The sequence below is a fragment of the Tauraco erythrolophus genome, chromosome 17 (assembly GCF_009769465.1).
Source record: "Tauraco erythrolophus isolate bTauEry1 chromosome 17, bTauEry1.pri, whole genome shotgun sequence".
Lineage (NCBI taxonomy): Eukaryota > Metazoa > Chordata > Aves > Musophagiformes > Musophagidae > Tauraco > Tauraco erythrolophus.
The window spans coordinates 11,602,880-11,670,113 of NC_141481.1; the positions used below are offsets into that span (position 1 = coordinate 11,602,880).

At 51.1% G+C, this 67,234-nt stretch overlaps 6 protein-coding genes across 9 annotated transcripts; 3 read left to right on the forward strand and 3 right to left on the reverse strand.

Annotated features, from left to right (window-relative positions):
* Positions 1–6,395: 6,395 nt before the first annotated feature.
* On the forward strand, positions 6,396–11,000 carry ARPC1B (actin related protein 2/3 complex subunit 1B). The gene is made up of 9 exons (XM_086622062.1): positions 6,396–6,465; positions 7,224–7,328; positions 7,950–8,172; positions 8,587–8,694; positions 9,062–9,268; positions 9,507–9,582; positions 9,666–9,862; positions 10,359–10,449; positions 10,889–11,000. Exons 1-9 carry the CDS (start codon positions 6,402–6,404, stop codon positions 10,925–10,927), a joined length of 1,110 nt encoding a protein of 369 aa, XP_086478188.1. The 5' UTR covers positions 6,396–6,401; the 3' UTR covers positions 10,928–11,000.
* A 3,118-nt stretch (positions 11,001–14,118) lies between these two features.
* Positions 14,119–22,155, reverse strand: PDAP1 (PDGFA associated protein 1). The gene is made up of 6 exons (XM_086622085.1): positions 22,089–22,155; positions 18,597–18,688; positions 16,716–16,823; positions 16,204–16,325; positions 15,149–15,300; positions 14,119–14,477 (listed from the first exon to the last, which is right to left on the reverse strand). The coding sequence occupies exons 1-6, from the start codon at positions 22,099–22,101 to the stop codon at positions 14,419–14,421; spliced, it is 546 nt and encodes a 181-aa protein (XP_086478211.1). The 5' UTR covers positions 22,102–22,155; the 3' UTR covers positions 14,119–14,418.
* A 299-nt stretch (positions 22,156–22,454) lies between these two features.
* BUD31 (BUD31 spliceosome associated protein) lies at positions 22,455–25,025 on the forward strand. Of its 2 annotated transcripts, none has more exons than XM_086622137.1 (5): positions 22,455–22,495; positions 22,882–23,062; positions 23,919–24,041; positions 24,258–24,424; positions 24,759–25,025. In XM_086622137.1, the coding sequence occupies exons 2-5, from the start codon at positions 22,969–22,971 to the stop codon at positions 24,807–24,809; spliced, it is 435 nt and encodes a 144-aa protein (XP_086478263.1). In that variant the 5' UTR covers positions 22,455–22,495; positions 22,882–22,968; the 3' UTR covers positions 24,810–25,025. The 2 variants fall into 2 exon arrangements, with proteins under 2 accessions (XP_086478263.1, XP_086478264.1); XM_086622138.1 differs by lacking the exon at positions 22,455–22,495 and adding an exon at positions 22,684–22,703.
* Positions 25,026–25,069: 44 nt separating this feature from the next.
* On the reverse strand, positions 25,070–30,841 carry PTCD1 (pentatricopeptide repeat domain 1). Its single transcript, XM_009989454.2, has 8 exons — positions 30,392–30,841; positions 30,016–30,156; positions 29,072–29,290; positions 28,371–28,472; positions 27,143–27,880; positions 26,542–26,658; positions 26,028–26,210; positions 25,070–25,817 (listed from the first exon to the last, which is right to left on the reverse strand). Exons 1-8 carry the CDS (start codon positions 30,839–30,841, stop codon positions 25,614–25,616), a joined length of 2,154 nt encoding a protein of 717 aa, XP_009987756.2. The 3' UTR covers positions 25,070–25,613.
* Positions 30,842–31,243: 402 nt separating this feature from the next.
* Positions 31,244–37,658, forward strand: CPSF4 (cleavage and polyadenylation specific factor 4). Of its 2 annotated transcripts, none has more exons than XM_086622065.1 (8): positions 31,244–31,371; positions 32,375–32,425; positions 32,929–33,081; positions 33,872–33,967; positions 34,120–34,213; positions 34,643–34,715; positions 35,585–35,698; positions 37,550–37,658. In XM_086622065.1, exons 1-8 carry the CDS (start codon positions 31,269–31,271, stop codon positions 37,616–37,618), a joined length of 753 nt encoding a protein of 250 aa, XP_086478191.1. In that variant the 5' UTR covers positions 31,244–31,268; the 3' UTR covers positions 37,619–37,658. The 2 variants fall into 2 exon arrangements, with proteins under 2 accessions (XP_086478191.1, XP_086478192.1); XM_086622066.1 differs by having other exon boundaries at positions 35,606–35,698.
* A 2,272-nt stretch (positions 37,659–39,930) lies between these two features.
* Positions 39,931–48,171, reverse strand: ATP5MF (ATP synthase membrane subunit f). Of its 2 annotated transcripts, none has more exons than XM_086622140.1 (4): positions 48,156–48,171; positions 41,417–41,524; positions 40,461–40,577; positions 39,931–40,102 (listed from the first exon to the last, which is right to left on the reverse strand). In XM_086622140.1, exons 1-4 carry the CDS (start codon positions 48,169–48,171, stop codon positions 40,074–40,076), a joined length of 270 nt encoding a protein of 89 aa, XP_086478266.1. In that variant the 3' UTR covers positions 39,931–40,073. The 2 variants fall into 2 exon arrangements, with proteins under 2 accessions (XP_086478266.1, XP_086478265.1); XM_086622139.1 differs by lacking the exon at positions 48,156–48,171 and adding an exon at positions 41,613–41,645.
* Between the last annotated feature and the right edge of the window lie 19,063 nt (positions 48,172–67,234).

Below are 67,234 nucleotides of genomic sequence, written 5' to 3' on the forward strand. Positions count from 1 at the left end.
TTCTGTCTGCCTGGCATTTAATCCAGTAATAATAGCAAATTAACCTCAATGTCTGTCTTTTTTTTTTTTTTATTGTCCGTTTAGTGGCTCCCAGTTTCCTGAAGGCGAATGACCGGAATTGTTTGTAGTTACCTTTTAGAATTTGTACAAAGACTTCTCACAGTGCAGTGCCCGGGATATGGGCTGGAAGGCTGCCTGTGGAAAGGGAAGCAAAAATCCGCTGAGCCAGATCTTAAGAGGACAAATTAAAAGCAAAATCACTTTGTGCATCCATGAAGCTACGCAGGCCTGCATGTCGTGATAGAGCTGAGAGCTTGGCCTGTAAAATTCTGTGCTAGTGGAGAAACGAAGCACGCTTATCAGAGGTGTCAGCGTGGTCTGGTTCTGGGCAGATCCTTTGTCTCCAGGTGACTGTATCTTCTGAAGTTCAGTTCTGAGCCCCGGTAGCTCACTGAGACATTTGCACTTGACTTGTTTTATTCAGACCGTGCTCTGAAGGGAATTAGCTGGCTCATGGCATTGCTTTTACAAGGTTTAAGACTTCGTTGTTTCTGTTGAAAATACAGAAGTGTCTTAAAAAAACCCCAATGACTAAATTTACCACTTCCTCTGGAGCCAGAGTTGCTTCGTACACCACTCATTTCTCGGCTCCAAGTGACTCAAAGGGAGGGTGGAAGATAAGCTCACAAAGCTGGCAGCTGCCGTTCCGCTGCGAGCGAGCTGTGTCCGTCACGGAGCTGGATCGTTTTCAGGTGCAATGGTGGTCGTGTGCAGAGAATTAACTGTTTTTCCAGTTCCTTCAGGTTTTCTCGTGTCTTCCCCCTTCCTCCTCTGGCAGTCAAGTGTGGCTTTGCAATTTCCTCTCCCTTTTAAACAGAAAATGGTGACTGTATAACCTCTACCCATCTTGCAGTCCAGTGACCCGCTGCTCACAATGACTCGTGGTGGGGTTGGGTTTATCAACGAGGATACAGTGCTAGTGCAGTGAAGTGTCTTCTGGGTCAAAGCGACCCTGCCAGCCTTGGTGGATGGACGGAGGAGCCCAGGTTTGGCTTTGTCTGTCTCCGAGTGGTAGAACACTGGAACAGGTTGCCCAGAGAGGTGGTGGATGCTCCATCCCTGGAGACGTTCAAGGCCAGGTTGGACAAGGCCCTGAGCAACCTGATCTAGTTGGAGATATCCCTGTTCCTTGCAGGGGGGTTGGACTAGATGACCTTTGAAGGTCCCTTCCAGCCCTAACCATTCTATGATTCTATGATTCTATGATTCTATGATTCTATGATTCTATGATTCTATGATTCTATGATTCTATTAGGTGCTCATCTCTCACAGAAAGTCACGGGTTTGTTTCCAAAGTCACTTTTCCAAAGTGTGGTGGTTTATTTAAAGAGCAATGAAACCAGTGAAGGATTTAGAGAACTTGTCCTATGAGGAGCGGCTGAGGGAGCTGGGACTGGTCAGTCTGGAGAAGAGGAGGCTCGGGGGGACCTTCTCGCTCTCTACAATTACTTGAAAGGAAGTCGTAGGGAGATGAGGTTTGGTCTCTTCTCCCACGTTAGGAATGACAGGACGAGAGGGAATGGCCTCAGGGGGGAAATTTAGGTTGGATATCAGGAAGAATTTCTTTGCAGAGAGGGTTGTGAAGTATTGGAACAGGCTGCCCAGGGAGGTGGTGGAGTCCCCATCCCTGGAGGTGTTTAAAAACCGTGTGGATTTGGTGTTGAGGAACATGGTTTAGGGACCCTGACAGTGCAGAGTGAACGGTTGGACTCGATCTTGAGGGTCTCTTCCAACCAGACGATTCTATGATTTCCAGAAAGTATTTAAAAAATGAATTCTAAAACGCATGATCCAAATAACGTAAAAGGATGGAAAAAAATCATCTAATGTGAGAGTGAAGAAAATGAATCGAGGAAATGCTCTGTGGGCAGCGCTGGGGATGACACGCTCTTCCCCCTTCTCTTCACAACAGACCTGGATTCCTACTGCTGCTCATTCCCATCCCTGCCTGGAAGGGATGGACAGAGGGATGGTGTCCTGTCCTGTGTCCTCCCATCCCATCCAGCTGGTCTTGGTGCAGGGCTGGTGCAGGAGGTAGCGGCAGGACACCAGGAAAGCCTGAACCCTCCTGGCGAAGCGCAGAGGCAGAGCAGCTCGGGGCCAAAGGAGGGCTAGAGAAAACGTGTAGGTAGCAGGAGAAACTTCAAAAAGCCGCAGCTATTGTTGGAGCTGCTTCCGGTTTTGCTGCGTTTGGGGCATCAGCGATGCTGGGAGCGAGGCTGGGCACTGCAATGGGCAAAGTGCTGCCAGAGGACGGGGCAGCTCACTGCTTCCTAAAAGAGGTTTTCCCACCGTGGGGGTTCACTCCTGGCCAGAACTGCAGAGACCCATCACCCTCTGGGGACATCCTGGGATCTCCACACGTGTCTGCATGGGATGACAGTGACACTCGCGAAGGGAAGTGTGGTTAATGGGCTCCAGCACCAAGGGAGGGATGAGCTGCCTGCTCAGTGCCACCCCACAGCCTTTATCTACAGCTGAGCCCTCGCTTGGGGATCAACCCTGCAACTTGACAAACACGAGGTTATTGTAGCCACATCCTGCAGCTGAGGAGCCCTGTCGGAGCCCTGCCCTCCCTATACGAGACCCCGAGGTGCTGCTGTTCCGCTTCCGCGACGTTACTTGGGGAGGGAAGGGGTGAGTGCATCCCTCCACGCTGACTGCAGCCAGCTTGCAGCAGGGGAGCGAGAAGCTGAAGCTCATCTCTCCTTCCCAGCGCTTCCAGCAGGAGCTGGGCTCCATGGGAGTTACCCTGCCGGCCTGGGAAAGGGATAAAAAATAATTATTCTGCAGCAGGAGGGGAAAAAAGAGGGGTGCACGTCTGTAGGTGGGGGCACAGGCACAGTGTGGTGGGGTGCAGAGCCGTGGCCACAGCCAGCCTGGGCTGGGTTCCTGACGGGCTCGGCGGGATGCAGGAACCACCAGCAGCTGCTGCTCAGGGCGGCCGGATCCAGACGCCGCAGGGTCCTGCCGAGCTGCGAATCTCCCCGGCGTGGGAGGCGATGCCGCTGCACATCTCGCTCCGGGTGGGCTTCGACCGCAGCTACCGCCTGCTGCGGGCCAGCATGGCAGGGAGGGCCTCCGCGCCGCATCCGTCCTCCCGAAACGCAGCGGGGACCGGAGGGCGAGCGACCATCCTGCAGCCAGCGGGAGAGGACGGGGCTCCTTCCCCTCGGCTCTCCTGGTCCCATCCCTCCCCGCTGCACCCGGGGCGAGTCGCCCGCATCCCACCGAGCAGCGGGGGCTGCCGGGGGCCAGTGGCCCGTCCACGTGCGGCGACGGCGGAGAGGCCTGGCTCGCAGGCAGGCAGAGGCAGGGGCAGGGCGGCCGCCGAAGCTGCTTTGCGCTCCCCCAACGCCCACGTAAGGAAGTGGTTGCATTTCTCGGAGAGGAAAAGGGAAGTCGGGCTGCCTCGGCGGGGCAGCCAGCAGCTCCCGCCGCTCGCTCCGGGCTGCCGTTCGTGTCGACTGCCCAGAGTCCATGAACCTGCCCTGCCCGCGCTGCCCAGCAAGGTAAGGAGCGGGGCGGCAGCTCTGCCACCCCCCCGAGGAGCTGGGTCTGTCCCACGGGGGCTGTGGCCATCACCTCTGCCACTGCTCACACCCCACTCAAGGGGAGGTGGGGACCCCCCGGCCGGGGGTGCTTTGGGGTCTGAGGGGGTGCAGGCAGCACCTCGCTGCTTGTAGGTTTTGCTGTCGCTGCGTTTTGGGCTCTTTTTTTTTTTTTTTTTCCCCTCCCAGCTTTGGCAGCAAGTTTGAGGTTTATTCTCTTGCCGGAGGCGCAGCGGCTGCGGGGTGTTGGACAGGGTCCCCGGGCAGGGGTCCCAGTGGGGACTGGTGCTGGCAGAGCTGGAGCTGCCTGTGATCTGTCCTCTCCTCCTCGGGCATCAGCTGCCTCCAGCTTTACCCAGTGTGAGGAAGAGGAGGGTCAGAGCTACCCTTCATCTGCCCTGGGGCAATGATGTCCCCCCAGGGCCAGGCTGGCTCCTGGGGTGCCCCACACCAGCACTGGGGACTGAGGATGGGTGTCCCCAGCCTGGTTGGCAGGAGCACGGGTGGGGGTGACACCCTGCGCAACCCGTGGAGGGACTCTGGAGGGTCGGTGCCTGGGTCTGGGCAGTGCAGGAGGACCGGGCCACCATGGTGGCCAGGGACAGCTTCACGGGGTCCTGTGGCTCCTGGTGGGACCGTCACTGTGTCCCTGCACCGGCGGGTTCAAACCCACCTCCTGCCGCCCCGCCAGGCTCGGAAAACTGAAAATACAGCTCCTCCGGCACGTGGCTTCCTCCCCAGGACCGGGAGGAGCCCCCAGTGCTGGGCTCCTGCCAAGGTTTGGTTATCTCCTCCAAGGATGTTTCCAAAGTTCTCTGAGCTGGCTGGGGAGATAACGGAGCTGTGTTGGGTCCCGATCCTGCCCTGTCCGGCCATTGGAAAATGCCCGTTTTCCTCCCTCGAGAGCCTCCGTCCCAAGCAGGGGGATAGCCACAGCCCTTCCCATGCTCTTCCCTGCTGGGAAAGGGGCTGCTGAGCTCCCCATGGATCACCCCACGATTTCCCCTCCCGGATGGGAGCGTGGCTCAGCCCACGGGGCGTCAGCAGGGAACTGGCCGTAAACCAGCTGCCGGGGAAATGGGACATAAACAGCTGCAGGGAGCGACCGGAGCTCCAACGGCCGAGGAGCCCGTTGCCGCGTACCCAGCGCTCCCGCGGCAGCGGACGGCTTCCGCTCCCCGGCACGGCGGCCGAGCCCGTCCCTTCGGCGGCCGGCGTTAGGCGGGTGAACAGCAAAACCCCTGGGGAGGAGCATCCGGGCCTCTGAGCATCCAAAAGAAGTTAAATAAAAAAAGCATCCCTGTTTTCTTAGAGAGCAGCGAAGCCGGAAAGCGCGGTGAGGCGCCCTGCCTCCCGTCCCTCCTCCCCAGGAGCGGTTTCAGCCCGGTCCCCATTTCACACTTTTCTGCTCCTCATCCTTTACAATGCCAACAGCAGCATCCCCGCTTCCCGACGGCTTTATTCTGCGCTCGCGGTGCGGCTCCGGCTGCAGGGCTGGGGGCAGGGGCCCGTGGTGGTTTCATACCCTCCCATGGGTCACCTCCGTGCCAAATCCCAGCAGGATCAGTGGGGCCGGGGTCGGGCAGCTGCCTGCTCGGCCATGCCCGCGTCCTCGGCCGGCAGGGACGGGTGTTTCGGCAGGGGCTCGGCCGCAGGGTGCGTGACGGTGGGGATTGTGCCGTGCGTTGGCATTGGGATTTCTCCGCCTGCCAAAGGCAGGTGATGGAGCTCCATGGATTTTCTTTTCACCGGCCCGGGAAAGGAGGTTTGCTAAGAGGGATTTTTCCCTTCCCCTCTACTGGTTTTAGCTGCCAAAGAAAACGGGCAGCGTTCAGGGAGTTCCCAAAATAGCCGAGAGGCAAACTGTGAGTAATCCCCATCCGTCACGCCCTGGTGAGGTGTTTCCCTCCATCCATGTGTTACCTTGGCCGGGTGGCCAAGGGGCTGCACCGCTGCTCCGAGCCCTTCCCGCGGCACCCAGAGCTGGTTTGCAGGGAGCCACTGCGTCCTGCGGCACCGGAGCTGTCGGTGGGTGCTGGCGGGAGTGGTGGGAGCTCAGCCAAGGGAAGGGATTAGTCACCGGCTCGTCGGGACTGAGCACACACAGGGTGGGACGGGACGGGATGGGATGGGATGGGACGGGATGGAACAGAGGTGCCTCCATGGGGCTTTGGCTATTCCTAAATGAGAGATAGGGAAGGAGCAAGTGGATCTGGCCCCACAGGGCTAGTGGGAGAAGCCAGAGGGAGGAGGTGCTGCCCATGGAGGGGTCCCTGGAATGCACGTGAGGCTGGTGGTGCTGGCACCGGGGTCCCCGTGTGCCCGACTGGCTCCTGCCCACCAGGCTCCAGCTGGCAGGGGCAGGATAATGACATAGTTTGAAAATCCCTGGAAGTGGTCTCCGCTTCCCATCTGGCCAGGGAACACCTATGGGGCACCCAGCTATGGGGTGCCTGGCTATGGGGCACCCAGCTGGCACCCAGCCATGGGATGTTCAGCAGGGGTGCCCAGCCATAGGGCAGCACTGTGGGGAATGTCTCCTCCAGCTCCAGCTGGACCCTCTCTGGCCCCCCCCGAGCTTGGGCAGTCTCTGAGCTTGGAAATCCTCAGGGAAACCCTTTTCCCTGCAGAGGAGGGACACGGTGGGCTGCAACACGGGGCTGATCCCGCTGGGACGGAACGCTCGGTGGGGCTGGGAGTCGGGGGGTCTCGCTGGGGGCTTGTCCCCGTGGCCAGAGCAGCATCTCCTGATGGCCACGGGGGTCTCGCCCCATCCCCAGCCCGTGAGCCATGGCCTACCACAGCTTCCTGCTGGAGCCCATCAGCTGCCACGCCTGGAACAAGGACCGGACCCGTAAGTACAGCCGGGGGACCCCATTCCGAAATCCCCAGGGGAGGGCCCAAAGCACCAACTGTCCCAGCTGAACATCCCTGCGGTGGGGGATGCCCCCCCAGATGGGGCACAGCTGGGTCAGGGCTACATTTGGGAAGCGGGTGCTGCCACAGACACATTTTGGGGCCGGGACAGCACATGTCCCCCTGGTCCTGCTGCCCAGACACAGCCAGCGCAGGGGGTGCCAGCGCAGCCTCCAGCCCTGAGGCACCGGGGCAGCTGGCATGGGGAGGGATGGACGGACGGACGAAGCACTGAGAGGAGAGAAGAGCGGAGCCGGGTGATTCACGGCCGATGGCATTTCCCGGCCACAGTGCGGGGGAAGTGGAAGAGAACAAAAAGGGCTTTCTCTGCTGGGGCCGGGGTGCTGGGCAGGCGGGGCAGGATGGGGCCAGACGGGAGCTGAGCACCCGCAGCTGTCCCATCCCATCCCATCCCATCCCATCCCATCCCATCCCATCCCATCAGCCCCACAGGACTGCATGCTGGAGAAGGGAGGACACTTGGCTGTTGGGTCTGGCAGACCTTCTCCCTTCCCCATAGGGACAGTTTGCAGGAGCAGGACCTGCTTTGGGGCAGTGTGGGGCTGGGGGAGCTTGGTGCAACCCCACCATGCAGATGGGGTCCCACCGAGCCTGGAGCACAGGAAGGGGCAGGTAGATGCTGGCAGAGCCCATCGCCCAGGAGAGGGCTTTGCCTTGGCTGCTCTCACCCCACAGAGATCGCCATCTGCCCCAACAACCACGAGGTCCACATCTACCGCAAGGATGGGGCCAAATGGAGCAAAGTCCATGAGCTGAAGGAGCACAACGGGCAGGTGACAGGTGAGTTGGGACTGACAGAGGGGATGGGGACAAGGATGGGGGGTGGCACTGCCCTGGAGATGGTCCCAGCTCCACCTGGTGGCACCAGCAGCTTCTGGATGAGGGTTGAGGAGCAGGTGGAGGAGAAGGAGCAGTTTGTGTTTACCTCTCTTGGCCTCGATCTAGCATGTCAGAAAGCACCCAGGGGTGGTATGGATGGAATGGGAGAAGTGGAGAGAGATGGAGTGAGGAGGGATGAGGTGGGATGAGACGGATGGAATGGGTTGGGGTTGGGTGGAAGGGAGGGATGGATAGATGGAGAAGATGGAGTGAGTTGGGGTGGGATGGGATGGAATGGGATGGGATGGGGTGGGAGACATAGGATGGGAAGAGATGAGATGGGATAAGATGGGTGGATGGGAGAGATGAGGTGGGATGGGTGGGGATGGAACACTTTGGGGTGAGAGGGATGGGAAGGGATGGGATGGGATGATTTGGGATGGATATGGGAGTAGGGCAAAGAGGGACTCTGGAGCAGAGACCACCCAGAACAGCTCTGCCTTCAGATGGCCTCCAGCCCTGAGTGACCCGTCCCCATCCCCATGGCTCCCTGGGCCACCATCACCCCCCTCTGCCTTCCAGGCATTGACTGGGCCCCTGAGAGCAACCGGCTGGTGACATGCGGGACTGACCGCAACGCCTACGTCTGGACCCTGAAGGGCAATGTCTGGAAACCCACCCTGGTCATCCTGCGGATCAACCGGGCTGCCCGCTGCGTCAAGTGGTCGCCCAAGGAGAACAAGTTTGCCGTAGGCAGTGGCTCCCGGCTCATCTCAATCTGCTACTTTGAGCAGGAGAATGACTGGTGAGGCTCTGCCATGGCCTCGCTGGGTCTGTCCTGGGGAAGATGGAGGGATGGGGAGATGGAGAAGAGATGGAGGGAGGGATGGATGGATGGATGGATGGATGGATGGATGGATGGATGGGTCGGTGGGTGGATGAGAGGTGGAAGGGACATGGATTGAGAGACAGGAGACCGGAGGAGTTGGAAGTGAGACAGGAGATGGAGGAGACAGAGAGGAGATGGAGGAGGAGGTGGAGACATGAGGAGATGGAGGGAGGTGCTCCCCATTCCCAAGGTGCTACTGCAGGATGGTGGCCCAGGGCAGCTCCTGGGGTGCTTGGAGCCCCGACCACCCTCAGCCAGTCCCCCTCAAAGCCTAGTGGGGTTCCTGGAGTTGGTGAGGCTCCCCCGGAACGCCAACCGCTCTCCATGCAGGTGGGTTTGCAAGCACATCAAGAAGCCCATCCGCTCGACGGTGCTCAGCCTCGACTGGCACCCCAACAACGTCCTCCTGGCCGCCGGCTCCTGCGACTTCAAGTGCCGGTGAGGAGCATGGGGGGTGGATGACTTGTGGGGGGCCTGAGGTGGGGAGACCCCCCAAAGATGGGTTGGGGTGCCACGCTGGTGCAGCACAGTGGTGTGTGGGGTGGCCCAGCACCCTGGCTCACCTGTGGGGCAGACGTCACCCCTGTAGGTGCTGCTGGGAGCTGGGGATGGGGCTCAGCAGAGATGCAGGGAGGGCTGGGGGGTGCCCTGGGGACCATCCCAACATTACAGCACTCAGCGGGACACAGGACACAGCGGGGCACCCCATGGGCTCTGATGGGGAAACTGAGGCACGCAAGGGGGCAGGGATGCAGGCGGCTCTGGTTCTCCAAGGACACATGTCAAGGCTCTCCCCCACCCCCAGGATCTTCTCAGCCTACATCAAGGAGGTGGAGGAGCGGCCCAGCCCCACACCGTGGGGCTCCAAGATGCCCTTCGGGGAGCTGATGTTCGAGTCGAGCAGCAGCTGCGGGTGGGTGCACAGCATCTGCTTCTCGGCCAGCGGCGCCCGCGTGGCCTGGGTGAGCCACGACAGCACCCTCTGCCTCGCCGATGCCAACAAGAAGATGGCGTAAGCTGGGCTGGGGAGAGGAGGGGGCTCAAGGGGGCTGGGGGTGGCCATGCTGTTGATGGCAGGGAGGGGTTGACCCCAAAACCAGCTCGGGGATGGAGATAGCTGGGTTGGGTTGGGCCAAGCAGATGTGCATGGAGGAAGTGGCACATCCTCTCTGTGCAGTCTGGTGGCTTCCATTTATGTTATGAGCTGTGCCAGTCTCAGCTCACCACTCGCACCCTGTCCTCCCTCGCAGCGTCGCCTCCCTGTGCACCGAGACCCTTCCCCTCCTGGCCGTCACCTTCATCACCGAAAACAGCCTGGTGGCTGCGGTGAGTCTGGGCTGGGGACACGGGGTGGGCACTGCACCAGGAGCTGGCAGGAGGGTGCTGAGCGGGATGGTCTGGTTGCCCAGGGCCACGACTGCTACCCGATGCTGTTCACCTACGAGGAGAGCCAGGGCGCGCTGACCTTCGGGGGGAAGCTGGACGTCCCCAAGCAGAGCTCCCAGCGTGGCCTCACCGCCCGCGAGCGCTTCCAGAACCTGGACAAGAAGGCGAGCTCGGACACGGCCAACGCCACGCTGGACACCCTGCACAAGAACAGCATCAGGTGGGTACTGGGGGGGGGGTGAGTGGGTGGAGGGACAGGCTTGGCTGGGTCACCCCAGGGGTTTCTTGGGGGTGCTGGTCTCCGAGCATCCCCTGGCTGTGTTGCTGTCCGGCCTGGGAGCTGGGACAGCCCTGGAGCATCCCTGGGTATCCCTGGACATTCCTGGAGCATCCCCAGAGTGTCCCTAGGCATCCCTGCACATGGGTGGGGGAGATGGAGAGGTCCAGCCCTGTGAGCTGGGACGTTCCTGAAACATCCTTGGAGCAACCCTGAGCATCCCTGGAGCATCCCTGGGTATTCCCAGAGCATCGCTGCATGTGGGTGGGGGAGATAGAGAGGTCCAGCCTGGGAGCTAGGACAGCCCCCGAGCATCCCTGGAGCATCCCTACACATGGGTTGGGGAGATGAAGGGGTCCAGCCCCACTCCCACCCACCAGCTACTGGGCAGCTACTGGGGCCTGGGACTGACTCCCTGCCACCTCTTTGCACCCTGCAGCCAGATCTCGGTGCTGGTGGGTGGGAAGGCCAACTGCTCGCAGTTCTGCACCACGGGCATGGACGGCGGCATGAGCATCTGGGATGTCAAGGTAAGGCGTCCCCGCACTCCCCCCAGGCTGGAGCATCCCTCGGCGAACCCTCGTTAGCCACAGCTCTAATTGCAATCCCTCACCCCGCTGCTGAGCAGCTCTTTGCCGTAGCGGTGGGGTTCACCATGCCCACAGGGCTCCCACAGTCCTGGGCGGGGGACACCCCTGGGTGGCACTTTCACAGCTCACCATCAGAGAGGGGGGTTGATGCCAGGCTTGTGCAGGGATCCAGCACCCTCTCCTGGCTTTTAGCTTTGCCCACATGCCTTGAAAAATGAGCCCAAACCAGCCAAAGTTGGGATCTCCTTGCCACGGGGACAAGTTGGCAGTGCAGGAGCCAGCTTCCCCCCTGACTGTGCCCTCCGTCAGCCCCTCAACCACCTCCAGCTGCCTGGGAAAGTGAAAAGCTGATGATGAATGACCTCTTGTTTCATTTTAGAGCCTGGAGTCGGCGCTGAAGGATCTCAAGATCAAATGAAGGAGCCAGCTGGGATGGGTGTCCCGGCTGCCAGCCTGCCCCTGCTCTGGCGTGCCCACCTGCTTTGCCCCGCGAGCCCCCTTGTGCCACGCGAACCGGCCATGACACCACCTGCGTGCTTCTCTGCTGCCAGCCAGCCCTGGCGGCTGCTCTCAGACAAAGAAAACAATTTTTTTTTTTTTTTTTTTTTACTATTTTTGTTACCATCCTACCTGATGCTGGTCATACATCGCTTCAAGAAATCAAAAATAAAAGAAGGATTTTCCTGAACAAATCCAATGATTCTTTTTTTGCCTTTTTTTTACATCAAGTTCAATGCGAACGGGTGCGTGATTAGAGCACGTGGCGGCCACTGTGCCCAGCTCACCCCGGGCGGGCACGTCCTTTCTGCCACCAGCTCTGAGGACGGATCGGGCGCGTGGGGATAAGGGGAATGTCACCTCCCCGTTCCCTGCTCCAGCACGATTCTGAGACAGGATCCGTATCAGCAAAAAGGCAGGGACGAGGACGGAGAAGGCACAGCAGATGGCACTGAGCTCCTCCTAGATGCCGGTGAGTCCCATGGGGTGGCAATCCCACACCTGGGAAGCTGGCTCGGAAACCTTGGGCTGCGGAACCAATCCTGCCCCTTTCCAGCCCGTTATGGCAGGCTGCCAGGCAATTTTGATCAGAGCACCTCTGCCTTCCTCCTTCCTCATCCCCAACTCGCGGTACGAGCAGTCCCAGCCACACCAGGAGTGCTCCCAGGAATGCCGAGGAGCCCTTGGAGAAGCAAGGGAAATCCTACATTTACCACTGAAAGGAAAAGGAACCTGTGCAGTGCAACGTGGTTACTCCTCCCAGGATCAGACCTCGCTCAGGTTAAACCCCGTAGTGGCAGTGCCCCTCGGAGCAGATCAGCCCTTGCGTTGACCGTAGCCCAGGAGGGAAGTCCTGGCTGCTAGAGAGGGATGCTGATGTTCCCGTCCTGGTCTAGATAACAGAGACATGTTCTACTGCGAAAATATTTTTCCATCCATTTCTACTTCTGCAAGTTCCTGCAGTTGGGTCGGGGCAATCCCAAGCACAAGTACAGGCTGGGCAGGGAATGGATTGAGAGCAGCCCTGAGGAGAAGGACTTGGGAGTGATGGTGGATGAGAAGCTCAACATGAGCCGGCACCGTGCGCTTGGCAGCCCAGAAAGCCAACCGTGTCCTGGGCTGCATCCAGAGCAGCGTGGGCAGCAGGTCGAGGGAGGGGATTCTGCCCCTCTTCTCTGCTCTCCTGAGACCCCCCTGCAGTGCTGCATTCAGTTCTGGGGGCTCCAACATCAGAAGGACATGGAGCTGTTGGAGCAGGTCCAGAGGAGGCCACAAAGATGATCCGAGGGCTGGAGCACCTCTGCTCTGGAGACAGACTGAGAGTGTTGGGGCTGTTCAGCCTGGAGAAGAGAAGGCTCTGGGGAGACCTTCTAGCAGCCTTCCAGTGCCTAAAGGGGCCTACAAGAAAGCTGGGAGGGGCTTTGGACAAGGGTGTGTGGTGACAGGACAAGGGGCAATGGCTTTAAACTGGAAGACAGGAGAATTAGATTAGATATAAGGAAGAAAATTTTCACTCTGAGGATGGTGAGGCACTGGAACAGGTTGCCCAGAGAAGTTGTGGCTGCCCAATCCCTGGAAGTGTTCAAGGCCAGGTTGGATGAAGCTTTGAGCAACCTGGTCTAGCAGAAGGTGTCCCTGCCCAGGGCAGGGGGGTTTGAACTAGGTGATCTTTCGGGTCCCTTCCAACTCAAACGTTTTATGATTCCATGAGTGACCCATCCCACCCCATGTGAACAAACCCCATCCCTCTCCTCCTCTGTCCGTGGTTCCTGCCCTGCTCCTTCCTGCCTTCCAAGGCCCACCCAAACTTTCTGTGTCAGTTCTCTGTCTCCACCATATCAGTTCTTCCCCCTTGGAGCTGGCAGCAGGGTCACCTCTCCTGGTACCGCTCATCTTGCACAGCTCCCTGAAGATACTTCCTGTCCCAAACCACACCTTTGGACACAAAAGCACAGGCTGGGGAACAGCTCCAGGGCTCACATGCAGAGATGATCCGTCACTCCTGTACCCAGAAACCAAGTTCCCACCGCGGTCCGAGCAGGCGGCTCAGTGCTGCTCCCTGCACACCCTCATGCCCATGTCCCTGCAGCCGGGCACGGACAGGATTACATGGAACAAAGCACCACGTTTGTCATCCTGTGCCTCTACGGCCGTACGCTCTCCGCTAGCGTCTCCCAGAGCGCTCCCGTCTCGGCTCCAGGGCTGTATCTCCTCCAGCCCTTGGTAAGCAAGTCTGGGAAGCGCTGGTGGCCCTGGCACGGGCTGACAGCAGGACTCCCTGGACCTCCTGGGGCATGCAGGTTAAAGCATCTGGAGCTCCAGCACCGTGAGACAGGACATCTGGCAGGGGTGACAGTTTGGGGACCGGCCTTCCGACACCGTGACTCTGTGACTCCGTCAGACAGCAGCCCGAGGGGAAGTGTTTTCTCCACGGGTGGTAACCAGATTGTGCAAGCCATCCACCAGGACAGCAGGAAAGGCTTTGTGCCCTCAGGCTGCACCTGCTGCTGGATGGAGCTCCTGCACCTCGAGCCAAATTCCACACCTCAAACAGCACAGAAACAGCAAAAATCACGCGAGGCCAGACTGCACCTCGCGTTCGCCTACACACACACACGAGCCAAGGTCAGAGCAGTTACGATAATTTACATTTTAATCAGCCAAATATACAAGTTCTGTTGTTGGATTTTAAACTTTACCAAGTTTTTTTCCATCTGGGTCTGATACAATTACTGTTGGTTTTTTTGTTGTTTTTTTTTTTTTCCTTTAAACAAAAGATGATGTGGTTAAAAACTGGCACTAACCCTAATAAGGAGAAGGAAAAAAAAATAATGAAGAGGAGGGAAAAGAGGAGACTGGCTGCAAGAAAGGAGGGACGAAACCAGGAAGGAACGGCACTCCAGATGTCCATGAAGTCAGGCTCCCAGATTACACTGCAACAGCCTGCAGCAAAATTCGATGGGCCATTTTTGCCCCAAAAGGATTCCTCAGATACATTATCCTTTGGGCTTTCACTAGCAAGTCAAAGTTCCCCACCCCATGCCCCACCCCACCATGACCCCACAATCTATTTTCTTGCAATCTAATGTTTGAAGCATCTCCCCTCCCGCCCCGTCCCCTGTCTATGAGTTCTTAACCCTAAAACCAGCAAAAACATTCAGGTTTCCAAACTGTTACAAGAGAATTGCTGTTCAGCACAGTTCTGCACCGAAGGCAGCAGCTGCCCCTAACCCCAAATGGAAATCTGTGCCAGGATGAAGACAAACACGTCGTCAGTGTCTCTTGGAGGTGAAGGTGACTTCGATGCCGCAGTACACCCAACGTGGCATCGATGGGTATGCAACACGACAGAGTTCCTGGCAGGCACCAGGCACAGTTCCCTGGTGTTTCCTCCTCTTGCATGTCCTGTGCTTACTTGTTAAGGGACAGTGACTGCAGTCTTTTACCTGCCATGGCCGCTTCGTCTTTTGCTGGGGGAGGAACAGAACAGAGGTTTCGTGATTGTAGAGCACATCAGGGACTGGTGGTGGCTTGACAGCCCCAGAAACTGAAATCCTGCTACATCTGTACAGTGAGGTAATGGAAAAAATCTGACCCTCCCCGCCAATTCCTGGTCCAGCCCTTCCAGAGTCCAGAGGAGCAGCCCCCCCGGCATGTTCCCTTCTGTCCTTGGCCTCTCTTCAGGTGTCCACAAATCACCCTCACACTGATGCACAAATTTCTCTGTGGAAGCCACTGAGAACACGTGTCCATCAGACTGCTGGTTCACGGCTATCAGAGCTGAAGAGAAAGCCCAGGCAGGGGAGGAGGGCTGCGAGTTCCCTGGGCAGTCTGGATCCCCAGCAGATCAATCACACCCAGCACAAGGAACCCCCAAACTGGAGCAAGCACTGCCTGGGAGGCTGAGGACAATATGGGCAATTCCCTGCTCGCTGCTCAGGTGTCCTAGAGCTTTATAAAGCAAAAGCTTTGTAAGAAGGAAACTGCTGAACCTGGTTTTGATGAGCAGAGTTGTGATGACACTCAGCAACACCACACAGCCTCAGGAGATGAGGGATTACTACGTGTGACATAAGAAGTGACGCCTCTTGGCAGTGCAGCCACCACAAAAGTAAGAGGAGATGATTAATTACTCTCTAACCTTTTCTTTCTTCTTCTTTCTTTCTGGCAGCTTCTTCCCTTTGCTTCCGAATGATGGCTAGTCGGGCGAGATCTGCCTTCGCTTGTTCTGTTTTACCAGCTAGGTGCATTTTCATGTATCTTTCTTTTGCCTTTTGTTTCTCTATTTCCTCTCTGTTTGAGTGAAACACACCAGTCATCAGAGTATCCCAGTAAGCCACGCAGGTACAGGCAGAGCAGGGGAGGCTTTCTGACTGGGAGGGATGGTAAGGACAGAGACAGATTGCCCACAGAGTCCGGGGGGGGTCCTGTCACCAGTTTTCAAGCACAGGTTCTATTTAGGGTTCGAACAGGGATGATGAGAGATATTATTTCTACCTTTGTTCAGCTAAATAAGGACAGACGCACAATGAGGTCAAATGAATTAGCCCCAGAACGTGCAGCACCATGACATGCTTTCCCCAGCCTCACCCTCAAAGGTGTCCTCCTGCTGAAGCGATCTACCCCAAATAAGCAAGCTTGAATTTTTCACTATGAAACTGTCCACTGATAAACAAAACGAGAAGATCAAACTTTGGTTCTCATCTTATTCATCTGCCCAGATAAAAATTTCACCACTCTCTGGAACCTGGGAAACCACCACCTGTCAGGAGGGCACCTTCTGTAGCAAGATTAAAGCAGAGCCCAAGGTGACCTCTGGTTAACGAATTTCAGTTAGGTCTGATTTTTGGCATAAAACTTCTGGAAAGGAACGGTCTACATCCGCATCAAAGTGACTAACTTCATTCTCAGTGCACCTGGCCAAGCTTCCTGGCTCCACGATGGCCATAGCTACTCCCAGGGGACAGAAAATTCCTGGAAAGTTTGTAAGGAGAGATATTTTGAACCACGGCGAGTCCTGCCTGACAGTTTGCTGCTGTTCAGCGTCCACTTTAGAGAGCGACACACCTAAAGGGCTTCCCTGAAACACCAACACACACAGCAGGGAAACATCTCCCCACACTAAGCTGCTGCCACCAGCAAGGGTAAAATTCCAGGAATGCACCAGCTCCTGCTGAGGCAGCAGGAAAGACTCACCGCTCTCGTCGTGAGAGTTCCTTAGGTCCGTCCAGGTCCAGCTGAGTTACTTTTTTGGTTGTCTGAATCACGCGGTTGGGATTCTCTATGTCTATCAACCCTTCCACTCCTTTGCGCTTTTGCTGAGGTTCAAGAACAAGAGGAAGGCTCAGAAACTCTCCCACACCCACCACTGTGTCATAGCTCATCAAATACACTGCAACACACCCCAAAAGCAGAATTCAACATGTTTTCAGCAAAACTGTTACTGAACCAAGATTTGTACTGCCAGGCATCTTCAGCCTTTTAAAAAATATTCTTGCCTTTGTGTTTACCTTCTAAAAATACACAAGTTTTCACTCTGATGACAAAATGTAATCGAGTAAGGGTCTTCTTAGCTTCTAAGAATGGTCCTTCCACAAAAAACTTGCTATAGGTAGCTCTCCAAGATAACTGGGAGTCAAGAGCATGCATCTCCTGCCCCAAGAATCTGGGTGGTGCAAACACATTAAGTGCCCTGAGAATTAGAATACCTGATAATCCTCGTCATCTTCATCACTCTCATCTGAATCTAAAGACTTCTTCTCCTTTTTGGGGTCCCCTGTTGCTCCTTCGCCTCCTTCTTCTTGCTCCTCTTCTTCCTACAAAACCACAGGAAATTAGAGAAAACGTATGGCAATAAAGTGTGCATCACCTGCCCCGGCAGATCACCTCTAAACAAGGCTGCTGTTTTCTCTGTGTAACCAGCCAGGAAAATTACTGTAAGAGACAGAACTGGCACTTTACTTTCCCCAAATGAAAGATCTCCAGGAGACGTTTTGGCCGAGGTTTCCAGTGCGCAATGTCTCAGGGACTGGAAATGACACCTATGTAGTGTAGAGCTGGATCTCATCCTAGATCTAGATTAAAAAAAAAAAACTAGAGAAGAGGAAATTGACAACCATCAACCAGAACATTCTTATCCAAATTGCAGCCTTTTCAGTATAGCTTTTACCAGTCAGAGGTCTAGGAATTAATGTGTAAATCATTAGAAGGTAAGATTAGAAGAACCAACATGGGTGTGAATAGCTTGCTTTAGCATTCCCAAACATCCCTCAGCAGAGAAACTGCAAAATGGATGAGCTACGGGCAGTAAAACAAGTAATTTTGTTAATTGGTTGTTTTTTTTAAAGCTTTCCCTAATGAAACAGTGTTAGATGTAACCATCACTACGTGAAATCCTTCTCAAAGAGCAGTTCTCTGCTTTGTTTTGAAACAAGACAGACATTTCAAGTGAGGTCCTGCTTCCTCTGTTCCACTTCCAGTTGGTATTTTTATTAACTCAGAAGCAGAGAACAATTACAAAGTTTGTGAATGACATCGCACTGGTAGGCGTCGGAATCATTTTGGAAAACAGGATCAGACCCATAAGTGGTTTCAGAATTTGGAAAGACGGCATGAAACCAAAAAGGTGGAATGAGAAAACAAACCAAGAGGAGTTATGCTTTGGAAGAAAAAAATCCAACACCAAGTCAGAATATGTGGCTAAGCAGCAAACCACACAATTATCTTGAGTTACAGCTGGTCAAAACATCAAAAAGGAGTCGAAAATATGGCTCATAACTGCTTGAAGGAGTAATCTTCTTCTGGGAGGTATTCATCAGTATTTCCTACATGGGATATAATTATCCCACTGTAGTCAGTGCTGTGAGGCTTCAGCTGGAATAGTGTATTTAGGCTTAGACAGCACTTTCAGAAAGTCACAGAAAAACAGCAGTGAGTGTGCCAGCATAGCCATGATAATTTGGGAACACAAGAGAGCAAGTACTGCAAAAAGTAGCCATGCCTTTTGTAATACCAGTCAGGTAGCTGGGGAGGAACTGCTACAATCCTGTGTTGGGGCATAGAGATACACCCAAAAAAGGACTCCTGCCAGAAAACTGTTATCTCTCTCTGCAAGTCAGAGGCAAACAAGAAAATCAAGCGTACAGGAAGAAATCAAAGGAATTTGGTCATTTAAATCTAGAAGAGAAAGAGGGGAAATGCAATAATTTCAATATACAGTAAGATGTGAGCCCTCTTCCTCCATAGGCAAGCTGCAGAGCACGGATAAAAAAATTAGCTGATACTGGAGACTGGAATGATGAAATATGGCAGAAAAAAAGTGTCTAGAGCTGCTGTGTAATCATCTTCCCTACCCTTTAACCTTCAAACTGTGAACTAGATGGTCTACTTGGTCTCACTTCTGTGAGGAACTAGACTGGACGGAACCTTGCAGCCTCCCCAGCCAGAGTTATTCCGAATCCATGTTGTGATCACTGACAGAACGATCTGCAACGTTTGACCAAGCTGCCATTTCTCATCAACTGCAAGGTAAGCACGCAGTGCCAGCCTGGGCATGTGCCAGGGAGCACGTAACGAAGGCAAAGACATACCCGTGCCTTTTGCTTTTCTGCTTGGAGCTGGGCATCAATCTCTTCAGGGCTTGTGTACTGTCTTGCTCGGCCTTTGTGGCCTCCTTTTCTACCTGTACAAAAAAAAAAAAAAAAAATTAATAAATGGTTTAGTGATAAGCTTCCAGAAAGGTCTACTCCTCCCACAGCACTCTCTCTGGCTTCTCAGTGCAGACAGGAAACACCAAAATAGGTCCTCTGATGGACTCTAAACATCAATGGAAAAAGGGCACATGGAACCTGCCATCCTCAGGGAAACACTCCGAGCATTTCAGGTAAGTTGCACAGAGAATTTGGATTATTGATCCATAGAAAGATGCTCAGAGAACCAGTTCCTTCTCACCCCTCGGGCTGGTTTTGGAGACACCAGAACGGCGAGCAGCCTTTCCAAACCAAGCACAGGCTGCCCTACAGAGCGCGAGCCAGGAAGGTGCTCCCCAGTCCCTCAGCCATCGCAGAGCCGTGACACCAGATACCAGGCAACAAGCTTCCAAGTGCCCCCTCGGCGATGCCACCCTTCCTTGCTCACCGACCCTTCTTCCTCCTCGGGAACCGACCCTCCTTCTTCCTCAGGAACCGACCCTCCTTCTTCCTCGGGGACCATCCCTCCGTCCTCCTCGGGGACCATCCCTCCTTCCTCCTCGGGGACCATCCCTCCTTCCTCCTCGGGGATCATCCCTCCTTCTTCCTCGAGGACCATCCCGCCTTCTTCCTCGAGGACCATCCCGCCTTCTTCCTCGAGGACCATCCCTCCTTCTTCCTCGAGGACCATCCCTCCTTCTTCCTCGAGGACCATTCCTCCTTCTTCCTCGGGGACCATTCCTCATTCTTCCTCAGGGACCATCCCTCCTTCATCGGGACTGTGCAGGACACATGGGACAGATCTGTCACTGCTGTACCACGGCCATGGCTGGCTGCCCTGCTGGACTGGGAGGAACAGGGAGCACCAGTGCAGGCAGCCTCTGCGGGCTGTGAGCTCGAGGAATTCCAAGTTTTCTGACCAGTCCTCCTGGCTCAGCAGAGAAACTCTCACACGTTTTAGCTCAGTAAACACCGAGCAGTGGAATGAATTATCTCCAAATCCCACAGTGACGCCTTGCAGAGACCCCTGAGATGCTTCCTCCTGTGGAATGGGGAAGCGCAGAGACCAGGTTCTTCTCTCTGAACTCAGCTGTGGAAGCTCGTGGGTGCTCAAACCATCAGCACAACCCAAAGCTTTGCTGCACCCAAAGACACGTGTTTTCTGTCTGTCTGTTCCCAGTGATCCCACGCGGCAGCACTGACCCCCTCTGGGAACAAGCGCCACCCCGGGAGCGCTCCAGCCCAGGAAACACGACTTCACTGCCCAGCGAGGGGCATCACTCCAAATGGAACGACAGTGATATCCTCCACACGCTACGGAACACCAAGAAACCCTGAACAAACCAACCCAACACCGTGCCACGCGCTCAGCCGATGCCAGGCAGCCTTCCCGTCCAGCTGGGCTCGGAGTTGCACACTGGGCTCGGAACGGAAGGACACAAAAACCTCCTTACCGCAAATAAACAGTGGGAATACGGGGGGAAAGCAACTCAGAGAGGAATGATCTTACATTAAACGCCTCAAAAGAAGTAAACTGAAGAGTGACTCAATCTCATTTGTATTCCAGCCTGCACACGGAGAAGCAGAGCCCCTCCGAGTGGGAGCAGCAGTGCCCCAGCTCGGCAGCTGGAGGGAGCACGGGGAGCTCAGCACCGTGCAAGGACGGGGCTCTGCACATCCCAAGGGGATCAAACACAAGTGGAGTGCCGGTCCTACACCTGCCACTGACCTACCACAGCATGCTGCGCAACTCATGGCAGCTCTGTGCCTCAGTTTCCCCATCTGTAATACAGGGATAATGATTCTCATCCTCCTCGGTGAAGCACTTTTAAAATATAATCACCTGCAGTAACGACCACTGCTGCCTGAGGCAGGCACGTGTTCAAATACTTGTCTTCAGCTTTAAACAGAAAAATTAAGGAATTTAAATCAAAGAGAATAATGCTGAAGGAATCGCTTATTCTTTTTGAAACAAAGTCTTCCAAGAAAAAGCAAAATCGTCAGAAATAATCCTGTAACAAAATTTACTAATGGCTGGTGAAAATCCCCATTTTATACTGAACAGTGAAGGCAAAAGTCTGTTCCATAATGTAACACCTGCTGACCCGGGGTCATGGCCAAAGGGCCCTCTCCTCCCAGGAAGCCAAAGGTTTGAAACAAACACCTAAAACTGCAGGATGGAATACAGAGCAGGAATTCCTGAGAGACGGGGCGTTCAGACACGGCAGCCGGGGTTATAACCCACCACGGTTCTTCACTCCACAAAAACCACACCAAAGCTCCAGCCCTGCCTGCTCGTACTGTGCAAACGGACACAAAATAAAGCACTGAGAGAAAATCCAAACAGGGAAGCGGATTTGGTCCTGAAGCGTGGGAATGCTGATGAAATAAACTGGAGCAAGCTAGAGAAGATGAACGACGAGGGCTGGTTTACACTCGTGTGCACGGACGGGTTTCACAGCCGCTGGCACAAGCGCCAGTTATGCAGATGGTGCATCTGGAGAAGGTTCTGGGTGGATCCAGCTCAGCCCCGACCGTCTGTCCGTCCCTCCTTGCTTCTCCTGAATCACGCAGCAAGTCGCTACCCGCTCCACAACGCTCCGGCGCGGAGCTGCCGAGGCCACATGAAAGGAGCCGTGTTTGGAGCCCCCGAACCGGGGACCACCTCCGCACCCCCCCGCGCTGCCGTTCGGGGCCAGACCCTCTGCCCGGACCCCCGCACCCAGCCCCGAGGGCCTCCCCCGTGGGACCCCCGGCAGAGGGAGGCCCCGGGCCAGCACCCACCGCCTGCGCGCCCCCCGGGATGCCACCCGGGAGCCGTGAACTCCTCTCACCGGGTGTCCGCGTGCCCCGAGCCCAGCCCCGGGGGAACCGGCCGCAGTTTCCAGCCCCGCGGGGCGCACGTGGGGCGCAGCCCGGTCCCGGTCTCACCCCCCCCGTGATGCCCGGCCATCCCCGGCGGCTGCCGCGATCCTGCGGCACGTGTTGGGGGGCACAGAACGGGGCTGCGAGAGGAACGCGGAGAATCTGCCGCCTCTCGGGAAGGCGGGGCGCCCCCCGGAGCTCCCCGCAAGCGGACGAGGGGGAAAAAACCGCGACACGCCCGCAGAGCCCACCCGCAGCCCGCGAGGGGGCGGGAAGGCGACCTCCCCCCGACCCTCCGCGGCCGAGAAGGGGGAAGGAGACGCCCCCCGGGCCGGGGAGCGGGAGGAAACAGACCCCCCTTCAGCGCCGGGAGCGGGGAGCGAGCCCCGCGCCGCCGCCTCCCCCAGCGAGACGGGGGAGGACGGGCCCTGCCCCCCCCCCCCGCGCCCCTCCTCCTCCTTCCGGGACCTGAGGGCCCCACTCCTCTTCAGACGCCCTCCCCGCTCATCCCCCCGGCGCGGCCCCCACCTCCTTTCGGCATCGCGGCGGCGATGGCGGCTGCGGCAGCTGCAGCGAGGCCCCCCCCCGGCCCGGAGCCGTGACCCGGAAGCGGAAACCGCCCCACCCCCGCGCGCGGCGTGCGGCTCACCGGCGCCCGCCCAGGCACGGCGGCCCGCGAGGCCCCCGCCGCGGGGCTGCCCTTAGCGCCGCCGCCGCTTCCGCCGCCCGTGCCGCACATCCCGCGCTCCTCGCAGCGGAGGGAGAGGCCACTTCTCCTGCCGGCGGGCTGCGCTGTCCGCCCTGCCCCGGCTGAGGCGCGCAGGGCGGGGAGGGTTTCCTTCAGGCAGCGCGGCGGGCACCCCGAATGCGGGAGGCCCCGCGGGTGGCGGCGGCGGCGGCGGCGGAGCGGGAGCGGCGGCTGCGCCCCTCGGCGGGTGAGCGGGAGCGCGGGCCGGGCCTTCCCCGCGCCGCCGGTGCGGCCATAGCCCCGTCGAGTCCCGGGGGGCGCGCTGGGGCTGGCGGGGCCGGGCCGGGCGTTCAGTGAGCGCTGACGGCGGTCGGTGCTTCAAGGAGGCCCGGAGTGGGGGAGGGGCGGTGCCGTCTCGCTTCGCTGAGGAGAAAAAAACGGTTTGTTGTGGTGAGGTGGGTGCGGCGTTTAGCGCAGGGTCTTTGGTGTGCCCGGGGCCGCGCTGGGTGAGATTTTACCTCTTTCACCAGCTCTGTAAAGCTTATTTTTGTCATCGAAGTGCAGCACGGCAAAGCGACACAGAAACCGTAGGAGAAATGAAGCTAACAGCTGTTTTCCTTTCTTTCTTTCTAGTGGTTCTAAGGGCTTTGAAGCACCTGCGCGTTTGAGTGCAGGGCACCCCTCGTTCCCTCACCTTTTGCCTTCCTCGTTTCTGAGGCAATGCCCAAAGTGAAGAGGAGCAGGAAGCCTCCCCCAGATGGCTGGGAGCTGATTGAGCCAACGCTGGATGAGCTGGACCAGAAAATGAGAGAAGGTAGTGATAGGACAAGGGGCAATGGCTTTAAACTGAAAGAGGGGAGATTTAGATTAGATCTAAGGAAGAAATTTTTCACTCTGAGGGTGGTGAGGCACTGGAACAGGTTGCCCAGAGAAGCTGTGGATGCCCCATCCCTGGAAGTGTTCAGGGCCAGGTTGGATGAGGCTTTGAGCAACCTGGTGTAGTGGAAGGTGTCCCTGCCCATGGCAGGGGAGTTGGAACTAGATGATCTTTGAGGTCCCTTCCAACCCAAACCATTCCATGATTTTGTAAGGTGAGTGGCAGAGCTGGGTGTTCTCAGGTGTGCGACCCTGAAACAAGCTAATCCTGAACTGCTTTGTGAAGCACCGCTTCCCCATGAATAGGGACTGACCTTTTTTGTATCTCTGCCTCATAGTGATGCTTCAGATAGGGACTCGGCCAATGCTGGTTGTTTTTGTCTGGGTGTGCACTGGTTACAGAGCACAGATGTTTGGTGTGCAGTTGTTTTAGGGCATGCTGTGGCTGAGCCCCAGCTGATGCTTGCTGGTGTACCTGGGGTAGTACTGTGTGGGGACTGGTAGTTCTCGTCCGTGCCGTTGCTCTGGTCTGACAAGCCAGGGCAGCTGTGAAGTCACCTGCCATCCCAGTGTGGGTCAAGTCATCCCCACTGTCATTCTGGTTTTATTTCCTAAAGGAGCTGTTCCAGGTCAGGTCCCTTTCGTTGGAATCTTCTCCCATTAAGCTGAGTCTTTTTTCCATAATGTATTAAAGTTATGAATGTTCCTGGAACAGTTTATTGCAAAGTGACTAAGGAAATAAGTGGGCCATCTGGAATGGTCAGCTGAAACCTGGTATTTGTTTTCCCCCCCAGCGGAGACCGAGCCTCACGAAGGGAAGAGGAAAGTGGAATCCCTTTGGCCCATCTTCAGAATTCATCACCAGAAAACACGTTACATCTTTGATCTCTTCTATAAAAGAAAAGCCATCAGCAGAGGTGAGGGACACAAACGCTTTACACTGGGCAGGGGAAAAAGAGAGTGGAGTAAGATGTCTGCCTGCGGGTGCGCCTCAACTGGGGCACTGGGGGGAAGGGAGGGAAGGCTGGCAGCTGCCTGGCTTTAACTGCTAGTTACTACAGCTAGTAATTCCTGATAGTGAGTTGTCTTATACTTCCTGAGAGACATTTGTGATGGCGTCTGCTCCTCTGCAGAGCTCTACGAGTACTGCATCAAGGAAGGGTACGCTGACAAAAACCTGATTGCAAAGTGGAAGAAACAGGGCTACGAGAACCTCTGCTGCCTGCGGTGTATCCAGACACGGGACACCAACTTTGGAACCAACTGCATCTGCAGAGTCCCCAAAAGCAAGCTGGAAGTGGTAAGGGTTTCCAGATTCTTCCTCCCCTTGTCTGGACCCTCGCAGTACCCGGTCTAACTCGCCCCAGGTCAGAGACAGCAGAGGAGGTCGTAATTCTTGGTAATTTCCTCTAGTTTTAGCAGTTTCTATCTTTGCTGGTAGAGTTGGATTCCAGCTGGTTCTACAGTTACTGTCAGCTTTGGCATGCAGTTGTTTGGAGTTGTTAAAGTGTGGAAACAACAGAAAACTAGAAACCCTTCCCACACAGAGCTGTTCTCTGCCTTGAGGCTCGTGCCTGCTGCTCTGTCTGCTCACGCCCCTTGGCTGAAACGCCCTCCTCGTGTTTCTTTTCCAGGGGAGAATCATTGAGTGCACTCACTGCGGATGCAGAGGCTGTTCTGGCTGAAGCCATTAGCCATAAGACTACTTTTTGAGCTCTGAGGGATCCCTTTCTACACCACGGACTACTAGTGCAATGATAGCCACCTCCTGTGCAATTGCTATACAGAAATATCCAATTAAACCAGCAACGCGTTCATCTGGAGCTTATATACAATGGTGGTTGTTTTGAGTAGCTTTTTGTGTAGCCCTTTATTTTAAAATAAAGTCTGCCCTCCTGAAAGCGTGGTTCGATCTTCTGGCAAAATATTCCTGTGCTCCTCTTCTCCTGTTGGATGTGTTTTGTTTGGTTTTTTGTTTTGTTTTAAGGTTGTTCTACACACTGAGAGGTGTTCTAAGTGTGGGTTGGTTTTTAACCAGCTCTTACCCTTCTTTCTCAACTAACTGAATTTGAAAGGCTGTGTGGAAAGGAAGTCACACAGGTCTCAAAACTCCAGTCTGATTAGAGTTCTCCCCAATCTTGTGTAGAAGGAAGCTAAATTCCACTGGGACTTCCTGCTAAGGTTTGTAACCTGGAATTAGTGCGCAGATACAGTAAGAATGTCAGCAGTCTAGAGAGACTTACTGGTCACACATTAAGTGCTTCTCCCTTGTTCAGCACAGGGTTTGTTGAACTGCAGCCTCTCTAATCCTTTGCAGCTCAAGGAAATTCACGGAACACGTATTTGCTTCTCCTTAAAACACAGGACAAGTATTTTATTTAGTAGTTACTGGATTCACGGAAATAGGAAGCAGCTTTACTACAGGACAGTTCAAAGGAGCAAGTTCCACCTTCTTCCAGCACAAAGGATTCAAGACTTCAGCATCCTGCTCACTGCTCCTTTTGCCCTGACTGCTCCTTCTGCCCTGGCTGCTCCTGCACAGCCTCGTCCTTACTGGCCTCTGCTGCAGGTTTTGCTGTTCTGTACTTTTCCCAGGGGTGGGGAGTCTCCTCTCCTGCCATTACTTTTAACCACCGATAGTAGTAGCCACGGAAACCATCAATTTTCTCCAGATACGGGTTCTTTGACTTGTACTGCAAACACAAATCCAACAAAATGAGTTCCTATTAGAAGGGAGCTCACTTCAGCAGCAGCATGCAATAGCTACAAGCTGCTACTGAAGAAACAGACAGCCCCACCAGACAACCCCAAAGGAAAAAGACTTAGGCAGACATCTCTGTTTCTCCTCCCTTGTTGGTGTCCCCTGTGATGCCTTCGCACCGTGACCACTCACAGCTCCTTACCCTGTCGAATTTCGGAGGGTACCGTGCTGCGAACTCCAGCTGGCGTATGATCACTTCATTGGGAGGCACCTGGTTATTCCTCATGTCTCGCAGGATCTCCGTGAGGTACCTGTAATCCAGCTGCCTCACAGCACCAGCAATGAGGGTGCTGTAGATGTACTTGTTGGGAGTTACTCCAGACCTCTGGAAACAACAGACACTGAGTTAAGCTCCTGTGACTGGCACAGGGTTTCTAGAAGGAGAATGCACACAAGTATGTCTTAGACGAGGAGCAAGGCTCTCGATCCAGAACCAGCAGTTTCTGTGGTGCCAGCACACCCCTTCCCGTAAGCCCTCTCCAATCCCAGCACAGGTCTAGGACAGACCACTGGAGCCAGGAGGTACTCTAGAGCTGCACGTTTTCGGACCGATACCACCACCACTCAACACAGAACCCTCAGCAGGTCTGTTCAGAAGCATTAAGGCTTCACTCTGCCTCCTCCTGCAGCTCGAGCCCCATGCAGCAGTTTGTTACCTTCAAATCTGAGAGCAGCTGCAGCCCATCCTTCTCCTGGCGGCAAGCGATGGCCAAGTTGCAAAACGTCTGGAGGTTGGGTGACAGTCCCCTCTTCACTAGAGCTGGCAGCACACTCTGCAAGATATAGGATCATGGAATGGTTTGGGTTGGAAGGGACCTCAAAGATCATCCAGTTCAACCCCCCTGCCATGGGCAGGGACATCTTCCACTACACCAGGTTGCCCAAAGCCCCATCCAACCTGGCCTTGAACACTTCCAGGGATGGGGCATCTACAGCTTCTCTGGGCAACCTGTACCAGTGCCTCACCACCCTCAGAGTGAAAAATTTCTTCCTTATATCCAATCTAAATCTGCCCTCTTAAAATACAAGACACAAGTGTTGACATCAGTTTCCAAAAAGTCTCACTGCAGCTTTCCAGACAGAGAGCTGAAGGTGCTAGAACAGAATCTATAACTACTCAGAAATTAACCCAAGCACTGGTTTGTGGAAAGCAATGCGAGATTCCCCAGTTTCTATTGTAGATGGAGAAACAGGTCTCACAGCAAAGCACAGGAGGCCTGAGACAAGGTGATGGAGACAGGGCTGGTTTTTTCTCACCTTTGCTCCTTCCAGGTCTCCCTGTTTGCTTTTCTTCCTTATTAAAGTGTTAAAGAAAGTCACATCTACTTTCACTTTATGCTCATCTAGGAGTGCCAGCAAAGAGGACTCTGAGGGGCTGTGGGGTTCCACCAGTTCAGCCAGTAATGTGAACGTTTTAATGTTGGGTTCTGCGCCATCCTCTTTCATTTTGTTCAAGAAGCCCTCCACGTCCCCCATCAGAGCCAGTCTATCTGACCGTGTGGCCACTGTCCCCAGGGAAACTACGGCTGCGTCAGACATCCTGGAATCCAGCAGGTTGGGCAGGGAATGCTGCTTCTGTTCCTGCTCCAACTCGTTCTGGCCTCTCCTCACCAACGCTCCAGTCCCGCTGTGAGCCACGCTGGTGCTGCTGGGACCAGCTGCTTCTGTTTCAGCCTGATTCACACGGCCGTTTTGTTGCTGGATCAGTTCTCCAGGCTGTACCCAACTCTCCTGAAACAACTGCTTTTCCAGAGCTTCCACGTCCAGCTGCACAGCAGCTACACTCTCTGATCCCTTCTTCCTCTGACTTTTCCCCTTTTCCTTCTGCCTGCCGGGTGCAAGCCTTAGCTGAGATGAGTTCTCCCGGGCGGGTCCAAGCAGGAGTCCCGAAGCCACGACCGGATCGCCTATCCCACAGTCTCTCGCAGCACGCAGCATCAAATTGTAAGAGTGGCTGTCGGCCTTTATTCCGAGTTCAGCCATTTGTGTCCAAACCTGCAGGAGGGAAGACGAACACCAGGTATAGGTGACATTAAACAACAGGAGCAGATCTGCCAGGCCCTCTGTGACAGTATTTATTTGCACAATCACAGAACGGTTTGGGTTGGAAGGAACCTCAAAGATCATCCAGTTCCAACCCCCCTGCCATGGGCAGGGACACCTTCCACTACACCAGGCTGCTCAAAGCCTCATCCAACCTGGCCTTGGACACTTCCAGGGATGGGGCAAAAGGAACAAGTTTATGATATGATGAGGTGAGACGCCACTGGACAGTGAGCAGCCACTCGGAGCTAGCACAGTCCTGTGAGATCATCCAGGGCGCTTTGCCGGAGTACGAGACATCCTGATGGAAGTGAAGTTTACAGAACTTCTCCCAGGAGTGCTGAGCTACTCCTGTTCCATCAGTGCTGCCTTCCATGCATTTGCACAGCGAGTTACAGCACAGAAGTGCCTTCTCCTCCCGACTCAGAACATGAAGACAAACCTGTAAGGCATATCGGAAGCCATTTTCACTGTCCTTTATGCAGCTCATGAGGAGGAAGCTGAAGGTCTCGGCTGTGAGAATATGGCCCTTGTTCACAATTTCCTAAAAGAGCAGAGAGAGCATTAAATTTCCCAGTTCCCCAAACAGTCTGTCCCAGCTGGCTGCGAAGCTCAAATACCACCGTTGTCTTCTGCAGACACAGCAGCAACACAGAGCTGGGTGACCTCCCAGTGCTGTGAGCAGAACAGCTCCAGGGCTGAAAAAAGAACCTGCGTAGATCCCAGCTTCTCCCTTACAGGAGCTTCAGGGAACTGGGAGGCAGGAACAGCAATCCTTTTAGCAACCCCCAGACTGGCCCTGCTGAAAGCTCTCACAGGAACTGGGTATCAAGATGTGGGTCTTCAAGACAAAGCCAGCCAGACACAGGAGCTGCGAGCCCCACAAAAACTCTCTTTGTTCAGTCTTTAATCCACCTGACCAGAGTTCCAAAGCCAAACTCTGCAGCTGCCTCCTTTTATACACTTAATGTTTGGTGTGTAACGAGACCATTTCATTCTCTGAGACCAAGGACCAGTGAAATACCAACACGTGATCCGTAACCACCTCTGCTGGAAATGAAATAAAAAAGTCTGTGCCACAGGGCAACCTCCAGGAGCGTTAGCCGAAGCACACCACGCTTAAGGGCAAAGTCAGGTATTTACCTTCACCACCTCAAAGCACATCCTGAGGTCTGAGCAGAGGGCGCAGACCTTCAGCAGTGCGTGGTACGTGATCAAGTTCAGCTCCTCGTTCTTGCTCTTGAGCTGCTGCCGTAGTTTGAGCGCGCTCTGCAGCCCCGAGTCCTTCCACGGCGACTCAGCACAGGCGTTGAACAGGGCTGTGTACGTGGCCTCGGTGGGAGCTAAGCCTCGTTTTTTCATCTAAGGGAAGAGAAGAAGAATTAGAACTGGCTTTTTAGGAAAGGAATTCTAGAATTTCATAGAATCACAGAATGGTTTGGGTTGGAAGGGACCTCAAAGATCATCTAGTTCCAACCCCCCTGCCATGGGCAGGGACACTCTCCCCTACACCAGGTTGCCCAAAGCCCCATCCAAGCTGGCCTTGAACACTTCCAGGGATGGGGCATCCACAGCTTCTCTGGGCAACCTGTTCCAGTGCCTCACCAGCCTCAGAGTGAAAAATTTCTTCCTTATATCTAACCTAAATCTGCCCTCTTTCAGTTTAAAGCCATCACCCCTTGTACTGTCACTACACGCACTTGTCCAAAGTCCCTCTCCAGCTTTCTTGTAGCCCCTTTAGGCACTGGAAGGCTGTTGGAAGGTCTCCCCGGAGCCTTCTCTTCTCCAGGTTGAACAGCCCCAACTCTCTCAGCCTGTGTCCAGAGCAGAGGTGCTCCAGCCCTCGGATCATCTTCGTGGCCTCCTCTGGACCCGCTCCAGCAGCTCCGTGTCCTTCTTGTGTTGGGGACTCCAGAGCTGAACGCAGTAATTTAGTTTTCATAATTTAGTTTTAAGAGTATCGAGCTAAAAAGATGCAAACACCCACTCAAAGGTGTTTTGGAGACAAAGTGACGTGGCCAAACGCTTCGAAGAGTTTTAGCTTGGAGAACCTGGTGAAGGTTTGAGAAGAGAGAACGTGAACCTACGTCGTTGTAGAGCCTGAACGCCTTTTTCACGTAGCCGACCCGGCCGCAGCCGCCGATGAGAACGGTGTAATTGCTTTCTTCCGGCTGCACGCGCTCTTCCTTCAGCATCTGCACCTCGAACAGCTCCAGCGCCTCCGCCAGCTGCACGGAAAGGGAAAATCCATGATGGAGCAGCACCAGCATCAATCACAACGGCTGCTAATAAACGTGGCAGCGGGCAGGCTGTGGGCGAAAGGACGGAACACGGGATTCCTCACAAATGCGCACTCTCCTTCTGTCTGTAAAGGTGCTGAGTGCCAGGACAACGCGGATGGGACAGAGCTGACCTTTCACCAACGCTATCCCGAACCAACGGAGCCGAGAGCCGGGAACGCACCTTGTCATCCCTGAGGAGGGCCTTGCATTTTAGGAAGTACCAGTACGGGGTGTTCTTGCGACGGCGCCGAGGTCTTCTTTCCGGTTCTTCCTCGCCCCCTTCTTGGAGCTTTAAGTTCTGCAAGCGTGATGTGCTTTTGCGGTAATATTTTCGAGAAGAAAATTTATTAGACAGCGTCCCGAACTCCACGCCTTCATCCTCCTCCTCCTCCTCCTCCTTGCCAACAGCTTCAGCGCAGCTGCCACCATCGATCGCTCTCAGGTCGCCACCGGGCAGTTTGCAGGACGCCTGTGACGAGCCGAACAGCCTCCGGCCGGGAGGCGGCAGCAGGCGCGGAGCCTCGCCGGGCCGTTCGGGGGCTGCCCGCCGCTCCCGCGGGACAGCGGAGGAGGCCCACCAGCCCCGCGGGGCGAGCGGCCCCAGGGGGACGAGGAGCCGCACAGACCTCATGGCGTGCCCGCGGCCACCGGGAGGCCGCGTCCCCGGCGGCGGAGCGCGGACCGGCCCCGAGCCCGCTGCGACGCCGCTCCGCTCGCCTCCGCCACGGCGCCTGCGCGGGCGGAAAGGGCGGTGGCGGCGGTGGAGCCGAGCGGCGAGCTCTGATTGGCGGCGGCGCCGAGCGGCGCGCTCTGATTGGCGGCGGCGCGCGCGCGCTGCCTGTCGGGCGGCGGGGTCGGAGGCGACTCCCGGCATTCCGCGGGCGGGCGGCGCGGGGCAGCGAGGTGCTGCCGCCGCCGCCTCCGCGCTCCTCAGGCACTGCCGGCGCGGAGCGGAGGGGGCCGGGCCGGGCCAGCCCGGGCCCGGCCGCCCGCGGCCCCCCCCTGCCGCCACCATAGCGCCCCTGCCGTCCCGCTGCCGCCGCCCCCCGGCTGCCACCATGCAGGAGCTCATCGCCAGCGTGGACCACATCAAGTTCGACCTGGAGGTGGCCGTGGAGCAGCAGCTGGGGGCGCAGCCGCTGCCCTTCCCCGGCATGGACAGTGCGTGCGGGCCCCGGGCGCTGGGCGGCTCCCCCTCCCCGGGGTGCTCGGGCCCGTGCCCCCTGTCCCCGGAACCGCGCCGGGGCCGGGGCCGTGCCAGGGCTCCCGCCCGGGAGGGGCCCGGGTTGGGCTGGGGAGGGGGCAGGGAGGGACGGAGGGAGGTTTCCGAGGGTCCGAGCGCCTCGCTCGGGTCTTATCTTTAGAGCCACGCAACTTCTGCTTTCCTTGTGGGACTTCTGTTTCATAAGAGGGTTTGGGTTGGACGGGACCTCAAAGATCATCCAGTTCCAACCCCCCTGCTTTTCTTCTGTGTGTGATGAAAGCTGTGGTCAGTACCCAGCCAGGCTGGAAAACGAAAGTTTGGACGTTATCGTGAATAAACATCACTTTCCTGCGTAGTACTTTGTTGGTTTTTTTCTGTTCCCTTTTGATAGATGAGGTATTTTGATGGCAGGGAGACTTCATCTTTAAATGTATCTGTGGCCTGGTCTCTCAACCTTTTCCTTCAGTCTAATAATCTCAGGAGACTTGTAGTTCACTGAAATTTTCTGGCTGGGCTACTAAAGTTGTGTTTTAACTTCCTCACATGTTGTGGTTCCTGATTGTCAGGATCAGCGAGGGATAACACACCAATGGTTGTTTCAGGCTGTTCTGATAAAAAAATACAAGACTCTTGTTGCCAGGACTGTAAATACAAGGTTCACTGACGTGGTTGGCTTAGTAGCAGAGGAAAACCCAGTCAATAAAACCTAAATGCCCGAAAAGCAAAATAAGCACCACCGAACCTCTGCAAATTCCCCTCGGTGTCCCCCAAGAAGAATACAGGTGTTTGCGAGGGCCAGACTTGAACAAGGAACTTAAGCAGGAAAGTAAATTCCCCAAACCAAAACGCTGCTTTTCTTTTGATGTTGAGGACCAGGTTGTCTTTCTGGGGAAGGAAATATTTTAAAAGTTGCCACAAAGCTTTGTTAAAATTAATTATGTTTCTTTGTTCTCTTTACAGAATCAGGCGCAGCTGTCTGTGAATTTTTTTTAAAAGCGGCCTGTGGAAAAGGCAAGTCATGTTTCCAATACAATTTTATTCGTGGGGGCATAGGGGGGAAACTAGATTTTCTAGCACAGTGCACGTGGTTTTCGTTGAGATGATGGGATAGTCGAGTTGATGAAAATGAAGGACGTTGGAATAACCGCAGCAATTGTGAAATAATGGTATTTTTTTAACAAGTTGGGAGGTGAATAAGCAAAGCTACTGGTAAAGGAAAGCTTGAACTCATCACAAGCAGACCTTGCTGTGGATGTGACTGTGTTAGTTGCTGTGGTTTGTGGTTGCCAGAATTAAGAGCTGGAGATGGCATTGCTGAGTTTGTTCGAGGGTAATGTAAGACTTGCCCCAGGTGGCCATTGCCACTGGAGGCTAAATTCGTAAGAGAGAGAGATGTGTTCTGAAACCTTTCTTGCAGAGGGGAGTGAAGTGTTGCTGTTGCCCCGTGCCTTCTCGTGCCGTGGATTTTAATTGTTTGGGTGTTTTTCCCTTCTCCTTGCCCCACCCTTCTGCAGGAGGCATGTGCCCGTTCCGACACATCAGTGGGGAAAAGACAGTGGTTTGCAAACACTGGCTGCGAGGACTGTGCAAAAAGGGAGACCAGTGCGAGTTTCTGCACGAGTACGACATGACCAAGATGCCCGAGTGTTACTTCTACTCCAAATTTGGTAAGGGGCGTTGTAGCTCCTACTTAGCATTCCTCGCTAGCGTGGGAGCCTGCTGAAGAGGATCCTGGTGCATCCCTCTTACCTGTCTTCAGAACATGACAGTTCTTCTGTGTCTGATGATATCGTTAGATTGTGATTTTTCAGATCTGCTTAGTCCTTCATCTTATTATCCCCTAAATTCGTGACATCTGGCGGATGTCTTCTCTCTCAAGAGCTTGTCCCTTGGGGGAAGAGGGGGGAAATTCAAGTGTTTACTGGGTTTTATGCCTTGTGTTCTGGTTTGGGTATGAGATGAGTAGGCTGAGCAGTTGGTCTTTGCATGACTCTTATTTTGGGGAGTTGATGAGCAGCAGAGGGCATGGGGGTGCAAAACTTTTATGCACTTGCTTTCCAGCTCTGGAGATCTGGACATAATGAGGCAACTTGCTGTCAGAAACTTACAGTCTTGTAGGTTTCCTTGGATTGAGGTTAGTGCGCAATTTGTAGTTTCTCTACACTTCTGGTGCACTAAATGTTTGGTTTTTGTTATCATGACTGCTCTTTCAAATTTAGTTTCCGCATTGTTTTTAAAAGCACACATAAATAATCCAGTCTGGTAGAACTTTACTCACCGGGAGTGAGTCCTTGGTGTTCTTCATCTAGGTTAAGGCAGGCAGTAAGACTGTTGTGCCTGAACTTATAAATGCTGGTAACAGCTTTGTGGGAGCTACATGATCCAGGTAATGTTTTGAGAGTCATTTGGTCTCGAAGCTGCACGATTGACTAAAAAGTGTGCTTGCCTTTGGTACAGGGGAATGCAGTAACAAAGAATGTCCCTTCTTGCACATTGACCCGGAGTCTAAGATCAAAGACTGTCCCTGGTATGACCGAGGCTTCTGTAAACATGGTATGTATGTCGCACAGTTGCAGCTTCTGTGGCTGTAAGTCAGGGATAGGGTGTTGCTGTTCTTTCTTTGCGCGGTCTCTGTGTGTAGTTGCTACTGCTGAGTGCTGGGGTACGTGTATGTGGAACATGAACGACTGAGCTTTGTGTTGCAGGTCCCCTCTGCAGACATCGGCACACTCGGAGAGTCATTTGTGTGAATTACCTAGTAGGATTCTGTCCAGAGGGACCTGCCTGTAAATTCATGCAGTGAGTATGCTTCCGGGCGTGTCCTGTAACCTCGTGTCCCCCTTGTTAGCCAGTATGTGTCAAACGAGGGTGCTCCAGTGCTTCCCAATGGCTTTGGACGTTTGGCCAGTGTTTAGTTTGCTGTACCGATTTGAGGATAGACTCTGGAGTGGTGATCTGATGCCATCAGTGCGGTGAGATCACGTGGGTTTATATTCCAGAAGATTTCACAGGTAGAGGGATATTCCACATCCCGGATTGTCATTTTTGTGTATGTAATTGCTGAGCGTCAGAATGCAAAGAGAAGTGGGGAGGGGGAGGTCTGTTTCCTGTGAGCCAAATTTAATTGGCTGAATGTTTATTTTGTTGTCTGGAGTTACTTGACTGAGCTGATGGTAAAACGTTGGCATATGATTTGAGAATCGATTTTCTTGTTTCCGTCTAAACCAGCCCTCGGTTTGAACTGCCAATGGGAACCACAGAGCAACCACCACTGCCTCAACCGACACAAACACAACAAAAGGTACACAGTTTCCCCGCATCCCCTACACACCCACCCTCAAAAGCATTTCCCACTGTGCTTTGAAAGAGGATATATTGTCTAGCAGTCAAAACTGGGCATCACCAGGGCTCTTGGATTTGGCTTGCTGGAAAGCCTTGGAGAAATACTCACTGAATGAGAGAAAACCTTTCCTATTTTACAACAGAGTGTGATATTCTTTCGTAGTTAAGAACTTGGAGACAAATCCTAATAAACCACAAAGCACTGTTCCTTCTCTCTCCTCTTCCCAGCCCTCTAATGTCCACCATCTGATCACAAAGGGCTGCCACTGTCTTTGTCTTGGGACCGTGGTGCTTCGTTCTGTTTCTCCCCTCGCCTTGGTTAACCTCCTCAGTCGTTAGTACTGTCCTCCAGCTTAGAGGCCAGCAGTGGCAGTTCTGTTGCTTGGGGCACTGTCTGGAAGGAGGAGTGCTACACAAGAATTAAGCAGTGAGCAACCCTGAGTGCCATTATAACGATGAAAGCCCTACAGCTGCTCCGACTTTACGCGGAGATCCAGTCACAGAACACTCCCACGTTACACAGAAGCACATCGTATGTGGTTGTGCAGCAATCTGTCAGTTTTTGGAATCTCCGTGACATCTCTGTGATGGCAATGGTATTTTAGCATCCCAAAACTACTCTCTAGATGTGCTTTCTAGAGAAAAGCAGGATCGCTGGGCTTTGTAAACCTCAGTGCTCGATTTCTTCTCTCTGGTGCTCCAGCTGGCAGAGCACCCACACACAGATTTGGAGGAAAATTGATCATTTGATATATTAGGTGCTCTTTTCCCTTCTTAACAAAATAGTAACCGTAAAGGTCTTTATCCTTGATGCACTTAATGAGTCAGAACTCTTCTCCTACCCAACAGAGGACACCCCAAGTCATTGGAGTCATGCAGTCTCAAAATAACAACACTGGGAACAGAGGACCTCGGCCGTTGGAGCAGGTCACCTGCTACAAGGTAATTCAGAGGGGAAGGACGAGAAGGGGAAACAGATTTAGGAATCTAGATTCAGGAAGTACAGGGTGCACGTCACCTGGACTACGTCGTGCTGATTTGCTGCTAGTTGCTTGCCGTGGGCAGAGGAACAGACCGTTGTGATGTGGGGCATTGGTCCTGCAAAAGGCTTTTTCACAGTGTAAACAGGTTCATGAAACGTGTGCTCTGCTTAACAGACGTTGCGCTTTGGATCGTGGATACAGCTGTCGGAATCAGCATGGAGTTCTGAGGCCTCTAGGCTGCTGGTTTGCCAGCGTGTGGACTTGCTATGACAATTAAGGCAGCCGTAGGACAGACTTTGCTTGTCTGCTACTAATTAGGAAACCCTACCACAATGACAGTTAAAGGAGTCTGCTCAACTGTACGTTTCAAAATCAGTCTTAATATTAGTTTTGTCTCATGAGTTAATTTGCTTATGTTTGTAGAAAGATTTTCTTCTCCCCTGTTAGCATGGAAGGTCCTTATGAGTGACAGAGATTGAATATGCAAAGACTGTTCAGTATTTCAGCTGTAAATGCACCTCATTGCTGTCAAACCAAGCAAGGTGCCGTTCACCTTGGTTTCTCACTGAGGAGCACCAGTAAAACTTTGACACAATTGAGTTCCCATCTCTATTTTTCCACAAAAGTCCCGACTCTAGCCACTAGAAAAGGGCAGAGAACCTTCCCGTCCCATCAGCTTTGACAGGTACGTCATTGTATGTGCCAACTTCTGTGCCTTAGGCGCTTGTTTGGGTAAAAATTATTGCGATGGGACAGGGATATTAAGTAGCTGAATCCATTTCGCTGAAAACATTGAAGAGCTGCTTATTGTTTTAGCTGCAAGTAAATTACAAACCGGGAGAACGCTGTAGCATCAGATACTGACGAATAGCTTCATGGTGCAAAGTCACGAATCTCTTGTTCAGATGCACTTTTCTTTGTCTGATTTGGGACAGTCGCTCAGGAGAGTCCCTGTGTATCTCTGATGTTGTGCACGTCAGATGGAGCAGTCTTGGAAGCCTCAAACGTTGAAATTCTCCATGTGTGTTACAGCCCTTTGCTGTTCGCGGTGGTGCGCTGAGAGCTCTCTCCTTCCTGTGTATTAGAACAACATGGTGTCAGGTTGCTCCCAGCACAGAAGCAGCTTTTGCTTCAAGGAGTGGCAATAGCCCATAAATCATGTCCCTTGTGACACCACGTTTCACATCACCTGCTAAATGCTGCATCCCCAACACAAGAAGGACATGGAGCTGCTGGAGCGAGTCCAGAGGAGGCCACGAAGATGATCTGAGGGCTGGAGCACTTCTGCTGTGGAGACAGGCTGAAAGAGTTGGGGCTGTTGAGCCTGGAGAAGAGAAGGCTCTGGGGTGATCTTATTGCAGCCTGCCAGTGCCTGAAAGGGGCCTACAGGAAAGCTGGAGAGGGGCTTTTTACAAGGGCATGTAGTGATAGGACACGGGGCAATGGCTTTACACTGAAGGAGGGGAGATTTAGATTGGATCTAAGGAAGAAATTTTTCACTCTGAGGGTGGTGAGGCACTGGAACAGGTTGCCCAGAGAAGCTGCGGCTGCCCCATCCCTGGAAGTGTTCAAGGCCAGCTTGGATGAGGCTTTGGGCAACCTGGTGTAGTGGAGGGTGTCCCTGCCCAGGGCAGGGGGGTTGGAACTGCATGATCTTTGAGGTCCCTTCCAACCCAAACCAGTCTGTGATTCTATGATCTTCCCTATATGGAAAAACTTCCAAATCAGACCAGTTGCCGGTCACCTTACTAAAGGCAGCTGGAGGAAAGAAGCTCTAACTGTGTACTGATTCCTCTTTCTTCTCTTCCAGTGTGGTGAAAAAGGTCATTATGCCAACCGGTGCACCAAAGGACATCTGGCCTTTCTCAGTGGACAGTGAAAGAGCAGAAGGAAGAGTGCAGGGGAGCCGTTAACACTGGGAAAAGGTTTCTGCCTAGTGCTATGTCTCGAACTATTAATCAGGTTGTTTTTTAATGCCATTACCGAAAGAACTGGTCAGAGGCTGGCTGCTGCTAAGCAACATTTTTGTAATTGTCCACAACTTTTTTTATGTTTTAACCTTTTTAAAATAGATTTCGGCCTCCGCCTGGTTTCATTGAGCCCTGCTGAAAGGTAGCTCTAAAAGCAAATAGATGTGCAAACCCCTCACCAGTGCAGCACTCTACATAAACGCATCTTACTCCAGTGTTTCTTTAAAGTGTTTTCCTTCTGCCACTTCTCTCTGGAGAACCTGCAGCGTTTCAGCCCTCCCTGTGGAAGCAGGAAGACTGGGAAAACTAATACTCAAAATGCCTTCCCTTCAGTGAGGAAGCAGGGATTCTGCTGCCCTGTAGCTCTTAAAAAGCAAAGTTGTGTTCCCAGGTCCAGCCTGTTGCGGCCGGTAAGCCTGTCCTGGTGGCTGACTTAATGCATCACCTACTCCAGGCTGTAAAACTCTCGTCCACTTGCTTTGTTTCTGTGCTTCTTGCTATACTGAAGGTCAGAAATTAATCTTCTGGGTGAGAACTGATCAAGGGGAGAATTAATTGGCACCTCTGATGGTTAGCTGAACGACGAGGAACCATGATTGTAGGAAAGGTGCGTCTGTGCTTATTGTCTGTTTGCAAAAAGCACGGAGGGAAATGGACACGGCTTGAAGTGTAGGAATAGAGGAGTGAGCCTTGTCTCAGAGCCCCCTGCCATCCAGCTCACACTGAGCAGGTATTTCCAGAGCCTAGGGAAGACCAGGAAGTGGAGATGTATGTTCTTACGGAACACTGCTTTTAAAAGTTGTAGAGTGTTCTTCTGAGAGCAGTTTTTGCAAGCCAAAACCCATTCGTTTTGTGAGACGACTATTTCAAAAGGGCCAATGATAAAATGTGAATTAAAAAAAAAAAAATTGCACCTACAATATGAGCCTTATTGATTCTAACCCATCTCTCATTTGCTGACTGCCTTTATACTTTTGTTTTTATTGAAACGTACTGATGGAAAAAGCTGGCTGTAATTTTTTTTTTTAAGAACAATATGACTAGATTAAGAGAAGCGACCGGAGCCTGTGGTGGTTTGAATGATGGCAGTTGTTTCACTGGAGGGCTGGAGTCAGTCAAAATGGAAGTTTCAGGTCAAAGTGACAGTGGTATGACAGGCCATCAGGCACTTCTCGTAACACGTGCCCTCAGAAGCTGCACGGTGGCCAACCCACGAGATGTGCTGTCTCCGTGTAACTAAGCACGTGGAAAGGGAACTAAACCACTTTGGTGTCTGGCTGCCTTCCCCATCTAGTTCAGGAGATGATGGTCTTCGCTACCTGAAACAAAGTTTTCCAAAGCTGAAAGCCCTCCTGTTACCACTGAAGCTCTTGAGAGATTCTTTATATCCCTTAACAAGTGGTTTTCCTTCTCCGTGCTCTTCAGGAAAGGACACTGCAGGTGCTACCTGCAATGCCCAGCTGCAGTTACTGGTGCCAGCAGGTACCATCACGACGGTAGGCTGCACTCACTGAGCAGCACGAGGAAGGTCATCAGCTGGGGCCAACCTTTATGCTGGTGATCCTTTATACTGCATTTATGCAGTGCCTCCTGTTAAACTTCCCACTGCTGCACTTAAGAAGCAAAGTTTTCCTTCAGTTTCACTTCATGGACCTTTGTTATATTAAAGGTCTTTGTTACATTAAGGTCTTATAAGCTTCTCTCTGTGCAGAGTAACCCTCCAGCTTCTTTTGGCAATGAAAGCAGGGAGAGTTTTGATAGAAATCAGTTATCAGAGGTAAGAAGCATTAGAATCCCAGAGACAGAAAGAGTTGCAGACCTCCTTAAAGCTAAACCCATCTCATCTGAGGCAGTGCTCTGCAATGATGGGAAACTACCCAAATACCTACAGTCCCTGGGTGACAGCCTGACTGAGAATCAGAAACACCTGGCTACAGGAAGCCACCTGAAGCTCAGGTATTCCTTCAAATCAAAGCCATATAGTTTTCCAACCTGTATATAATGGCCACGTAAGCCATTAAGAAGCAATCCAATGCTTTTTACTTTTATCAAACAGTTAAATAGGAATCGACTGTAACAGTTTCCTCGGTTCATAATGCAACCCGAGTAGCGGACACTTTCCCAGCCACCTCTGAACTTATCCTGGAGAGGTGGAACTCTAAGAAGACAAACTCACCCACACAGTCCAGTTAACAAGCCAGTTACGAGAGCGTCACCTCAGTAAGTGTAAAGCATGTGCACTTTATTATTGGTCATAATAGCACAGATTTTACTATGAATAGTTCTGGTGTCTTCTGTCAGGGCAGCTGTTCCAGTAGCCACATCTGTTCAAGAGCTGCACCTTCACTTTCTGAAACTCATGCTTCAGTGGTACTTCCTGTGGCGTTCATGCTCTGTACCATTCAAAGTAAAGCCAGTTAATTTCAGTGAAGTCACAAGAAAAAAACCCACCACATCTGAAACTACAGGAAAGCAAGCACTCTAAAAAAATCTGAGCGTGTAGTTTCTAAGTACTGTCAGGTCAGGCAGGTAACAAGATCTAAACTTTCATCATCACCACAAAAATATTTGCCATCTGACAACTTACTAAAAGCATTCAAGTTCTCTATGGCTAGAAGTTTGCTTGCCCCCAGTCTCAGATCAAGCAGCAGCTGTTACCACAGTCTTTTATTTCTAGGAGCAGCAGCAGATTAATTGTTTTCATTGCCCTGAGCTGCACTGTACACGTTCAGCCACACTGCTTTCACTTACTCAGGTGACTGTAGCTCCAGATGTAGCTGACAACAACATAACCAGCCAGCACCATGGAGATACCACCGAGGCCCCCTTTCTTGACGTCGATGTATTTATTGTAGTATCTGTTGTAACCTGTGTAGGAGAAAAGTTGTTTTCCTAGCAGCCAGGTGAGCTGTGTGTTTTTCTGTGTCAGAAAGAAGCAGCTCAGTTTCACAGAACTTCAGGAAATTTCTCATGAAACATCTGAGGGTCTCAGAAGCAAGTCTGAGAGAAGGCAACCTGTGTGTTAGTTAAGCAAGGTGAGCTCAAGTTAATGGTGCTGAGCCTTTAAAAAAAAAAAAAGGAAAAAAAAGCCATTTATCATTTTTCCCTAAACATTATTTTGACTTTCCTAAGCTCAAGCTGCTTTGGAATTGTCTTTCACACTCGTGCATTTACATTAAGTAAATGTAGTCACTTGCATTTCATATTTTGTGTTTAAATCGACCTGACTGCCGCATCTGTGTCTATAGCAAAGGGCATCAGTGAAAACTTGCCACGCGATCTATGAAGACCCTCTCTTCTTTCTTACCATCTTTAGGGATTAATTGCCTTTTTTTTAAAATTTATGTGTGATGTTGGGAAACCTCCAGATTTTCAGCACATAAGTTCAGGAGTCAGGTGTAAGGTCACCATATTTCCTCTTTGATACGAGAAGGAATATTGAAAAAAAAAAAACCCTCTGGTGGATGAAGCCCATGCGAGAAACACACTCAAAGACGGGAGAACCAGGCGCTGCAGGAAGCGCTGGAAAAGCGAAAATGGCTGTGAAGGAGCCGGATCCCCCCGCCACAGCCACCCCCACCCCAGCAGCCACGGATGCTCCTGCGCCGATCCGCCCCGCTCCGCCAGGAGAAGGGATTCGCGCCGAGGGGGCGCGGAGCGCTTTCCGCGGAGCGCGCAGCCCCCCCGGCCCCCTCCGCGCCCCTCACCGCCTCGCAGGGCCCCCACGATGCCGCCGGGGGTGAAGTTCCTCATGGCCAGCCAGGAGGGCAGCTGGCCCAGCTTCACGTCCAGCAGCTTCGTGTCCTTGAGCGGCACTGCGGCACAGAGAGAGACACGGCGGGTCAGGGGGAGCGCGGAGGGACGGGGAGAGCCGCGGTCACCTTGGCGGCCCGCCGCACTCACCCGCCGGCTGCGCCATCTTGCCGCTGCTGCCGCCGCGGGGGACGCCGGGAAGGGGCGCGCCGCTGAGGCTGACGGGAGGAAGGTCGGGGGCAGCGCGGGTGTGCGGCGGGTGGGGACGGGCGGGCGCCATGTTTGGCAGGTCGCGTCCCTCCCGCGGGGCGGGCGCGATGAGGCGGTGTCGGCCCCGCTGGCCCCTGTCCGCGTCCCCGCTCTTCACCGAGAGTCCGTACTGCAACATGCATTGAAATTCGTTACCGCATATTGTAATGCAAGCAGCGAGGGCTTCTCAGAACTCTCCCAGGGTCACCTGTCCTCTCCTGCAGCCTTTGGTGGCTCCCAGAGAAAAGGAGGAATGTTGGACCGTTTTTCACAGAAACTAGGTGACAGATGAATGATGTGCCATGTGGTCCCGTGTCAGTGCCCACTCAGGTTTTTTCCCTGTGGAAACACACCGCGTTTTACCACAGCTCCTCGGCGAGGATGTGTTCCTCAGGGGCTGGTGCTGTTTGACATCTTTGTTGGTGACATGGACAGTGAGATCAAGTGCACTCTCAGCAAGTTTGCTGGCGACACCAACTGGGTGGTGTGGTGGACACGCAGGAGGGAAGGGATGCCATCCAGAGGGACCTTGACAGGCTGGAGAGGTGGGCCTGTGAGAACCTCATGGAGTTCAACAAGGCCAAGTGCAAGGTCCTGCACGTGGGTCGGGGCAATCCCAAGCACAGGTACAGGATGGGCGGAGAATGGATTGGGAGCAGCCCTGAGGAAAAGGACTTGGGAGTGCTTGTGGATGAGAAGCTCAACATGAGCCAGCAATGTGCGCTGGCAGCCCAGAAAACCAACTGTGTCCTGGGCTGCATCCAGAGCAGTGTGGGCAGCAGGTCGAGAGAGGGGATTCTGCCCCTCTGCTCTGCTCTTGTGAGACCCCCCTGCAGTGCTGCATTCAGCTCTGGAGTCCCCAACATCAGAAGGACATGGAGCTGCTGGAGCAGGTCCAGAGGAGGCCACGGAGATGATCTGAGGGCTGGAGCACCTCTGCTATGGAGACAGGCTGAGAGAGTTGGGGCTGTTGAGCCTGGAGAAGAGAAGGCTCTGGGGTGATCTTATTGCAGCCTTCCAGTGCCTGAAGGGGGCCTACAGGAAAGCTGGAGAGGGGCTTTTTACAAGGGCGTGTAGTGATAGGACAAGGGGCAATGGCTTTACACTGAAGGAGGGGAGATTTTGATTAGATCTAAGGAAGAAATTCTTCACTCAGAGGGTGGTGAGGCACTGGAACAGGCTGCCCAGAGAAGCTGTGGCTGCCCCATCCCTGGACCTGTTCAAGGCCAGGCTGGATGCGGTGGTCGGTCACGGGGCAGAGGGCTCCAGCAGGTGTCACTCGCATTCAGCGGAATGCAGCTGCTGGGAAGAGGCTCTCCAGCAGCCTGACCTCTAGAGGTTTTGTATCGCATCGTTCGGGTTCATGAAATGATGCCAGGGTTTGCTGTTGGTTGTTGTGCTGAACCTGAGAAGTGGTAAGGCAGCAAGCAGGGAGCAGCCATCCACTGCTGCTTCTGACAGGTCAGCCAGGAGCCCAGATTTCCTAGATATTCAATCTTCATTCCACAGAGGACTGGTAGAATGGGTCAGAGATGGTGAAGAAGACTAAATTAAGGACGCTGAAGGGAGCCCACAGGGCTCCTACATCAACACTGAACTACTAATCTCCGCAGCTTTTACTTCTCTTGAGTCACAGGGCCTTATTCCACGTGTCTTCCTCCTGCCCTGCAGGATTCTGGCATTATATTCTGTAGGGTTTGTGTTACCTGATACTAAATGAGTTGAGGCATGAGACCTCTGTTGTCTCAAGAGATACTGTAGTCTGTAACGTGTCTTACTCAGGGGCTGGTCTAGCTTCACCTGCTGTTTTACTGAAATTAATTTATTTATGTCGAAGAGTGCTCTCCCATAACATAAAAATGAAAGCAGAACGAATAGATTACTGCCTCTTTTTCTCTTTTACCTATTAAGAGAAGGTAGGATTAGGAAAGTATACTGTGCCTGATCATTTGAAGAAAGGGTTCCAAATTTAGTCCCTGTTAAATCGCTTAAAAACCCCCTTATTAAATTATCCTTTATTTTATTATTGGACTTTACTGGTAACTGTCATTTTATTGCTGAAGTGTCCCCTGATGAACTACTCTGTGGCCTTTTTCCAGTGCTTGCATAAAAGCATGCTTCAAACTTGCCTCCCTCATTCTTGCAAGGCAACCTGTTGTTGTAAATGGGATTACTCGTGCACGGCAGATTAATTCACCTGTAGGAAAAAAGCCAGTGGCGGGTGCCTCGTTTTAAGGAGTTCCCTGCAGAGCACACGGAGTTGCTCAAACTGCTCAGAGCACGGTCTGGGGAAGTTTGGTTTGTTAGGGTAGGAATGGAAGTCCGTAACACGGACACATCGCCAATGCAATGAGAGACAGCAGAGACCCAGCCCTTGGTCTGAACTGCCCGCTCTGGCAGGGGAAGAGAGGAATAGTGCTGTTGTCTTTACGCCATCTCAATCCTGAACTGAGCAGGAAGAGTTAAATTGTATGGATGTGTGGGAGGTTTTGCAGCACACGTTTCCTCCCTTTGACCTGTGGTGCTGTCCAAAATTCAGGGTCTTGTTGGTTGGTCGAGATTGGAGGAGCGATGAAGAAAGGTATTTCTGATGTATTTCTGTTTGCTTGCAAGAATGCTGACAGCTCTCCTTTCCTGGACACAGAAGAAACCACGCAGTTGAGAGCCGGTTTCCTTACTTATAGCTCCAGACCTGCTCCAGGCAGCAATGTGACCCCAAATCCCTGTTTCTTGTGCTCAGTCCAGGTTTTATATCAATGATTGTTCAGGCTGTTTCAAGTTTCCGTTCCCTGCCTGTCTCAGTGTGCTGTCTTTCTGTCTTCTCCTCCACCTGAACAATATTGCCCATCCACACGTAACCTTCTTTCCTCTTAATATCTTACCCGAAACTGTCCTCCCAGAGCCTTCAGGTACTTGAGCCATCTTGCATTGTGGGTGGAAATAGACTTAATGTCTCCTTCAGCTACCCTAAATAAAGGAATGCAGTTAAACCTACCAGTTTCAAGAAGGTTTAACCCAACCTATAAAAAGAAAAGCCTAATGGAGTGTTGCCCTGAGGTTTTCGTCTTACTGAAGACCTCTCTGGGAAATGCTGTCGAGTTTATAAGTAATGGCATGGAAATAAAAGGGAGTACGTCATTCGAAAAACCCGGAGTATTTCGCAAAGTACGTCAATAGACACGAAAGACGTTTCCTTTTTGCAGTAGCGCCCGTAACACAGAATATTGCAGCTTTCAGACCAAAGGTTCAGTTGTGGCCTGAAAAGTTAAGTAACACTCTTCATCAAAGTTGCTGAAAAGCAGGAGTAAAAAGCGTAACACAGCCTCCTTTAGACTGTAAGGCCTTAGAGGTTGGGATTGTTTTTTCATTCTCTGTGCCACCCTTTGAAAACTCAGGGTCTCCCCTGGGCCTGGTGGTCCTGCAGCATAGGCAGACACGGTGTCCGTAGGTGTGTCAAGTAGCACAGAGTGGCCTTCAAGAAGGTCAAGAGAGGAGGATTTACCTGACTGATCCTGCACCCGCTGAAACTGGTGACAAAGCACCTGGTGCTTTTCATAAAGGATCAAACCTACCCAAGTGGACAGACAAGGTTCTGAAACGTGCAGTTTGGCACGGGATGCTTCTTGGTTCCTAAATACTTATTTCAAACTGATGTCTTCCCACTGGCACAGGTTACGTGGCTGCAGCCATCTGAGAAAGAGAGATCATGGGCTACCAGCACTTCCAGAAGCTCAATTGATACATGTTTTATCAACTGGTAGTTTGGAGAAAAGTTATGGTCCCAGGTAGCTTGATCCAGTCTGTTACTTTTTAATCGCGTGAACAGTTTGATGTGGTGGAAGCAGGGCAGCTGCTCAGTGTAGGTCTCAACCTCATTCGTCTAAAACTGTGCTTGCAGTGGAAATCAGGCTCCCGAGTTGAATAGGATGAGAAAGGGGTGTGGAGTTTGGAATCTCTTCCATGGCCAGGCTTCCTCAGGAAAATGGTGAATAGCCTTGCGTAGATAATAATACCTAGGGACTGCCCAGCAAAAAAAGCTGAGAGAATCCGCTCTGATGGTAAGCAGATTGCTTGTTCTGTGTTATCACGGAGCCTTTCTCCTTAGTCAGCCTCAAAACACTTTACAAAGGAGATCTCTTACCCATGATCAATAGTTTAGCACGAATATAGTTCTTGTCTCCTTCACAGCACTTGAGTATCAATGCATCCTCACGGTCCTCTGGTAAAATGTGTAAGTTAACATTATGATCGTCTTTTCAAGTGGAGAAATTTGAGTCTTGTGTGTAGGACTGGGGAGGGGGAATTCCTCCCTCCTCCTTTGGTCCCATCTTCCCGGCCTTTGCTGCTTGTATCCAGTGCCAGTTGCAAAAGTACCTTATTTTGTAGGTCTTTGATCAGCCTGCTGGTTAGCTAAATATATACCTGTGGGGAGATAATTACATGCTATCAGTAGTAAAGTGTAGTAACATAATTTACGTTAATTAAAACACTTGCAAAACCAAAGCAGGAATTTTCTCTAAGATAAGTCTGCTGCAGCAACAGCTGTATCTGAGACTGCCTGCTTCCCGTAGACAAACATGAAAATAAAACCAGGGACCAGTAAAAACCAGTTTCTTCATGCTAAAAAGAGAAAAGACACATACCCACTGGGAAACTCATGGTGGTATCAATCCAGAAGGGCAGGGCTGAACCCATCTTCCACCTGGGCAAGCAGATCTGCCTTCATGAGTGTGGGGAAGATTGGTGTGATGAATCCCATCTCATCAGTGTGTCTGGTCAGCAAAGTGCGAGTGGCCCAGCGGGAGGGTTGTACAAACGGGCCTCATATTATCAGGGGAGGATTTGGAGACTAATTAAATAGTGTGACAGCACCTTAAAAAAAAAATCCCCTTGTTACCATCTTTGAATCCACTGTCAGTTCCTCCAGCACAATCCTTGTACTTTTCCTCTCTTCCCACGTTTACGTCTGATGAAAATACTCGGCACTTTCATAGCCTTGTGTGGAAATTGTCTCTCTGACCTTCCCCGCCGACGCAGCCCTGCGGTGCCCATTGATGTTGTTTCCTGCAGATCTCAGAACACAGCCAGTCTCCAGCAACCCGGCGCATCTCCCTGTTGAGCACTTCTGGAAGGGCTTGCATCCCAGAGTTTCTCTTTCTCCCTGATGACTGCAGTCGCTTAACCTGTGATAGCGAGAAGACATGAGACTGAAGTAAGCGCTTAGGAGCCAAGAAGCACTGCTGTTTCATTTAGACCTCATTCTTATTTTCTTTACCAGTGGGTGAGCTAGGCATCTTCTTAGAAGAGGTTTGTAGGGCTGCCACATCTCAGCCCCCAGCAGCAAATTGTCTCTCACTACATATGTAGCCCAGGCCTTCCAGTTTGGTACTTGCGCATCCCGAGTTAGACCATGCCTCTGTTTCTGATCAATAGATGCAGTCGCTGGTACAGGATTCACAGCTGTGGTTATCTGGTGGGTGAATTGGTAAGATACCTGCTCCTCCATCCGTTCTCCCTTTTCTCAGCGCTTCTCTGTGGTGCAGCGTGGATGCACACGTGTTTCTTTGCATCATTCTCCCCCTGCACGTATCTCTGTGGTTTTGTTGTCACACTTCACTCACGAACGAGTGATGCTTTGCACCCCCTCCCCGACTTCCACCAGATCAAATTTGAGCTTTTTGCAAGGTAGTGAAAGTGGCATAACAGATCTGTCTAATCAGCCTTGCCCAGTGGCCATGTTATCCTATGTGCCCAGCGAGAAAGGAGCTTAGAGCCAGGGTAAGAAAGAGGTTCCTCTCTAAAGATCAGCTAAGAGTCGTGTGGGATTTCAGCCATGCGACTCTGACATTCAAGCAGGGCACATGGGCACCCCCCCTTCCCTCTCCTGCTCTGCGGTGTGAACTGGGAGAGACCGCAGGGGCTGGGACTGGGGAGCCAAGCTGAAGCAGGAAGTATTCAACTGTATTTCATTTCAGGGTGACCTTTAACAGGTGTGGATTTACTGATGGGGAGGGGAGAGGGAAGTAAGCGAGGGATTAAGGGGACTTTACCTTCCCTCCACTTTAAGCACCAGCTTGCACAGCATTCCAGTACTGGGAGATGCAATTTGTGGCTGTATGGGTTTATATTTTCTGTCTCCCTGGGTTCTGGTCAGGGTTGTGGCTGCCCCTGCTCTTTAGCAGTGCTGGGGATTCAGTAGATGGAATACTTCTTGCAGAGACAAGGCATGCCGTACTGCCAGGTGTCTCAGATACAAACCTGGGGTGCGAGGTGGGGGAGAAAAACCCTCCTCTTTTCTGCAAGAATTGGGATTTAACCTGTAATGGAAGTGCACAATTCAGGCAAACATGAGGTGTGCAGTACATTCCCTGGGTGACTTTGCCTGGAAATCTTCTCTTCTTGTCCTAGCGCTGCTGCGTTGTTGAACAGCTGCTTGCCTCCAACCCGGTGTCTGCTGCATTTCGGTGATGGATTAAGGCAACTCTCCATTTTCCTTATCCCTCTCCGAGGGGAGTTGTAAAGTTTAATTAATTACATTTTGTAAAACATGATGAGACTCTTGGATGATAAATGCTACACAAATGTAGAGTATTTTTTAATGAGCACTGTATGACGGCTGCGACAAAATGCTTGTTTAATCAAACCGATCTGAGCTGCAAAAAATCCTCACCCTGCTGCTGTGAAACAGAACTGTTGCCAAGCACTCTATCTTTCATGGGCTGTTTGATTTGAGGGTCCCAAGGCGTTTTTCGAAACTTTAACAAAAGAAAAAGGCAAAGAGTATACGTATGCGTCTGTATTTTTTAGATATTTCCCTTTATGTATGCAGTTAGATTATATAACAATACCCCTGAGCAATAGGGAAGGGAAAGATCAGTTCACAGTGTGGCTGGATGTCATGGCTGTGTGGCAGGGGTACGTTACCTGCTCTGGTTTTGTCTGGCCGTGTCAGGCACCAGAGTTCTGGCACCGTATATTTTGTGTTTTACAAGTTTCCCACAGCTGTGGGTATGTGACATCAGCCTGGCCGCAGCTTCTCCGATACTCCCCCTTAAGCAGACGAGGTTAAAGTGAAGCCTGGGAACGTCTGTCTTTGCTGCGCACCGGGATGTAAGCCTGCTCACAGAACTGAAGGTAGTTTCCATAATGAAAATTGCAGCCTGCTGTAATTGCAAGCAGAGTGCCATTTCTTTTTCTGGAATTCAATCAGGGAAAAAGAGAGTAACTTTTTGAGCTAAAAGACCTGCCTTGGGCTACTCAGTGGCTAGTACTTCAGCTTTACACTTCCTCCAGAAAGCTGTTTCTGTTGTTATCGGAATGCTGAAGCGTCAGATCACTGGTGAACAGAGGAGAGATACAGCTTGAAGGAGCACTTAAAGCAGAGACTGGAAGAAGAGCTCTATAGATTTCCATCCAGTGATGACACAGCCCAGTCCCACCTGGCCCTTGAGATCTAAGGATGCTCTCAGCAGAGGCTACTATGGTTTCTGGCACTGGTGGTGTGGGACTGAAATGGTGGCATCTATCAGTCAGAGCCCCTTGTACTTCGTCTGCACTACCATTTCCTTAAAGCTGCTGCTTTGCAAAATTCACCTCTTCCAGACCTTTTATAATCTCTGCTTCTTTTGTCCAGCTGGAGTTTTCCTTAAGGGGAGAAGAAGAGGAGCAGAATGGCCTCTGTACAGATATTGTCTGGCTGTGCCAGGAAGAAAAAAGAAGACACAAGAAATGAGCTGTTGAACCGATGGTGATATGAGAGGGATGAGAGAGACATTTTAGGGAATAACCAACCAATCACAAGCAATTTGTCTTTCCTCATTATAAGGCAACACCATAGTGGGAGAAATGTAGGGCCATTCTTCAGAAGATTTATTGCCCTGTAGCATCTGTGTGAGAAAACTCTAAGTGCTGAGTAGAGCAGGAAATTGGAAGTAGATTGCACAACTTGCAATTCAATAAAGTTCTTGGATCTTCTGTGGAAAGAGAGTGCTGGTGTTTCCGAGCTGGCTCTAGCTTGTAAGGCTTTCTCAGTCCTGGGAGGAGAACCAGGGTAGGTTTGGTTAGAGCTGATGGAGGCTTTGTCATTTACTGGTCTAGATAATAAGAGCATCCCAGAGAGCTGCTTTAATCAGTACAGAGGAAAATACTTCCCAGTGCTGTGATGGATCTAACTGTGCCTGAGATCAGTGAATCAAATGCACTTACGTGAGCTACTGGAGTTTGCAGGACCTCTGACAAGAGAGGGGTGCCCATGTTTCCTGCCTATGAACAAATCTCTCTACAGCCCTCTGTATGTACAGCATTTTCTCATAAACCAGCCTCAGGGACAATTATACATTAATAGCTACTTCTTTCAGAAGCAGCCAGCCCTGCTCCTGAGAAACAGCTATTTTCAGGCAGTCTTGTTCCTGAGGAACTGCTATTTTTAGTGAGTTCTATTTCTGAGGCAAAAAAAAAGAAGAAGCCATTTCTGTATCCCTCCACCATGGCCCAGACCCACTGGCTGTGGTTGACTTGCATTTTGCAATAAACATTTCCTCTTTACATCTCAGTAGCCTGAAGAAAGTGGTTCTCCAGCCATTAGAGAAAGCAGCAATCTGAGCTGGGGCTAATTATGCAGGGAGGGCTTGTGGGAGGCGAAGCCGTGCTCACATACTATAGATTCCATTAGAACGAGTAGGGAGATGTAATGGGGCTCTCCTGGGAGATGCAGGACTTTTAGATACCTAATTTGGAAGTCCGTTCTGGTATCCATTTTCAACTTCCCAAGAGTAATGATTAATCCCGTACTCCAGATTTCTCTGAATCAGTTTGCAGCTGTAGTAAATATGGGCTGAACATGATAATGTCAGTGATGCTATAGGTAAATGACTTGAGGCAAGAGAAGCTCAGGTTTTGTGGCCATTAACTCACTGTGCACAGTCATCTGGCAGCGATTTCGACTCGGGAATCTGCACCCGAGATAAAAGAGGCTCCGTCAGAGCTGAGGAATGTGGTGTTTTGCAATGTAAGTATCTAATATGCTGAAGGCCCCGTAAAGGCACCCCAGCAATGCTGTGTTCTCATTCCTGCAGCATCCCAACAGCATGGACCCAGAGATCTTCCGTATGTTCTTGTGGCCGTGGCCTTTCAAGGGGCATTTGGTAGATGCAACCACATGGAAATTCCAGTAATACCTTTTTGTTATTCACAGATTTAATGCAAATGCTGGTGTCCTGACACAGGGGTGAAGAGATTCCCACCACACTGAAGCTGTCCTGAATTTCAGCAGAGCCTGTGCAAAGTTCATCTCAGGTCTGTTATGATCTCTTCCCTACAGCTACTTCTGCCTCTCATCGATGTATGGCTGAAGGTAACAGGTTTGGATAACAGTGGCATCAGCAGAGAACGTACACCGGAACCATGTTTTGTCAGGTTTGTATATACCAGTAAGTCTCTCCTTGGCAGGGTGTCGCTGTCTGAATTCCACACAATCAGCAGCTTTCGTCTTTGAACGGGGTCACGGCAGTATTGAACAGAAGCAGCCCATCCTTTCTCCAGCACCGTTTGCTCAGGGGCTGCTCTCTGAAGACTCTGGTGTGTGTGTGGTCTGAAGGTCACTCTTTCTCGGAGAAAGGCTCTTCTTTCCTGTCTGAGTGACAAGGGAAGGCTGTTAGCCGTTCAGCGTTGTAAGCAGTTTCCCTCTGCTCTTCTGCAGGCAATGCTGATGAACTCGGGCTCTAAGTGAAGATTATTTACCTCGTTTTTAGCCCTCTGCAAAAGAGGAACTTGGTTGTGTTTGTCCTGCAAAACCAAACTCTCCCCCCCACCCCTTTTTTAAAAAAATATTCCTTGTATCCCCCCATCTCCACAAAAAGTCATTATCTCTGGACAGTTTCTTGAAACCCAATTGCCTTTGCATTCTGGTCATTGTTCACAGTGCGAGGGAGTCGTGGCTGCTTTTATCACAATGAGATCCCATTATTGGCACTTTTCCCTTTTTACTGCTTCACTAGAGAAAGGCAGGCCAAAAATGGGACAGAAATCTAGGAAATGAAGGGTAATTTACAGTTCACAAAGGAGCAGTAAAAATTAATTAGCTGTCTGAGGATCCATTCTGACCTGGGCCGTGGAGTTTGTGCCAGCTCTTTGCGGTGCATAAACTGTGCTGTGCTAGTCTGCTGATACTGGGATTGTGCTGTGAAATTAAGGCTCTTTGCTGAGGTAGAAGTCCTCTGGGGCATGCAAAATGTGTATGCACACCTAATTTGGTGTGCCAAAGAGACATGATGGTGCATATAACTCAGGTCATTACACGCTCAACTGGCCACTTATGACGTTCACTATTAGTTGTCACAGTAACTGCTCATGTAAATTACGGATGCAGTTATCCACATAATTTAACACTGAGCTCCTTTGAAAATCCGGGCCTAATTCCACCTCCTTTTCCATGTTGGTGTCTGCATGAATTAAATGCTCTTTATACACCATATCCACATGATCTAATTCCAAAAAGAGACAGAGCCCCAGAGGAACCGGAGAGGTGACAAGACACTGGCCCCGCTCGGCTGTGGGCCAGTTTGGTCCAGCTGTGTGATGCAGGAACTGAGCAACTCCAGCATCTTGCCAATCATGTTGCCAGCCCTCCAGTCAAGCCAGAGATCCCCACCTGGAGAAAGAACTTCACAAATCAGAAATGTCCTAAATTGGATCCTTTTTTGGTGCATAATTTTCAAAACTGTAATTTCCATTTGAGAACTATTTGTCCTGATCCTGAGCGTCAGCTGAACTCATTTTTTTTTCCCTGTAGTTTAATTTAGGCAGCAGATGCCATCGGAATGTTAATGCCTTCTTAATTCTCACCTACATGCTTTTATTCTTATTAATTTGTTATCTGGGGCTTTAATATTCTATTTTTTTTCCTACTTTGATCAGTTGAAATAATTTGATGGCAGCATTTCAGCAGGGCTTGCAATGGGAAAGTGTGTAATGGTGCATCACCAATGTATGTTGCTGTGTATCCTGCAGCGCGCTCAGCTGTTGTACTGTGAGAGCATGAATCATGTGATGTTTTTAGGTGATTATAGATGAGGCCTTACTTATCCCTGCTGTGAATAACTAGAGAGGGAACAAGCTTTAAGGACCATTTCCCTGGTTTAGGATTTTGCCTAGAGCAATCTAAGGGTTTGCAATCTGGGAGTGTGATCCTAGTCCATGGAAGTGCAACTGAGCTTGCATTCAATGTGCTTGGGTGGCTGCCCAGCCGCAGTGGATGCTTTCGGTCAGCACCCTTAAACCATGGGTTTGGGGGGGTGATGGAGGTGTACCCGCAGGACTCCCTGTTCTCCGCTCAGGGATGGTGCTTCCTAAATGAGAGCCCAGGGGAGTGGGACAGGGACCTTTCCCAGCTGGGATGCAGTGCTGGAGGACGTCACCTCCCAGGACCGGAGGGCAGCAGGAGCTCTTTGCAGAGATATGGGAAGGGATGGGTTTGTTGCTGCTCCCCAGCCGATACCGGATCCGACTGCACGGGAGAGTCTCTATTGCAGCAGGTTTGGCTTCTGAGACAGGTGTAGTGAATGTTACCTAGGAAAGGATGTTTCAAGCTGGCTAAATTTAACAAAAATAAAGTTAAGGAGTGCCAGAGAAAATGAACGGTTTTACTAATATAATCAAAACACTTCTGCTTAAAGGAAGGGAAGAAAAATGCCCAAGGGAAGAAAAATGGACCGACAGTTTCTGTCGGTGTGGTTCGTTCCTTCCTGGCAGCAGAGAGAGGGGAAGCCTCACCAAACCTTGCTGGCTACTTTGGTTCAAATTCAACAAGCAAAGAAGCCCTTTTGCCCAGGAGAGGATAGGAATGACCTGAATCCACCTGGCGGAGGTAAATAAATAGAGGGAGAGGAGAACAATTTGACCCTTTACGTTGCTATTATTGCACTCACAGTAGGTTCGGGGTAGGCAACTGGAAGGTTATTTTATCATGACTGAAAGATACAAGATGAGATTTTCCAGAGGGACTTTTCCCCATTGTGACAGAAAAGATAGAAGAGAAAGGGTTGAGGATGAATCAACATTTTACTATGTTGCTTCTCAAGCCCAGTTTCTAGAAGGGATTCCAACATGTGGAATCCCTTCTAGAACTTGGATTTACCTACCCTTTAAACTATTCAGTTTCTCCTAGTAAACCTAGGTCTTTGGGCTTGCAAATACACCTTTTGCTATTGCCACTGGCTCAGCTTTGGGAGGCACTAATTCAGGAGTAAAGCTGTGATTCTCTGTGTTCTTGTTATTGCTTGTTATTTAGGAGATGGAATATGTCTTGGATTGTCCCCCAGACTCTCTGGGTAAAGCATGGGACCAGGTTCTGATTTACCCCTCCAATACTATTTGCAGGTACCAGAGGGTCAAAGCAAACATCTCTTTTCATTGGATCCTACCTACAGGATGAGGGATGCAGAAAATTGCAAAGTCACATGGTTGGCTTTTTGCAAAGAAGTTTTTGAAGGTGAGATTTTGTTCAAGTAAGCAATGTCCTGCATTTGCACTCCCAAACACATCTGAGTAAAGTCCCAGTCCAGATGTGCCCTCCATAGACCGTTATGAATTACCGGCTGGTCTGTGTGGGTTTTTGCACAGGATCTGTGCTCCAAGCCAGTGACACAGCCAGTACTGTTTGCTCGGAAGAGCTGATTGTGTTCGTTGGAGCACAGTGACTCCAGATCAGAGCTTGCTCGTGTCCAGGCACCCTGAAGGGTGACTGAAATGGTAACGAGCTTGGGAAAGAAAATCTCCGCATTCAGACCAAAGGCTTCATAAGGCAGGGGCCTGGGTAACAGCTGCCTCCAGCAGTTTGGTGGGAAAAACCCGAGGAGGGTGAAACCGTGGCTTTTGTTTGGCCAGATGTAGTCCATCTGCTGATGGGATCAGGGATGGGACAGCATCCTCTGGAAAGCTGGGATTAAGATACACAAGTGATGCATGCAAATTAGGCATCAGATTATGCACACGCGAACCATGACGATCTTCTGGTATTTTGGTTGGCTTCCAGGTTCGGATTTGGAGTCCTTTATTTCTGGTGCATGAAGGCAGCAGCTGATGTGCTGTGCCTCAAAAGATGCTTCTGCCCCTGACGTCCGGATTCCAGCATGACCCGGTGCAACGACAGTCACACACTCAGCGCAACTGTCACCCCCTCCCTCCGTACTTCCCTCCACTGGAAAGTGGATCCTTCTGCAAACCAGTTCCAGCTCGGACATTGGTGCCAGAGGAAAAAGTTTCAGAGGCCAGGTCCTGCCACAGGCTTTGCCCTGTCCATCACCCTTGAAACTCAGTCCCGTTAAGAGACGATAGCTTTCTGGCTGATGCAGACTGCTGCATGACACATCGGATATTGTGTATAGGACTTGAAGAGGTCGATGAGAGCTATTTGAATCATTCATTACCCAGTGAAGTAGGTGAGGGACTGTTATTGTCCTTATCCTTTTAGGGAAGGATGCTCAAGCACAAGAAGGTTGAGAGGTTTAGTGAAGGTCCCTAAAGGAGGAAGCATCAGATCTCAGAAACAGTGCTTGATCCCATGCTCAGACAATTATTCTTCACTCGTTTCTCTCTGAAAATAATGTACTAAGGATTGGTGTTACTATGGCTGGTCAGCTTATGCCGTAGAAACACCATAATGTGAATTTAGTCTTTTCCACTATGTTTCGATAGTCCATGAATCAATCCCAGTTCATCAAACAGTTCCTGCTGTGTCTCCATGATAAGCTTTCCCTCTCGGTAAGTGTTCTGTGTGCTTGCTTGGTCATTCAGTTCACATGGAGGTTTTCCCGATTCTTGTTCTGAGGAATGAGGCTTTTTTTAAAAACCAAGAAATCCTAAATGTTATATTGCTGCTAACATTCCCTGAGGCTGCGTGGGAGGATTCATTCTTTAGGCTTCCTGAATGGTGTCTTTGGTTCTCAGCAGCTCTCGCGCCGCCGTTCACGAGCAATGCTGTTGTTTGTGTCGACATTGACTTGGGCATCAGTGGTGCTAAGTGCTGCGCAAACACTGAGCACGGCATGGTCCTTGTCCTAAGGAAATGATGGGATCAAGGTTTGCAGTGTGCTGCTGGTCAGGTTTGTCTTTATCCTTCCAGCTTTAGTGCAATTGTGAGAGGTCAATAATAGAAAGAACAGAGTGGGAAGAAGGTCTTCTGCCTGAGATGTGTATCTGAGGTAATTCCAGGATAGCGGGGAATAGAGAAATTCATATCTATACACCGGTAAATATGTATAAATGAGGGACTTGAGGGACTTGAAGAGACCTTCTGTCTGTTTGGGAACAACTAGAATTCCTGCTAAATAAGACTCGGTAATTCATGTGGCAACTAGGGTGGTCCAGGTTTTTAACCAATAAAAGAACCAGCCTCTTGATCCCTGGCTTTTTTGCAGTATCTGTTTCTTTCTCTCTTTTTCTTTTTCCTTTTCCCAGCCAAATGCTCAAACATGCCCAGAAAAGCCTGTTCTTTTCCCAGCTGGCTGCATCTCTGTGGAGCGAACCTGTGGCCCTCTCCCATTTCAGACCCGTTTGACCTTGCCTTGTAACCAGATGTTTTACTGGGGAACTTACACTTGGGAGAGCCTGGGTTGCATTCAGCTGCTGGTGAACTCTCTGCCTCGGTCAAGCGGCTGTAAACAAAACCAGCCCAAGAAAAACAAAACCTTTTCTAAACGGAGTTGGCCAAGGACAGAACTGAATCCAGAGATGCAGATGGCGGTTAGCGTGTCAGTGAGGCTGCAGAGAGAAGCTCTTCTGCTGTCTCTGATCTTCAAAGATGGGTTTCACTTAGCTGAGGGATCATTTTTGGGGGATAACAACTATTGTTCCACTGGTTTCCAGGGGTTTGGAGATATGTGACACAGAGACTCCCTTCCAATGCTGCCTGTGGTGCATCACGCTGTTTGCAGCTGTCTATGCATTTGAGTAAGTTTCTAGCCAAAAGTATTTAGCAAGTGGTGGCTTCCTGGCCTGAAAGTCTCAGAAGAAGGAATCACAAGAAGACCATAGCAAAATGATTAGTCAGAGACATCCTTTCTTCCGAGAGGCATGTCACATGCCTGTTGAGATCATTTGACTGGTGCTTTTAGACCATCTTTCTGCAGAAATGGTTCTGGCTTGCACACTTGGTCAGAAGAAGATGTGAGCAGTGTGTTCTGGGGTAAAAACTACAGTGGAAGTTTAGATTGTCAGAATGTTGTTCTTCAGTTTGGGAGGTGGCCGACTCTCAGAGTTCCCATTTTGCACAATATATGGTGGGGCTGACCATTAGCTTAGATGCAGTGAGAGCTTCACTTGCAAGATGGCATCTAGAACAGCATGGGTTCCCCTCATCCTGTTGCAGTGACAAGTTAGAAGAGTTGAGGGTTGCTGCCCCAGGCTCTTCCAGTTTGCTTTGGACCTGGAGTTCAGGTCTGAGAAGGCTTTTTCCATTCGAGTTGAGCTTGGGCAGGTTAGAGGGCAGAGGAGCTTTGCCCCATCATCTTTGAATAGAATCAGTTCTTGAGCCAGAGCTGTTCCCTCTGTGAAAGGTGTGTAAGGTATATTGAGATTGCTGGAAGAGGAATTGCTTGGCACACTGATCACTGCTGTACCAGGAAGGATGGAGGCCTGTGACTGAGCAGCGTTCGAACAAAATCATGTTGATATCCACATCAGTGATTTCTCCTCCGCAAGGGTCAGGCTCGCCTGTCTCCGAACATCTGCTACCACTCAGCAGACAACCACCACTGTGTTGAGATATTTATCCAATATTCAATATTCCCTCAGAGGGAAATGTGCCATCTCCTGCTCTTACATGTATACTAGCTCCACTTTCTACAGCCAAGTACCAGCTTGCCGTAAGAAATGTCGAGGTGACCTGGCTACAGCCCATGGCCAGTTTCTCCTCTGATCCATCTCTAGCCCCATAAATCATTTTTAATAACCGGAGTGCACTTAATGCAGCAGTTCTAATGTGGGCTAGATCTGTTTAACCTAATCTGAGTATTAAAGCTGGTCACAGTGATATCTGAGCACCTGTGACTTCCTCAGACCAGCTAGAATTCAGGACTGCGAAGCCAATGGCTTTTCCTGTTCTCGCTGTACTGACACATCCCTCTTGGGGTGATTAATACCTTCCAGAGATGGCACGAAGGTCAGCTACACCAAGGTAAGGAAGAGATGAATGGGGCTGTAGGGCAGATATTCCTTTCAGATTCCCAAATGAAAAAGTTTTCTGACTTTCCACACCTTGGCTTCAGCATCTCAGAGAGACATTCTTCTTTCGTAAGAAGCTCTGGGGATGGCATTGCTCAGCCAACTGGGCACAAGGAGAGAGCTGGAAAGAGGAAGGGATCTGATAACACTATTTTGCCCTCTGTGCTTAGATCGACACTTCACTCTGTTTTAAACATCCGCTTCATCATTCCTGCTGTCCAATATCCCACTATGGCCCCAGCAAGAGATATTTTAATCCCTCATCATTCATCGGGAGGCCCCTTCCTGTTCCCTTTCTATCTGCTCCCGCGTGCATGTACGTGCATCTCTCCGCTGAGAAATCCCCTGTGCTAGCTGTTGTCGGAAAGGTCACCCAGGGATATTCACAAACAGCAGGTGTAAAATTAACAACTGGTGCGATTCCAATCATCTGGCAGGAAGGAAAACATTGGACAATAGGTAGAGCCAGGGTAAAGTTTCCAGCTGAAGGCCTCATTGCCTGATATAGGACGGCAGATCGGTGGGCTGGGAACTCTCCTAAGAATGTGAAACTGATAGGGTATTAGCAGCCCCTCTCTGCCCCTCCAACACAATTGTTTTCAGCTTGCCCAAAAATATTTGGAAATGTTACCGAGCAGGACGTGTGGGCGAGAAGGCATCCTCCAGCCAATCAGCCGAGTAGATTTCAGCCCTCCCCTTGAATTTCAAGCTTTTGTTTTCCCTGATGGAAAGGAAGGTGAATCCTCCATGATTAATTTAGGGATCTTAAAGCATTTTGGATGAGTTCCTGCAGCACACTAACAAGTGGTGCTCAAAAGAATTACGGAATTTGTGGAGAGATCTTTGGCAAGATAGATGGGTGGATATACGATCGATACGGATTCTGACCCATTATCATTTTTGTTAGTGGAACTGATTTTAGCTGCATGAAACAATGCGAGTTGTTTCATGCCAATAATGGCATTTTGACGGTATAAGTTTTATGGAGGCATGAATGGTAGATCTTGTTAGACCTTGACTAATGTCAACAAGCAGAATGGTGGCTTGAGTCCATGAGCACAGGAGCAAGATTTACGGGATAATTCAGGCTGTGGATGTACCCAAGGGAAGTTGGCAGCACTGAAAACAGCGAAGACAATGGAGAACAGAAACAATTGATAAGTTTGGTTTAAACCATGGTGAGCCGAGTGGTTCTGCAAGTATCAGAGAGCACACAGTAGCTGTTCCCAGCATGGAGAAGGAGTTTGGTCAGAGGTTTTAACTAACACACTAGTTAGTTCCAACACAGAACTCTTGCCTCTGTGAAGTAAGAGTAAACGTATGGGGATCGCTGCACCTCAAGAATGCTGCATCAGTACCTGCAGCTATCTGGCTTCTTTAGTCTTCTCTGCCTTTCTCCTTCCTCACCCTCAAAGCTATCAGTTAGTATGATGTGGCACCAGGTTTCTTTTGGCAAAACGCTACCACACCAAAACCAGAACTTGTAGGCTTCTGTCCAGCTCACACAGTGTCCGTCCTCTGCTTAGACAGGTTTGGTACAAGGTCCATCCATCACAATACAACTAATGCTGAAAACCTGCTCTTGTGGGTCTCCAAGCCTCCGTAGGGATCCCATTGCTCTCGCTTAGCTGGGATCTCGCACGTGGACTGTGCTGACAAGGGATGCCTGGGCTGAGAGGAGGTCTGATAACGCGGTGTAACCCTGACATCCGTTGTCAGCAGCGCTGCCATCGCCAACAAGAGCAAGGGGGAGGACTGAAATTCTCCCGTTCAATTGGGCGAATTTGACACCTTCTCGTTCTTCTGTCCTCGTGGCTCGGCCACTTGACATTTCTAAACATTCTCAAGCAAGTTCACTGGAAAACTATCCCATGTCAGGAGCTGGTGATGTCAAGGCTAATAACAGTCCTGGGGTCAAATCTTTCTGATCCTTCAGGCAAGGACCTCAAGATTTGGCTCCAAGTCAATAACAAGGTCTGTCACGTCGACGATGGCTTATTATGAATCCCAGCTCAAGCGTTTTCCAAACAAAGTGCGTTCGTTTGGTTTTCCATGCAGGACAAGGTTAGCAGTTTCCAAAGGTGGGCTCTCTCTTGCTTGCGTGGAACAGCGAGCAAAACCAGTGAGCTTGGAACAGGCAACAGCACTTTGCCTTAGAGCAGGTGACGGGGACGGTGATAAATCTTTATCTGGAAAATTCTTCTCTTCCCCTCTGGAATGGTGCAAGCTGATGGTTTTCATCTCTAGAGATGCCGAGGTTTTTTCCTGTGTCTCCTTCCATCATTTGGATGTTAACAATACTACTTGGCTGCCTTTGTTAGTGGTACAATGGACCTCAGAAAGAGGGAGCTAGCCATGTTGGGAAAAGCACGGCTGGATGTCAGGGAAGGAGATAGCAGGGATCTTGTTGGCTCACGCTTGTGCTGCAGTGAAAAAAGGAATTGTAGGATGACATTCAGTTTGCTATTACATTATAATCTCGACAGCGTGTTGAGAATGATGCCACTGGAATGGTGTCCAAAATGATAATTATAACCACTTCCTATTTTTAATTTCCTCTTAATAAGAGAAACTGTCGTCATCATCCTAACAATAATGACTCTGCTCTGCCCTTCCAGATGTCAGAACATTATCAAGCATGGGTTAACAAACACTGACGTCTCTCTACGGGCCTTTCTGCTGAGCTGAACACCCCTGTGCAACCCAGCCCACCCAGACACACACATCAGCAGGTACACACCAGGGCGCTACAGAAAATGCTGTGCCTGCTTTTCTGTTGGCCTCATTTTGCAAAGGAGTGTTTGAATCATGGAGAAATAAAGTGACTTGCTCCATGTCCCTTGGTGAGTCAGTGGTAGAGAACAGATTCAGCTGTTCACATCTCCCCATTTTTCTCTGCCAAATGGCCTTTTTCCCATTTTTTAGAAGGCATTTGACATGAGGTTCCTAAATATGTAAGCTGATGTTCAGAATTGCTGAGTGCTCACTAGTTCCCCTCCAGGCAGTACCTAAACAAGATATCCATGGGAAAAGCTGTCTTGTCTTGAATATCAGCAATTACTAATGGTTATTCCTCTTTATACACTCATATATGATCTTGCAGGTGGACTCCAGCTCTGCCCACTCATCCAATCTGACGCACGCAGAACCAGCACAGGACAAGCAGGACCACAGCAGATAGCCCCCGTTTCCTGAACTGCTATTAACAACAACGTGACCATTTCACACATCCCTCCTAAAGACCCACCTGATCATAGGAAGTCCTTTGGCTGGGAGGGTTTGAACTATGGTTGTCAAAAGTCTCAGCAAAGGGAAAGTTGGTCCACGTGGCTTGGCTGAGTGACGCTTTGCTTCTGAACAGCTCCTGACTCCATAGAGTGGGTTTCTCATTTTGCAAAGCACTGATCTCCTGCTGCCTTATAGGAAGTTTCTGTAGGATCTCTCCATTGAAGGTCAAATTTGATGTATCTTCTGAGATCCTAGAACCAGGGTTCTGCTGTGCTAGAAAAGCAGAAAGGAGAACACTGTATGAGGTTAGCAACATCTGAGCAAAACAGCGTTTATGGCTCAGATAGCAATTCCAATTATCCAGCACTTAGGCATCGAGAAGATTCAGATAAGAGGTCTCAGATTTAGCTCCTCTCTTCTCTCTGCAAGTTAATGTGCCACTTTTCTTCTACTTTTTTTTTAAGCAGACAATCGAATCTGTGATAGCAAATTTCAAGTTAAAAGGAAAAGATTGTCTTTGCAGAGAATGGAAAGAACCATTTTGGCTCTAGGGTGTTTTATGATCCACCTGAGGCATGGGTAGCTGTCATTTCGCACACATTAAACAGAAGATAGTGAGCTTCTTGCAAGAGTAGCTGGATAAAATCCTATGGCTTTTTTATGAAAATATTTGAGCCCATGATATATCATTTGCTGTACTGGGTAAAACCTAACCGAGCTCCTGTTATGCTTCCATCAGGGCTATTTATACACTGTGATAATGCAGGAACCTAGTTTCTGACTTCTGCCTTAAATCTGAGGAGTCAACTGAAAATCATATATTTCCTGCAGTATTAAATCACATGAAAACCTTAACAAAAGCTCTGCTCTATAGCCCCATCCATTTCTTCTCCGTTGCAAGGGACCAGATTGTCAAAAGAAGAGATGTCATCACCAAGCTGATAGGAGCCATCTCTCCTCCTTCCCTGGAGTATTTATACAGGTCAGTCTCTCTAATACGTAAGCTCTCATCTTCTGGCAGTTTCCTCATAGGAGAGCTTCCTAATTTTCCTTCTCTCCTCACTGCATAGCCACCCACAAACAGCTTTTCAGTCATCTGAATGCTTGTAGATCACTAGCATATAGCAAAGCGTTAAGGAGCACGCGCAAACAACCTGTACACTAATCCAACAGCACCGTGTTGAAGCTTGTCTTTATTTTCTGGAATAGATAATCATCATGTTCGGAAGAGCTTCTTCCTTAACACCTTGCTTCTAAAAGGCCGTCAGTGCAGTCCAACCCTGGTTTCTTCCAAGAGCTATGGCTCTGAACTCTGCTATACTTCTGAGAGCTGCCCGTGGCTCCCACCCATTCTAGCTGCTTCTAGTTACCTGGGTATGTCAGCAAAAACTTCTGCAAGATCCTGACACCTGGTGTGAGGGTTCAGCAGCAGAAAAGATCTACTTCTCTGAGCCTTCTCTATCTGCCACAGAGCTGATTGAATCTCCCCCCTGACTTGCCCTTTGCGGTATGCTATGGGGTGGAAAGGAAGTGATCCTCTGAATCTAAACCCCTTCTACCCTTCTTTCCCCACACAAGTTAACTCCCAGCCCTTGCTCGCTTCTGCTCCAGCCCCCTTCTGAGCGTGCTCTCATTAAGACCCCAGAGGGAGGAGGTGATGCTCTGAAATTGTCTTAATTGCTCTTGTTTATGCTGGTTACGATGGCAATAAGTTGCCATGCAGAGGAGGCTTTCTTCAGATGTGCAGGTTCTCCATTGTTCTGTATTCTGAAGGATTGTCTGTAGGCAGCTCCAAGTCATTTACAACAATAGATTAGCATGAAGATCAGTAATACTGGGTGACTCACAGTCACACACATGCGAGACCCACCAATCGCTGTGACCTGCCACCGGATTTGAGGGGAGGTTAAATGTTTCTGGTGTGCTCTTGCAGGATGCTGAAGAGGTAACACTTTGCACTTGCACAGTTTCTGCTCTCCAGGAGCTCCCAAACATGAATGGAGAATGCTGTTTTCCTAGGGCAGGCAACGACTGTTACACTTGCTGGAAAGCAGGGAACTGGAACAGGGTGTGTCTTTTGTCTGATGTAAATTTTCAAGTGCCAAAGTTTAAACAGGACTCAGGAATCCTGACTTTTAGTCCCTGTTCTATCTGCTAGGCACTCTATCATCCAGATCCTAAAGAGGATCTTTAATGTGTGTTGTGCACCACTTGTGCTGTATCCCATTTATCACCCTTGAAAAATGACAGAGAGCAGCTCCATCTCGCAGGTTCTTTGCTCGACCTCTGCAGTGCAGTGTCTGGGTCTTCATTTGGCAGAGACCCATTGGAGATGATGTTGATATACCTCAGCTGTGGGTTTGCCCCTTCTGTCCCACTGTTCAGACTTAAGGTTTCATGCTGAGACTGACTGCACTCCATTCTTAAGGGACTGATTGCTTTCCATTCTTATTTTTCTGCGTAGTCCCAGTCTGCCAGAGACACCCGACATCCCTTTGATCCATCCCTTGAACCAAGAGGTCTTTGTGCCATCCTTTCCTCTATATCCTTGGCTCAGGTATATACGTGCCTTCCTGCTATGTCCCCACTATGCCCACTAGTCCCCATTCCTCCAGAATCCACCATTCCCCTTCCATGTGCCAGACACTCCAGGCATCCCCTGCCTCTCTTGCCCATGATTCTCTCTGCTTCTCCCGTGCTCTCAGGGGCTCACCATGCCCCCCATCTTTCCTTTCCCTCATGCTGGGTGAAAGGGGAGATGCCCACTCCCATTTTTTCTCTTTTTGGGAGATGGTACATTACTCAAACAGTAAGGAACACAGACGGAGCTGAGAGGAAGGCTGGATTGTGCTGGAAGGGATGAACAGCTGTCATCAACCTGCTCTTGACTCTAAAATCCATTACCAAGCTGGGTCAAGCTGCTGAAACTCCTCACCATTTTCCTATTTTCTGCCTATTTTCAGTCCTTGGGTGCTGACAACAGCCCCATCATTTCCAGTGTCAGTTAGGTTTGGTGCTCCTCCGTGTTACCACATTGCACATACTCCAGCAGACAGACAAGTGGAGAAATACTTTCCAGCTGAGTGTGAAAAACTGCCTTGCTCGGTCTGTAAGTAATGTACTTCCTCGAGTCTAGCTAATTTTCTTCCCCATATAAAGCAGTGTGCAGTTTCTGCATAATTTTGTGCAGTACAAAACCACCAGATCTCAAGAGCTTGATGGTGGGCCAGGCCCCAAGTGTGTCGCTGAGCAATTACTGAGTCCCCGCCTGCCTCGAGCTGAATAAAACCTTGAGGCAGAAGCTGAGGACCTGACCCCTGATTAGATCTGTGTGCTTTTCCATATTCATTATAACAGAAGTGTGCTTATACTGGGTCAGCAAAGGGCTGATTCAGTACCCTGTCTTATATATAGCCCCAAAGAGGGTGCCTAGGAAGGACTAGGAAGACTTTTCTTCTGTAAATATGTATTTCATTTGGAAATATAGCTTATATAAATGGTATAAAGTTCTATGCAATTAGTAACCCTCAGTGGACTTCTCTTCCACAAACTTTTCCAGACTCCCCTTAAGTTCATAAACGTTTTTAGCCTCAACGTCTTTGCCTCCTGTGGCAAGGAGTTCCTCAGCTTAACCACACATCTCTTTTAATTTGAGCCTGAAATCCTCCTGTTTCTAGGAGGTTTTAAACCACCAGCCTTCTAGCTAGCAGTGGTACACGTTGACAAAGATCTTGAATTAGCCATATATTTAGCAGTAAAGTTTGTCTACTTTCTCCATCCATTTGAATCCACTATCTGCTGTAAATCTGCGCTGCGATGTAGTCACCACGCTGGAAGGAGAAACGCAGAAGAGCTTGAAGGTCTTTGAATGAAATAGTGCAAAGCACCTTCATGAGGTACCAGCAGTCACCTGCGAAACAGTCTCCTTGGAGTCACCACATGCTGCCATCACTAGACGGTGACATCTCCCAAGCTTTGGAGCAGACCTGGTTGACAATCCAGAAGAGGGCAATGGTGGCACATCCTCACCGATGCTCTGAGCACCAAATCAGCTGAGGACAGCCACTGTAGGAATGTAGCCAAATAGCCAAACCACCTTGGCTAGCAAATCTGCATGTTCCTGGCTGTTTTGTGGCAAGCAGATTGAAGTGGGAGGCAGCTTTCAGCTACTGTCTCAGGTCAGATGGGACTGTCAGTCAATCGTTAATTATGACTCTTCTTCTTACTAATTTCTGTAACTTCTATCACCATGGCAGCTAACTGCCGTGGAAAGACTCAGCCAGAAAAAGGAGAAGACAACCAAACTTTTCATAACAAGGGAACAGGAACGAGCTATAGAGGAGGATGGTTTGGTGGAAGAGATCTGTAAATGGTCTTCTAGGAGAGTCTAAGGCCATGCTCTGAAAGCTGGTCAGGTTTGGCTTTGCGTGGTCCTATCCAAGGGAGTCAAACCTGTATTCTGACTGTCCTGTGCTTGTCTGGTCCCAGCACAGCACATGATGAATAAATGGTACCTGTTCATTGCGCAGGGTGCTGGGCACTATGGTTGTTCTTACTTTGTGCCGATTACTGGAGAACTGCGTTATTGTCACATCTTCTCTGCCCTGACCTGGTCAGTCGATCAGTTCTAATCTTTGGTGATGGCTCCGTGTCTGCATGGAGAGGGAGGAGGAGACACTTGACAGCACCTCGAGCTCTGATTAATTTTTAAACATCCTCTCTTTCTGCTTATTTTGTAGCTTTTGTCCTGATGCTGCATGTGTTCTTTCCCTCGTGCGTCACTTCCAGAGGAATACCGTGGAGACAAAATGCCACTCAGCCATCACAGCACCTTTTACCTGTGGGGGCTGGATGGAAAGTCATAGGCTGGGACCGTGCAGGGCCCTAGGACAACTGGCGACTTCACTGCAGCAGCTCGGGGCGACATAGTGACACCGTGCTTGAGTACATCTGCAGCATGGGCAGAGCAGGTTGAGGGGGTTCACTAAAACAACAGCCATTTTGTCGCTGTTTTGCAGCAACACCGCACAATTCTTGCTAAAATTACTGTGTCTGGCCCATTCAGCAACTTTCATTTCTGAATAAGCTTTCCAGCCTGTAGGTATCTTCTCTCACATCTGTCTTACCATTTCCATTTAGAAGGGTTTAATTTAGAAGCCCATTGTACCTGGCCCTGCGCAGACCAAGCCAATTTATTTTACATAATGCCTCAGCACTTTAGGGAAGCAGATTTGTTCTAAGTCCCTTCTAGAGGGAAGGATGGACTTGTGCTTCAAGTATCGGTTTGATATCCAGGAGAAATGAACCCTGTTCTGACAGTGTTCACAGATTTCCCAAGACCTTCATCAAGTCGCTTACCCTGCCGTGAACCTGAATTCTGCATCTGGAAAACAATCAACAACACTTTCCTTACCTCTGGTTTTAGGAGGATAAATATAGTATCTAGATGGCATCAAAGTGCTTGTGTTCTGTGCTTTACAAATAGAATAAAAAGCTGATTTCTGTGCTGGAGGGACTTCAGAGCATAAGTGCGAGGTGGGGACAACAAGCAGGTGCAAGTCTGCTGTGAAGAAATGAAACGAGGCAGAGCTGACTGGCAAGTAGACCCTGGGCATTGCCCACCAGCTGCCTAGCTGCCGTCAGTCTTCCCATCGGTGCCTCATCAGGAATGTGCAGGGAGAGAACGAATCATTCTGTGGGTGTTTGCAGGAAGCTACCCCCGAGTGCGAGGGAGAGGCACGGGACAACCCACACAAGGGGCGGTTTGAAAATCCACGTGGGTGATCTTCCCAGCACGCCTGGGCGACAGGAGACTCCGTGATGTGTCTGAAGGAGGCACAGACACCCCCCTCCTTGGCAGAGAACTCAGCTGGCAAGATTTGGTCTTTTCGTTCGCTTGAGGTTTTCTGTTTGTTCACTAAATGCTCCTGGACCTTGCTTTTCAAGGCTCTTTTCCTTCTTTGTCACTGCCACAGCAACACATGAGTTTGAGAAGTTATGTGCAGGAGAAGATGAGTTTGCACTGAGGAGGTGACTTGAATCCTTTACGGACCCCACTGGAGCCAGCAGATCTGAAG

Coding starts and splice junctions, on each gene's coding strand:
- CPSF4 (XM_086622065.1), top strand. CDS start 31,269: ATGCAGGAGCTCATCGCCAGCGTGGACCACATCAAGTTCGACCTGGAG. Junction 31,372..32,374: donor GCCCTTCCCCGGCATGGACA/GTGCGTGCGGGC, acceptor TTCTCTTTACAG/AATCAGGCGCAGCTGTCTGT. Junction 33,968..34,119: donor CCGAGGCTTCTGTAAACATG/GTATGTATGTCG, acceptor TTTGTGTTGCAG/GTCCCCTCTGCAGACATCGG.
- ARPC1B (XM_086622062.1), top strand. CDS start 6,402: ATGGCCTACCACAGCTTCCTGCTGGAGCCCATCAGCTGCCACGCCTGG. Junction 8,173..8,586: donor TTTGAGCAGGAGAATGACTG/GTGAGGCTCTGC, acceptor CTCTCCATGCAG/GTGGGTTTGCAAGCACATCA. Junction 9,269..9,506: donor GATGCCAACAAGAAGATGGC/GTAAGCTGGGCT, acceptor CCTCCCTCGCAG/CGTCGCCTCCCTGTGCACCG.
- BUD31 (XM_086622137.1), top strand. CDS start 22,969: ATGCCCAAAGTGAAGAGGAGCAGGAAGCCTCCCCCAGATGGCTGGGAG. Junction 23,063..23,918: donor GGACCAGAAAATGAGAGAAG/GTAGTGATAGGA, acceptor TTTCCCCCCCAG/CGGAGACCGAGCCTCACGAA. Junction 24,425..24,758: donor CCAAAAGCAAGCTGGAAGTG/GTAAGGGTTTCC, acceptor TTTCTTTTCCAG/GGGAGAATCATTGAGTGCAC.
- PDAP1 (XM_086622085.1), bottom strand. Junction 16,824..18,596: donor CAGAAAAGCAAAAGGCACGG/GTATGTCTTTGC, acceptor GTGGTTTTGTAG/GAAGAAGAGGAGCAAGAAGA. Junction 16,326..16,715: donor AAGATGACGAGGATTATCAG/GTATTCTAATTC, acceptor CTTGAACCTCAG/CAAAAGCGCAAAGGAGTGGA.
- ATP5MF (XM_086622140.1), bottom strand. Junction 40,578..41,416: donor CGTGGGGGCCCTGCGAGGCG/GTGAGGGGCGCG, acceptor TCTCCTACACAG/GTTACAACAGATACTACAAT. Junction 40,103..40,460: donor CTGGAGCTACAGTCACCTGA/GTAAGTGAAAGC, acceptor TGAATGGTACAG/AGCATGAACGCCACAGGAAG.
- PTCD1 (XM_009989454.2), bottom strand. CDS start 30,841: ATGAGGTCTGTGCGGCTCCTCGTCCCCCTGGGGCCGCTCGCCCCGCGG. Junction 29,291..30,015: donor CGTTCAGGCTCTACAACGAC/GTAGGTTCACGT, acceptor CTCTTCCCTTAG/ATGAAAAAACGAGGCTTAGC. Junction 26,659..27,142: donor GAGACCTGGAAGGAGCAAAG/GTGAGAAAAAAC, acceptor TATATCTTGCAG/AGTGTGCTGCCAGCTCTAGT.